We start from the raw sequence: 72089 nt of genomic DNA on the forward strand, positions 1-72089 counted from the left end.
AGACAAAAGGGACCCTCACACTGTGCCGAAAGAAAACGAGTGCGCGTGAGATAACACGAGCCTTCAGCCTGACTACTTTATCAAAGACATAACAATATGCTGCTAATGTTAGATAAACCTTGTTCCCAAACACCAGCTCTGACAAGTTATTCTCACTCTGAATTTTAATGGAAGTGATTTGTTTGTTATGTACAGTGCATCTATAAATATTCACGGTGCTTCACTTGTTCCACCTTTTTTCATGTTGGGGCCTTATTCCAAAATATATAAATTTCATTTTCACCTTGAATTTCTACACATAATATCCCATAATGACAAAGGGAAAAACGATTTCTTGAGATTCTTGCAAATTTTTAAAAAATAATATGCATAAGTATTCACAACCTTTGCCATTATGCTCAAAATTGAGCTCAGGTCCACCCTGTTTCTGCTGATCATCTTCATCATCAGATGTTTCTGCAACTTGATTGGAACCTACCTGTGGTAAATTCATTGACTGACCATGAATTGGAAAAGCACACACCTGTCTGTATAAGGTCCTATAACTGACAGTATCAGTGCACAAAGCAAGCCATGAAATCCAAGGAATTGTCTGTAGACCACTGAGATAGGATTGTATCAAGGCACAGGGAAGGGTGCAGAAACGTTGTGCAGCATTGAAAGACCCAATGAACTCAGTGGTCTCATCATCTGTGAATGACTCAGGACCAGGACTCTTCCTAGAGCTGACTGCCTGGACAATCTGAGCAGTCAGAGTAGAAGGGCTTTAATCAGGGAAGCGCCATGGTCCCTCTCACAGAGCTCCAGCATTTCTGGTTGGAGAGAGGAGAACCTTCCAGAAGGACAGCTTTTCTGTTTAAACAGGCCTTCTGTTGATTATTTATTTAAAATTGATCAATTGTTTTATCTTAAATTACTTGTTAATCTTACTGTATTACATTTAAACTTTTGTATTGTCTATACTGTCTATTTTGGTACCTAACTTTCTGTTTATTTTAGCCTTTTGTGTACAGCGCTTTGTGACTGCCTGTCTATGTAAAGCACTTAATAAATAAACTTACTTCCTTACTGCATTAATTTCTTTTGAACTCCACAAATCAGGTCTGTATGGTAGAGTGATCAAACAGAAGCCAATCCTCAATAAAAGGCAATGAAAGCCCATCTGGAGTTTGCCAAAAGGCACCTTAAGAACTTTTAGAACCATGAGAAATTTCCCTGGTCTGATGAAGAATATACCATAAAGAATACCAGGCACCCCCTCATCAACTAGCCAATACCATCACTACAGTGAAGCATGGTGGTGGCCACATCATGCTGTGGAGATGTTTTTCAGAAGCAGGAACTGCGAGAGACAGGGTGGAGGTAAAATCCATGAACGCATGCACAGACATCCTTGATGATAACCTGCTCCAGAGCACTGTGGACACTGTCATAACAGAGGAGTGGCTTCGGCAACTGAATGCCTTTGAGATGCCCATCCAGATCCCAAACTTGAACCTGATTAAACATCTCTGGAGAGATCTGAAAATGTCTGGTCACCTACCCTCCCCATCCAAGGTGATGGAGCTTGAGGAGTTCTATGAAAGAGAATGGGAGAAATTGCCCAAAAAATAGGTGCACCAGGTTTGTAACATCCCACTCAAAAAGACTTCAGGCTGTAACTGCTGACAAAGGTGCTTTAACAACATATTGAGGCCGTGGATACTTTAAAAACATTTCATTTGCAAGAATTTAAAGTAAACCTTTTTCCTTTGTCATTATGATGTATTGAGTTTGGAATTTTGAGGTGAAAAATGAATTTGGTCCTTTGTGGAATGAGGCTGTAACATGCTAAAATGTATAACGTGAAGAGAAACACTTTCCAGATGCACTGTATTCTTTCTGTGAACTGAATTTAAATAGATAAAAACATTGTTTCTTCATTACCACAAAATCTGTTTTTGCACAACCTCACAAAAATGAAACACTTATGCAGCATGCTCTAGAAGAATGCAGTGAGCCCACTTCACAAAACTGGCTGTTTATCATAAAAAATATCTCCTGAGAAATAAAAACAATTTCATTTGTGGAGCTAAAGCAATTACAAATGTCAGACATACCAGTTTTGCCCTTCTTCCTCTCCCCCTCTATGTAATCTTATGGTAACTGGTCTCAGTTTGTTACGGGTCAATGGGCACATGACGTGAGACAGCTTTCACACAAACTCTGCAGCAGAAAATGTGTGAACACTTTCCCTCAGGCAATAAAAAATAAATGATCACTTGTTTAAAGATGTCCTGGCTCAGAGGAGAATGGAAAGCCAAAGTGAAACTGGAACTTGGGTTCATAATCAAAAGGAAAAGAAAAATGCCATTATAATCAAAACTTTAATAGTGGACTGGTCATGCAACACAGAGCACCTGTATAAAAAAGCCCAAAGCCGACTGTACTTCCTCAGGAGGTTGAGGTCTTTTAACATCTGCAGGAAGCTCCTGAGGATGTTTTACCAGTCGGTGGTTGCTGGAGTACTTTTCTATGCTGTGGTGTGCTGGGGGAGCAGCACAGCAAAGAAGGACTCATCCAGGCTGGAGAAACTGATCAGGAGGGCTAGCTCTGTGGTCGGCATGAAGCTGGACACTCTGGTGACAGTGGCAGAGAAAAGGACATTAAAGAAACTGATGGACATTATGGACAATGCCAGACATCCTCTGCACACGGCCATTAACAACCAGAAGAGTCTGTTCAGTGACAGGTTGCTTCTCCCAAAGACAAGAACTAACAGACTTAAAAACTCCTTTGTCCCACACGCCATCAGACTGTTTAACTCCTCCCTGGAGGGGAGAGGGAGGGGAAACAGGAGGACAAAGGAGGGGGGAACAACTAAGCTGTAGTGCCTCTTCACCTCACTGTGCAATACCTTTTGTGCAATACTTTTGTAAATAGTCAACGGTGCAATAGACTCAATACTTGAAATGTGCAATTCACTTGTATTTTTATTTTTATTCCTATTTATTCTATTTATCCCCTTCGTATATTTTATTTATATTGTCTCTGTATTTATATATATATATGTGTGTGTGTGTGTGTGTGTGTATTATATATATATATATATATATATATATAATATTCTGTAACTCTGTAACTTCTGTCGGTGCTGTGCTTTTTTGGAAATCGAATTTCCCAGAGGAACCCACCCGAGGGATTAATAAAGTTCTATCTGATACTTGCTTATCTCTCCCTATTCAACAGTGTAAAAGTTATGTTTAGGCCATTTGTCAAACCATTATGTTTTACCATAACTAAACAGTACTATTAATCATTTATTTTAAAAAGAAATGTCAGTGTTTAAAAGAACCATGACCTAGATACCCATAACCTTTATACCATCAACATATATGGTTATACCTCCTTGGAAAGAAAGGAGTAGTTAAGTCGTCTTCTATTATAATTGAGAGATTAGGATGAAGGTGAAGATGTTTTTAGGAAAGCACTGATTATAACTGTTGAGCTCTCTTTACATTCTTTTTTACATTCTGTAAAAAGGGATAAAAAAAAATTCAAGGGAAAATGAAGATAGCGTCGGACCATTATGATCCACTAGAACAACTCGAATATTTCTTGGAATTAGAGCTGGCAGATTGAACGCATTTTTCTAAAACAACAACAACTACAACAACAACAAAAAATACTCTCTAATTAGGTGTGTTGATGTTGGCAGTAATAGTGGTGATGAATGCTGTCTCAAATGTCAGTCTAATATCCAAAATCCAGAAGTATTTAACTGTGCTAAGCACTGGTGAGTGCAAAAGCTACAGTGCGACTCACATCTATTTCACACTCATTGAACCGTTTAGTGATGGATGGGGACATTGTCATATTTGAAGAGAACATTCCATCTGAAAGATTTAATCATAAGCATCAGGTAATCACCCAGAACAACTCTGCATTGATTTGCAGTTAACATTTCCCCTAAGGCCCCAGGTACACGGGACTAAAGACTATTTGGCGACTGCCTGGTTACCACTGGTTTCAAGGGAAACATTTGCATTCCTTGACCAGCAAGTAGTTGCTTGAGGTTGTTTCCTGTTGCTTGGTGAAATCAGCTGCCTTTGCACCTAAAATCTCCTCGGAATTGTTTTGGTTGCTAACAGATTCCTGTGGTCAGCCATACTTTTACTTGGCCAGGCAACGATTGGCTTCTTCTGGTTGGCATGGCACTTTTTCAAGTTTCACTACTGCTAAGTTAGTCAGCAAGTGTTGGCAGACCAGCTGGTATCGTCCATGCAGGCTATGAGTGAACATGGCAATCTGTTAGCAATCAAAGCAACTGCAAAGAGAATTTTGGTGCAGTACCTTATTTGCAACCAATTTCCCATTGCAAAGGTGGAAAAACTACTCACCAACCCAACAGGGAGTACACATACACAAGTCACTAAATGGTTTCTAGGTCTCTATGAAGCCTAAGGTGGACAAGTTGTCTCAGTAACCAAATCAAAATGCGTCCTTGCAGGATAACAAAGCCACTGGATCCTCTGACAGCAGGTGTCAAAGATGTGGGATTTTTTATAATTGGCTATCCTATTATGTCAATATCACCTTGAAGAAGAAAAACATTTCTTATGATATTTATCAAGCACTGAAAGAAAGATTAAAATGAACCTAGAGGGGCCTTGGTGTCTCATATTTAATTAACTTATTTACCTGTGTCCCATGGCAAAGCATGGTCACACTGAGGCAACCTTGGGTGTGTGTATGTGTGTGTGTGTTTGATGTGTAATATTCTCACTTCTAAAAGCCCATTTTTCCTTTTATCTGCAAGCTGTTCTGTGCATTACGCACACTAGTTGTGTGGCTGTGCATTTACTTTTTCTGTATTTACCACAGCTATCTTCAACATCTAAGGCTGGACTATTGACTACAAAACAGAAGGTTCTTAAAAAAACCAAAACAAATAAAACCAAAGGCTATCCTTGAAAGCATAGTGAGGTTTTCCAGGATTTTCTTTCACTCAAAGTGTTTTTGTAAATGCTCTTCAACAGACTGTCAATTTTAGAAGACCGTGAATGCACCACACACACATCACCAGCAAGAGGGGAGCAGTCCTCCTCGTTAAGCTCAACGTACTGAATCTCCCCTAATTTTGGACAAAGAGCTCAGCCAAGTGTGGTGAAAAATAAAGCCCTGTTTTCACAGCATGTGTATTCTGTTTTTTAAACCACACTTCAATTAATGATCATCTGTTTCACTGTTTTTGAAAAAAAAAAGAAAAAGTAATGGCTTTCATACAGTATACATAACCTGGAAATTAATGGGGTCACTTTTCAGTTTCAGAACTGGATTTGAAATCATTTCACTGTATCTGAGTGTTTCACCTCAATAAATTAATCATTAGGTGAATGAATCAATTATAATCTCAGAAAAGACATTCTAGCTTTCGAGATGAATCGTACAAGCCTGTCTGAATGACTCCTGCACCACAACGTGAGCAGCCATATCAGAAGCACTTTGTGAATGAAATGGAGCAATCCCAAAGGCAGTTGTGACTGTAAGCCATTTTGTGCTATTTGTGGGTGTCATAATGACAAGCGGTCTCTTCACTGAATTGTTGTAATTTTTCACACCAACCACGATTGTTTCTGGTGGAGATTTGGTTTAACGGATTTGACATTAAATACATTTTAAAGTGCCAGTGAGAGTAGCGCAGGCTATTGTTAGCGTATTCTTCTGACTCTCTAAGGTTCTGTGAGATCCTTTATTCACCACATTGAGTCAGCAGAGAGAGCAGGAATAGCCTATTGCGCTATTGGTTAAGGAATTCTCAGATTTGACAGCGTGAATCAAATGATTCTGTCAGACAGATGGGATGATTCATATTAGATAAAAGAATCCAAAAGGCTATGTATAATGCAGAAAAAGCACTTCCTTTTAAACAGATCCCCTTCCATCCTCTGACCTCATAAAATAAGCTACAGTACTTTTTAGTTTTGGGGTTTTTTTTTCTCCAGCGCATTCTTGTCAGTTCAGACTTCTTTGAGCTGCTTAGCAATCGCTTTTGTTCGAGTCTTTCTTTACATGTGTTCATGTGCAAATGGGACAAAGACAGCAAAAATGGTGACAAGATGTCTGGTAATAATATATCCATGGAATCTATTGAAAAAAAAAAAAGAATTGCAATTTTTATTTGTATTCATGTACAGTATGAACTACAATCTCATGTATCAATAATTGAACATCATCCTCAGGGAAATTAGTTGGACTCCTTACAAGCACAGTCTCTTGTTATTTTTTTCTTTTTTCTTTTTTCTTTTTTGTCATTTTTTTAAACAATCGAAGCACATGTAAAATTATGATCTGATTTTTTTTTCTTTTTTGCAATGTGTTTTTGAAAATATTTTTTTTTCCTTTTGTAGAAATTTAACCGTGTGATGAATACTCTCTCTGAAAATGAGAGAGAATGTCCCCAACATATAAGTATCCCTCCCCATACATGGACAGTTGGCAGAATAACACACAAGAATTGGAATCACCTTGGCTAAGGATTTTGCACAAAAATCAAGCTCACTCTGCTGGTATTTCAAGTCCAACATTCTGCATTCAGTCCTAAATCCATTCTGGCTTTCAAGGATCTTCAATCTTACACTGTCCAACTAAAGTAAATACCAATACAGAGACATTCCATTCATTCTGAATAACTCACAACCCTCGACCCAAGTATATATATAAAAAAAAATCTGAACCTTGTTTTTTTCACTGTAGCCAGCGTCAACATTGAATCATTAAGCCACCAAAAGCGTTGAAAAGGAATTGAGCACTGAAAAAAAATGAAACAGTGGAAAGGGAAAGAATGGTTCACTCACTGGCATTACCAATCAATAAATTCCAACCCTGACGGGGAACAAGTTACTGATTCTCTCTCATAACCAAGTCTTTAAATGCATATTTTCCGTCATGTTTGTTATTCGCCATCTAACTGCTATTGTAGAAAACAAAAGAATTCATTTAGAGAGAGCGAGAGCGGGAGAGGTTTCTGAATATTCAGCACTCCGTTCCCCTCATACTTCTAGCAGACCTCACAGAGATGAAAGCTAAAAAGGCAAGCGGAACTGCCTGGACAGCTATATTGTCAACTGTTTTTTTTTTTTTTTGGTTACATCATGTGACGATTTACACTAAATAACTCAAACGCAGAGACATCATGTGTGGGTCATATCCCGTCCAGAGCCATCTGTAAATATAAGACTACGTTTCATTTTGCCAGTTTTGTCGATGATTAGATGTATTTGTGAAGTGGCCAGTGGGACACATTAAAATATGCTTGTTGCACAGACACCAAAGCGAAAGGCATATCTACCTCCTCTTACTTTCTGTACAAGGTCACTGTTTCCATGGCGACAGGCTGATGGCTAGTTTTTCCTCCTTATTTCTTATCTATTTTTTCACTCCTCTCTCTTCATATCTGCAATATCTCTGTTTGAAGACCCCTCGTGACCATTATAGGTCTGACTCCCTCTACCCAACTGCTGTTCTTCACTTTTCAATTCTACCTTCCCCTTTCCTTAAGCCTTCTCCGTTGAAAGACTAAATGAAAAAGCGGAGCGTAAACAGACTACAGGAGAGACAATGTTTTGATGGTCTTTAAATGATGCATCATCAAAGAGAGTGTGTGTGTTTGTTTTCCTCGAAGAAAAAAAGCCGAGTGGGGGTCGCTTCAATATCAAAGGCCTCTACCCCCTGTTAGATGTTGGGTAAAGGGAAAGTGAAAAAGTCTCGTGCTGTTTCCTTATCAGCTTTCCTCTGTTAGCCTGCAAATGAACTGCTGATACAGATTAATGAGCTATAACCCATCTTCCCTTATTTTGTTGCAGGTTCCTAGCTGCTTCACTGACTATGTTAGCTCCGTCTGCTTTAGTCTGACAGGGTCACACTACATTACAAAGCAGCCTCATTTGCCTCTTTATCTGTTCTAACAGATGGACTATCAGCGCCTGAGCTTGTGTGACCCTGGGGTGATGGCAAGGTAATGCGACACTGAGTGGACGTAGATCATTACTGGGTTAACAGGGAGGCTACAGACCACAGCCTTATGCTTCCCGTCATTTTCCTAAGCAATATTCTGCCATCGTGCGGCACATGCCGGTAGATAAAGCGAGACAAATGAGACATGGCGAGGGGTGAGGAACGTGCCCGAGCTACGCGACAGCAAGACAAAGAAGCAAGAGGACATGGAGGAGAAGAAAGTGAGGAGAAAGAAGACAGAGGGTAAAACGGCAACATGGAGAATTCATGGGGGTATGAAGAGGGAGGGGGAGGTGAAGGCGGAAAAAAAAGACAGTCAAGGTAAAGCGTCAAGAGTGTAAAGAAAAAGTAGGAGGAGGAGTGGGAGCAAGACCTTAATCTTAATTAAAGTGAAGGATATATGGCTGTTGTTTAGAAGCCACAGGGGAAATGCACATTTACTCATTTGGCAGCTTTGCTCCTCAGGCACGCTGGCTTCGCTGTGATATCATCCAGAGCCGTGCCATTAAAAGATCTAATTTTGTGTTGAGTGACAGCTAGAATAGCATGGCGAGGAAAAGAAAAAGTCATTTTATGTTTTCACGTTTCATAAACTTCCTTCAAATTGGAACTGGTGTGCTGCACTACTAAATAAATGCTTGTAAATACTTGGGCATTGTCCTTCAATAAACCGTGTTATCAGATAAAATGTAAGTAGTGAATGAAGAGCATTGCATTAGAGTTTAAGGCCAATGGAAATAGTGAATGCTGCATTTGATACCTTTCAGTTTCCGTTTTAGCAAACCATTCTTTCCCTTGTGCGGTATTACACAGAGAGATAGAGAGAGAGAGAGAAATAAAGTGAGCTAAAAAGCTATCACAAATTGTTTTTCTTCATTTAGCCACTAGACATATTTTTAATAAATAATCTTTGTTTTTGTAAAGACACTTTTTAAAGTTTCATATGTCGTCCCTTTGCCAAATGCTGACTAATCGCCATAATTGACATCAACTCTGTGAAGTCAATGGCATTCAATTTCTTTTATCTTTGCGTTTTGGTCCATTGTACTCCAAGTGTGTAACGGCTGATGCTGGACATTTAGTCAAATTTAAAATCAGATTTGGGTCTCTTGTACATTGTCTTTTGAGCAAGCTTGAATCAGTAAAGGTTCCTGTGTGGCTGAGCTGTGTATGGTACTGAGCATAGGAGGATGGTGATAAGAGCTCTTGTAGGTGTTGTAGTGGTTGTAGTGCTCCAGAGGGGGCAGCGATAGGTGTCTCTCCATGGCAGCAACACCTGCCAGCTCTTCTTCAACGGTAATGACCTCCATGGAGGAGGCAGGGCCATCGGGATCCTGCTGGTTGTGTTGCTTCCTCATCTTGTAGAAAATAACCAGCAGAACAGCAGCCATGAGTGTGATGGCCACGAAGCAGCCAATGATAATCTTAGTGGTTTTCATCACCTCATCCAGGGATCCCTCTCCCTCCGGATCAAGAACTGGAATGGTGTAAGTCCGCTCTGTGGTCCTTGTGGAAACAGGAGTACCTTTTGTTGTTGAGGAAGACACCCAGCCAAATGGGGGAAGTGGTGTTTGGCTATCCTCCCCCATCATGTCAGTGGTCTCAACTGTGACTGTGGTAAAATAGGTCACCCCACTGCTGTCCAAAGAAGTGACATTAAGCACAGCGGAGGCAGAAATGTTGCCTGCTGTGTTGCTAACCATACAGGTGTAAGTCCCAGTGTCCTGCATTGTGACGCTAGTAAAGTTCAGCGTCCCATCATTGAGGACAGACAAACGCACTTTGTAGGCCCCGTGAGTCACCAGTGAGCCGTTTGGTGTGAGCCAGCTGATGGAGGTCACCGAGCTTGTACGACATTTAAGCTCTGCACCCATGCCTTCGGTCACATTCAAGTCACTGGGTGGCTCCACAATAACAGGGACATCACACTGAAAGTAGCTGTGGTCCAGTTCTCCAATGTAGCGACCTTTCAACGCTGAGGGAGTATGGCAACGTGCACAGCAGCTGGTATTGGCTGGTACAGTTTCCTTCAGCCACCAGCTGAGCCACAGAATATCACAGTTGCAATTCCAAGGATTGTGATGGAGGTGGACCCGCTCTAAGCGATGTAACGGTGTGAAGAGGTCATGGGGTAGAAATGTAAGATTGTTATGAGCCAGGTTGAGCTCTACCAGTGACTGAAGATCGTCAAAGGAATTCCTCTCAATAGTTTGAATCTGGGCATGCATCATCCACAGCTTCTGGAGGTTCACTAGCCCTGTAAATGAACTGGGCTTTATAACAGAAAGCTGGTTACCTGACATTTCTAGCTCTTCAAGCCTTACCAAAGGTAAGATATTGGGGATCTCTTTGAGATTGCACATTCCCAGGTTCAGGTAGCGGAGATTGCTCAGGTCCTTGAAAGCCCCGTCAGAAATATAGGAGAGACGTTTGAGCTCACCTAGATCCAGCCTTCGAAGCGAGGGGACCCGGTTGAAGGCATAAGATGGTATACTTTCGATGGGGTTGTTTCTTAGCCACAATTCTTTCAGCTTGGACAAGTACTCGAATGCTCCATTGGGGATTGTCGTGAGCCGATTATCAAAGAGCTCCAAGGTGTTGAGGCTGGCCAGCCCATTGAAGGCGCCAATTTCAATGCTGCGGATGTGGTTCTTGCTCAGTTGTAGGATCTCCAGATGGCGCAGATGTTTAAAACTGTCCACCTTGATTACCTGAATGAGGTTATCCTGGAGGTTCAGGTAGCGAGTGTTGGTAGAAATGCCATCTGGAACATCCCTTAGACTGCGGCGCGTGCATATGACTTTGCTGAACTGGTTACTGCATGAGCAGACGGAAGGACAGGTCTGAGCACGAACCAGCCCAGCCACCACCAGGATCTGAAGGGCCAAAAGCAGCACAAAGAGGGGGTTGGATAGTGCCCCCTTCAGCCTACGACCTCTCATTGTCTGGCGCTGGAGGGAAGAGATCATTGTGTTCAGCATTCATAGTTCATCCGCTGTTTGTGTTCTCTGTAACGAGAAGAAGCAAAAAAGAATAACATTAAGTACCAGGAAAAGTAGCCGGCAATACATTGCACATGTTGTTATCATGTATGAAGGCAAACCCAATATCTTTGTATATTTAGACTGTTTGGTCACATGAAATAAATGGCACAAAGGTGGAACTTCAAGCTCTGAGAAATTGTAATAGGCATTTGTTTTTCATTCTTTTTTGGCATTTGGACTGAATTGTTGAATAAATTTATACAGTACATTGTGCAGAGAATAATGAAACAACAAGATCAAGAATTCAAAGCCTAAATTAATTGTCAGTATTACTCATTTGTGTATTGAAACACAAGTATTTTTTTAGCTCCTTAACTCTGGACTGTCCCAGATTTTCAAGCTTCACAGAAGCCGACACATCTACACAGGAGACTGAAAATGGAAAATGAGAACTTAGTATCTGCATCCCATCAGAGCCCGACCTGCAAATTTCTTGTAAGCCCCCTTCTCATTGGCATCATAAGACAGAAATTATTTAATAGAATAAAAAGCCTTAGTCATAAAAATTTCAAAAGAAGTGCAATCCACTGGAGTCATTTTTTTTTTCAGTGGAAGACAAGTCAGTAACACCAAGGCATTATGCTCAGTGAATATGGCACGGCACTGTCAAACACACTATATGAACGACAGTTAAAATTACTTTCTGTCCAAAACACTACTAAAAAAAGGTATGTAAAAAAAATCAATTTCTTCTTGGTTAAAAATGTGCTATAGGTTATATGATACGCAGCAGGTTTCATTTAATTTAATTTTGTTTTTACTCCAAAGCTTGAAAATGATCTTTAAGTAAGGCTTTAAAAAAGTGTTACACAATTACTACTTTTTCCTCATTTAAAGCAGCGTTCCAGCCCTGTTTACATTTTATTATGATCCAATGTATGGCTCAAGAGTGTGAAGAGGTCTTATACTGTCATTAAATAACTATAGCAAAATTTCTTACATCCAAAATCAAATGACTAACAAGAAACTCGTTACTCTGCTATCTTTGATTAGATTAAATTGGATTATATTAATCCAGTCACCCAATAGATCTACTTTAAGAATATGCCTGAGCATGCTGAAGATAAAAATAGACCACAAGATTCATACACATACAGCACAGCACAGCCTGTACCTCCCACTTTTACACTGCAGTGTGGATATGATGTTATTGCAACTCTGCCCCCCAAAGATGGTACCCTACAATAAAGTTGTACATGCAGTATAACAAACCTACCCGACATGTGGAGAAAGTATAGGTTTGGCAACATTGTGTCAACCTCTGCTGTTAAGTGATACACACGTCATCCTTCACTGCACTTAATGGGTTCACCAACAGCAAAGCACTCTTGACTTTTGCAAAAAACATTAACCTTGCCTACTGGTTCCTTAGATTTAAGTATTCTCCTTGTCTCTTCCTGGCTCTTCCAAGTGAAGTTATCTGTTAATCATCTCTTTCCATCAACCCACGAGCAAGGAGAAACAAGTATATTATGACAGGTGTTTTCTAAACTGTAAAAAATTGTTAACTGAGGCGGAAATGTTCTCCGGTGAGGATGAGTGGCTGACTTAATCAGTAGCAATGAGTCTACATGTGGCTTGGTTTTGCACCAGCCAGTCTGTCATGATAGCTGTGATGTAGTGAGGCTGTGGAGAGACGTGCCTCTGCTGGGGAATCAGATCGAATAAGGCCTCCCACTGGCAGGAGCTCATTTTGTTCGGCTGGAATTACAACAACCCTGCACTGCCACCTAAGAGAAGAAAATGTCAGACATGGCAAACACACTAATACTGATTATTTGCTGTCAATAAAACATCACAGTTTGCACTTCCACTTGAATGCTTAAAGAAAAGAGCATGTCATTGCCACTCCTGGAGCAATTGTACTTTTCGGTCACATGCCTTATTCATAAAGCACTTGATCTAAAACCAGTTTTATCAGCACAGGATGTCTCATTCCATGAAGAGATGGGACATATATTGCATAAGGAAAGGAAAACGCTACCAACATCCTTCCTGCCTTTGTTGCTGCAACACTGCATGGATTAATTTCATCTAGGCTCGCTCAACATGTATTCAGACTCACTAAAAGCAGTGGCTGCTTACATCTAAAATCCTGCCAGCAACATAAAAACACACCCACCCTTACTTCTGCACCAGCCGCCACTGGCATTGTGTGTGACACCACAGTGATTTGCCAAATGCATTTGTTATAATGAGTTTGTTGGAAAAGTGCTAGGGTAACATATGTCTCAATCAAGGTGTACACAGCAAGGAGAGCATTTAAATTACAATGTCAGATGATTAGAGTCTGTCAGTGTTGCACACTTGAAACAACAACATTTTACTCTGACTAGGAAAATGTGTTATAGCGGACATTTCCACACGCTGGGGAAGCAAGCTTGGCACAGATGTCTAGACACTGAATGCTTTCCAGTCAAGAAATTTAGTACTACTTGGAAAAAATAATCTCTTTTGTAGTCTAAATTAGTGAATATGAGAATAAATATGTTAAAAGTTCTCAGCACAAATCAAACTGACGGGAATCTTTGAGGATGAAATGCAACAAGAAACGTTTCATTACGGATCATTTGCATTTGTTGGCAGCTGTTCCCCTCTGAGTTGTAAGGGGGAACTTTGAATTGTTGTGCACATTTGCATTTCCACTTTTCCACAAAAAAAAATTAAAAAATAAAAGCTCACATTCATTAAGCGTTGTGTCGATCTCATGTTTGTCTTAAGATCATCACACTGATTTCCCACAGCTGATTTCACTTTGTGTGTTATTTACACTTTCAGTTTTTCTTTATTAAATGTAATGGTACAATAACTAAAGCCAGCTGAAAGAACAATAAAAAAAACTGTCTTCTATATTATTGCATTATTAACTTACTGCATTAGGGAAGAGTGAGTCAAACCAAAAACGAAGTCACATTGTTCATTAGACAATTACTAATCAGCCATTTGCAGTTGATCTGGTCTATATGAAATTGATAGAGTGGATAAAATATGGAGTGATATGAAATGTGGCAAGTATCTCATTGTGCTGGATAAAAGACGCCCGTGGCCACGGACAGGGCTGTCTGATGAACTGAATATCATCTTCTTAATTCATTCAATGCATTAGTGATTCATTGTATTTGCATACGTTTGTTGCATCTCTTGCTTTTAACATCGTTTGTGCTGCTGTGTAACCTCACAGGCCATCTGGGTCTTGGAAGACCTGAGCATAGACAATGTGCCTTAGACATGGACAAAACAAACAGTGTTTGAAAGTCTCAAACAGTGTGAAAGTGCCATATTATTAAAGTGTTACATTAGCATATGCTTTGTATACAACAACCTGCACCCCATAAGCAACATAACACACATCAGTATGCTAAACAAGGATGATATGGATTTAGAAATTCGGGGGGGTCATTCCACTGCAGGGCAATCTGCCACTGCATGTGACGAATAAACTTTGAACTTGAACTTGAAATTTACATTTTCATAAATATCTTCCACACATTCCAAGGACGAGTAATGATATATCTGTAAAATTTTACTGTTTAAAGTTTTCACCATTTGCACATACAGAAACATTTCTTTGATTTGCAAACCTTACTCACACAGTGATCAAGAGTGGACTGTTAAAACTACAATGACAATACCTACTGTGACTGTTTTCTCTACATGTATATGAATTATTTGCAGAATTGTAATCTGTTATGATTTATGTTCTTTCTGCAAATTATCTAATAAATTAAACATGTCAAATTTTCTTCAGTAGTCATCCAAAATATTTTGAGTGACAACTGATTAATGAATACTTTGATCATTTAAAACAATACTAACATCTAAAACAAGCTGACCACAGAACATTTGGGTCTGGACAATGTTCTTTACTTTCTAACATGTCATAAATAAAACTGTGAACTGAAAAAAGTGATATTTAGCTTAAATAATAATTAAAACAATGACCCATTTGATAAATGACTGGAATACAGTGTGAAATGTGTGCTAATATCCAGTGAGGCATCCAGTGTTGTGCCTGAAGTGTTCTTATGCTGATCAGACATAAACATTAGTAGCCTATACGTATATGTAAACATCCTGAAAATAATTACTTGTTATGTTGAGTTAGTAATTAGATTTTTGCAAGCGTGACTGTGTTTGTGCCGCTACATATTGTCAGTAGGAAGACTACTAGACTTTTAAATCCAACATAATAAAACATTTCTCTCTTTGCTGCAGTGCGTGTGCACGCTGGCATGCATTTTTTGTCCCAGAGGGTATAAGGAGGGGAGGAGGGGGGGCAGCTTTAAAATCTGGCACTGAAGGCCATCATAACCAGCGGCCATCACTGACATGCAGACTGGAAGTGCTTCACTCTCCAGTTTTCGCTTAACCTGAAAGAAAGGCAATTCGCCTTCCTCCATTTTGGCCTCGGTGCTCTCAGTGCTGGTGTTAGGGAAATAAATCTACACATGCTGCCGGGTGCTGCTGACTTATCAGTCATATGCTGTTCTTACAAGAGGAACGGAAATGACGGCTGGTTGTGTCTCAGCACTGAAAGAGAAATGTTTTCTTGAACATTTTTCACTCTATTGGTTTGATCCAATATGTTTTTTGGTATAATTTCTAGCTTGCTTGATGTAGCGATTTTTAAACCTTGTATCTAGGATATGGCCTTGCTGAAGATGTTGCATGTATTGCTTAGCACCACATCTGTCACCCACCACCCTGGCTGGGTCAGTTGTTGACCAAGCAGCTCTTTGCTCTGACTTCCAATCCACTCCTCCCAATACAGTGAAGTCAGAGTCATGAAAACAGAAAGAGCACATTTTGATGTCGATTATTTCTTTACACCCTTTATTCTGGATTACCTTCAAGATCATGAGTAAAATGGCCAGAACAGAACAGGGCAGACACACATCTGAGTTAAGCAAAATGTGAATATATTTGGTGGAACGGGCAGGTGATGGAAGAAACATCCCGGAAAAACTGCACTCCATGACGATATGAAGCCACAAAATAACATTTTAAAGTAGGTTTGAGGTAATGTGTTTCTGATTGCATGGGATTCACATCATTCACATTGTGTTAGAAGCACATTTAGTTGCAGATTTGCTTTAGACATGAAAAAAAGTAGTAGTAGAAGGTTAAGCTTTGATTTTCTTCCTAGTCTTATGTGGAGATACGAGCACAGGGCGTTAGATGGAATGACTCTATGTAGCCATAGGGTAAAGGATGTTATGATGACTGCAGGAGCACTCTAGACTTATTAAAGTTAAATGTGTTCACACTGACCCCTTTTTCATCCTAAAGCAGCATTGATTGATTGGTTTTGGCCTCTATGGAGAAGAAAAATCAAAACAAGCTTGCAAACACATTGACTTAACACACAAAACCCGAGGAATCTATTAACCTATCCATCTACTGACGTTCAAGGTCACGAGGGCACTACAAATATAGTAATTCATTAACGCAGATACAAAGTTGTAGTACGACTGCATTTTATCATCATTTTATTTCTCTTTGGTTTTTTTGGTTCATTATCTGAAAGTGTTAAGATTTAGTTTAAGTCTTTATTTGTGTTAATTTTTATACTTTTTTATACATATTTTTCACAACCTGTTTTAGTCAACAATAATAACCACAATTATAATAATCCACAATGTTGTTGTACATGTACAGTAACAATAAAGGGCTTTTTTTATTCTATTCTATTCTATTCTATTCTATTCTACCCTTGCATAAATGTCACCAGTGTTTTGGTGAATGTAGGTAAAATCTAATCTATAACCATCTAAGCAAGCTTTGATTGCTCCGTGCACAAAATGGAAACGGACAACAATCTCAGTCTCACGAGAGCAAAGGTGGTACAGTTGACCCTCTGACCCAAAGCTTAACCTCTGCCATCCCTTCAGGGGGAGCGGTGCTCCCAGATGGCATCATATTATTGAAAATCATCACGTATTTTTATGACCAGGCTCATTTTCTCCAGTCTGTGATAGAAGAGATTAAATTAAAAGAAAGGCAGAATTGAAACCAATCAAACTGCCATCTGGAATTATAGTTAGACAGACAATCACTGTGGGGACAGAAACATATAGGGACACTTTCCTTTGCCATCAGGCAATGTGTGGTGATATTATTTCTGAAAACAGAACAAAAGAAAATTCTAATTAATCTGTTGTTTCTTGTGAGGAATGTGATAACAGTTATCAGGAAACCAGCCCTTTTTTTCCTATAGACTGATGATTGGTGTATGAGTTCTGGTCTGTCCACAATTTGTTTGCATTAGCATAATTCACTTTGCAACTGCAGTTCTGAAAGTGCCGTAAAATAACTGATATGATGAGATTTTGTATCGCGTGTCAAATTTACCTGTTATAAAAACAAGAAAACACAAACATTAAAATCTGTCAAAAATGTTTTTAAAATTAAAAATGACTAAACTCCCTGAACTCAGTCACACAGTTCTATACTCAATTTTGAGACGGTACACTGGGCTCCTCTGAGTACTCAGAAATTAATCAAGTATAACATGCAACCATTAAAACAAATTTTTCTGTTCAGGAATGCAAGTAAATAACTGTAATTAAGCATCTTAATAATAATAATTATATATATATATGTATATATATGCGGTATAAACTTAAAACTGGGTGGTGGTCTAATAAATTTGTTACGTGTTGTATAAGAGGAGTTTTGAAATGTAAATCCTCTGTGTATCAAAGTTACACAAAGATTTAAGATAAAAAATTAAAAGTCTTGCAGCTCATTAGCTCATTCACAGCAATAATCATAAATAGGGATGGGTATCGAAAACCGGTTCTTGTTGAGAACCGGTTCCCACTGTTTCAATTCCTTGGAATCATTTGCCACTTTTAAAAACGATTCCCTTATCGATTCCAGTCGCCCCGAATGACGTCATCACGTTGAGTAGCGTCTTTTACCCAGTAGGAAACACGGCGCCTGAGCGGCACAAACGCTCAAAAGTTTGGTTACACTTTATGAGAAAGGATGACAACAGGGCAACGTGCAATACTTGCAAAGTAGAGATTTCATCAAAGGGAGGAAACACTACGAATATGCAAAAGCATTTGCTCAAAAAACACGCGATTGCTTTCAACGAATGTCGTGTTTTTGATCCGCTCCGGACTAGCGAAGCTCAACCCAGCAGCAGCGGTAGCGTTTCCACGTCCTCTCCCGTTAATACTGCAGGTAACTAATCAATTAGCATTGCATATTATGTTAGCGCGATTTACCTTATTACAAAACCTGCTATTACTGTGCGTTGCATTTAGATAACCATGATGAGAGAGACAGAGTCTGGCTGGCTCAGATGCTGGCAGTTCTCGCTGCAGTCTACCGGTAGCGTCTCCTTTCAGGCCAGGATAGACGAATGTCACCCAGCAGTGTCTAAGTTTGTGGTCAAAGGCTTGCACCCATTTGCCGCAGCAGATGCCCCCGATTTCACTTTGGTAAGTGAATGTGTTTAATTGTAGGCAGGGACATTACTGGATATTCTTGTGTAATTGCTGCAGAATAATTTATGTTAAACTTTGTTATTGCTACAGGAGAATATTTATTTTATTATTTTACATATACATTTTTTTTCCTGGGGACCCTGTGACACCCCATTGAAGAGCCGTAGGCTGTGAATCTCTTAAGATCTCACTGTTGGGTTTGTAAGGCCATGTTACTCCTAAATTTCTATCTTGTTCAAAGAGAAGATATAAAACACAGTTCTAAGCTAATCGACTTTAGTGTTCTCCTTTTAAAAAAAAAAAGAATCGATAAGAGAATCGATAAGGAATTGAATCGTTAAACAGAATCGAAAATGGAATCGGAATCGTTAAAATCTTATCAATACCCATCCCTAATCATAAACATTATTCTAAGCATATGTTAATAATACATGTTTCTAAACAAGAAACAGAAGAAATAGAAATTCTGCATTCATCCAGTTCTCAAAAGCAGCAGGAAGAATTTCACGGTCTGATCCAGGATCACAGACACACATATTTCAGGATGTCAGTGGGGCAGTTTGAACTTGATGGCAGAGTTGGGACCGCATCTAAAGAGGTAGAGAAATTATTTCAGAGACCCAAATGACCCGGAGCAATATCTAGCTGTGTGTCTGAGGTATTTGTGTCTTCAGTAATGGTGCGTGTTTTGAGCTAAGCGCGCACTTGTTGCCAAATGCAGTGGTATGATTGGTTATATGAGTTTATTTGGAACTGACAAATCCAGCTTGGGCCGAAAAAAATAAATGGCGCAAATTGGTCCAGTGAAATCAGTCAGAGTGAATGACTGCATTAAGAACAGTCCGCGTCCAGTGTCTAAAGGCCTTAAGAAAGATTGCTTCTGTGACTGTTGTTAACTGCAGCAGTTATTCATGTAACCACAATGCCTGTTGTGGTTGTTAAACAGTGTCCTGTTATATAGAGTTTTGTATGTGCCTTTCACATCGACTACAGGAGGTATGACAGGGTTTTAGAACTGAAAACAAGTATAAGCCACAGTGGTATTTTTAATTGACATCGGTCCATATGATGATGATAGGACTCCATTATGTCAATAAATGTTATTCAGTGGGCTCACATAACTAACTATACTAACTCAACTAAATAAATGTATACAAAGTAACAAAATGGTAAATGGCCTGTGTTTGTATAGCGCTTTACTTAGTCCCTATGGACCCCAAAGCACTTTACACTACATTCAGTCATCCACCCATTCACACACTGGTGATGGCAAGCTACATTGTAGCCACAGCTGCCCTGGGGCGCACTGACAGAGGAGAGGCTGCCGGACATTGGCGCCACCGGGCCCTCTGACCACCACCAGTAGGCAACGGGTGAAGTGTCTTGCCCAAGGACACAACGACCGAGACTGTCGGAGGCAGGGCTCGAACTGGCAACCTTCCGATTACAAGACGAACTGCCAACTCTTGAGCCACAATCAGTTCAAAAACATGAACCTTGGTTGGGTCACGGCTCTGTCCCTGTCCCTTCTGCAGAAAGGGACAGTTTCAGGTAAGTAGAGGAAGATTGCTAACATGTGCCAAGCAAGAGGGTAAAGAAACACCTTTCAAGTGATAATTCAATCCCTATTCACGTATTACCTTATGCTGCCTCCATTATAATAATTACATGAGCTAAATAATCTGCAGGGACCTCCATGTTCAAATGCACTCTGCCAAGGCTCTGTCTGGTCTCTGCAAAGGGATTAAGACAGGATGCCCTAGGTGGCAGACTGACTGAATATGAGGGCGCTCTTAGTATTCGTGTCACTTGTCTAACCCACCAATCTGCTCCCATGACTGCGCTTCTAAAGAGAGATCTGCAGGACTGGCCAACTGTAGGTGGAAGGGCATCGGGGCAGAGTCGGGGATGATTAAACTAAATGAAAACATGGCACAGTGCAGTATGTTAGTATGACTCAAGCAGTGGTGTCAGACTTGATACTTGGTTGCACACATATGGATTAACATTCTCACTGGAAAAAAATAGATTTGGTAACCAGAAAACTGTGAAGAAGCAGATTCTCTCCACATGCTGTGCATAAAGGAAGGTAGCAGTCTGTGCTAGGTTGGCTGACTACACACAGCCAGCATTGGTGACTGAATAAGGATCTGCACAAACCTCATATATTCCTTTATTAGTACAGTATGACATAAGATTTCTTTGTGTGAGCAGTGATGTAGTAAGGAGAGAAGTTGTGCTACCAGCAAAAGAATACAGAATGATTTTGTTTCTTCATTTAAAAGAGGAACCATTAAAAAGGTTTCACATTACAGTGATGCTCTTGTTACACTGTATGCATTTCCAAATGTTTTAAGTGAACGCAATTTCTTTTAGGTTTGTAGGCTCAAGGCAGAGGGCCAGGAAACTGTGTTTTAATTATGTAACGCTGTAAAGTGCGAATATTCACAGACATGGATAAAGTTTGCAATTTACCAGAATCCTTGAGATTTCTACCTCACAGTGGGAAATCACTAATATAGTGGTATTCTAATGCCTCTAAAATGCTGCCATTCATTGTTAGTATTGAGAAAGACAACAGTGTTGCATTAAAAATGACACAATAGCGATGTAGCTTCATTGGCCAGTCTTGGCAGGTTGCCACTCCCTCCAAAATGCAGAGTGCTTGAAGGGATTAGTTCACTGAAGTGTCTTCTGTTCAGTCACAGCTCTTTGCCAATGAATTCCGGCCATTCTAGTTTGCAAATTGACTGAATAGCAGAAGTTGCAGGCAGTTCTCTCGGGAGCTTTTGTGTTCACACTGGGGCAAAAGGATAGCGACAACAGATGACACTATACGTGGGCCAGTCTTTTGTTCTTTTGTTTAAGATTGCTTCCCATCAGTGTGCTACTGTCTTTCATTCGAAATCCCTTCCATGGATTCTGGCCTTTGTCTGTGGGTATGTGAGGAGTCATTCACACATCTCTAATAAGCGAAAAGCCGAGACCATTATGTGGTCACAGGTCCCTATCCTGAGGCACAGTTGGTATTGAGATTGGTCTTATTATTGGTCTCACGTTTTTTTGTTCTTTTTTTTTTTAGCAGAAAATGCTAGTTAGAATATATGTGGGCACACAATTACTATTTAGTTTACTTTAATAGTGTATAATTGTAGAATAGTCTTTAAAATCTATGGCTTTGTGTAGAATCACAGCTATTCTGTTAGATTTAAAGATATTTTCATAGAAACACCACTCTTAAAAAAGACGCCCAGATTTGATATAGTTATTTTTGTTTTAATTGATGGAATAAAACATCAATATTACAAAAAAGTAACTGCTCACAGACCCACAAATGCCTAAAACCACTATGTCAAAACAGCAGTAGCAGGACTGAAAAGATGCCACTGAATATATGCCTCTTTTTTTACTCCCTACTAGAGATTATTATCCAAGCCATTCTATAAGCAAGTCTTGCCATCGATCTTGGGAAAGCCTCTGGGCAGTTATTCTGAGCCGACAAAACCAACCTTCTTTTGAAATGAATGGGTCAAAAGCCACAAATGGAGCAAAGCATGCCTAGCACACACACCTAACACGTCTCACTCGCCATGTGTTATATACCAAATATTCCCCTCCAAAACAGCAGTGTATAGATGATGAATATTCCCTGTCTGTCCCTTTGACACATCAGTGACACTCAAGTGGGGTGACTGCCTTGGATTTCAATCCCTGCGCCACCCCAGCATCCACCACCAGCTCTGGATGTGGATAATTACTCACTACTCTCCAAACTTTAATTGTATTCCTTTTCTGCAATTTATAAGTTTCAAGTCTTAGTTGTCCAGCTGAACTGAACTGAATGTATCAAATCATAAGATCTGTTTAAAAATGCTTAAAACATTTACGGATTCTCCCTCAAAATATAACCCTGCAGGTTAGATTTTAGATTTTTAACTACGTACAGCTTCATGAAATCATGGCTTCATTTAGGTTTAGGAATAATACCATGATCCGACACCCCCAAAATAACAGACATATCTTGTAAAACTATTCAGTATTTCAGTATTAAAAAATGCTTTATTCACAATACAACTTATTTTATAAAATATTTTAGCTCATTTTGAATTTGATGACAGTGCAACATCTCAAAAAAGTTCATACGGGGCAAGAAAAGGCTGGACATGTAAGGACATGTAAGGTACTAGAAAGACAGCTGGAGGAATTTTACATTTTGCAGCTAATCAGGTTAGTTGGCAACAAGTCAGTAACATGACTGGGTATAAAAAGAGCATCTTTGATAGGTAATTTCTCAGAAGTAAAGGTGGACAGAAAACTGCATCTACAAATTGTGAACACATTCTTAATAATATTCCATAAAGTTGTGAAGAATTAGCTACAGTACATAATATCAAAATATTCAGAGAATCTGAACAAATCTTTATGTGTAAGAGACAAGGCTGAAAATCGATATTGGATGTCCGTGATCTTTGAGCCCTCAGGCAGAACTGCATTAAAACAGTCATGATTCTGTCATGAAAATCACTACATGGGCTCAGGAACACTTACAGAAATCAATGTTTGTGAACAAAACATGGGCACTGCTTTCTGAGCTAAAGAGGAGAGGGACCATCCGGCTTGTTATCAGTGCTCAGTTCAAAAGCCCACATCTCTGATGGTATATGGGTGCATTTGTCTCTATTAGCTTGGCACCTGGCACATTTGGAAAGGCACCATCAATGCTGAAAGGTATTCACAGATTTCACATAAACATATTTTTCTGGAAATGGAATTGTACATTAAATACTGCAGCTATTACAACAACAGGGCTTCAAAACTGAAGAGCCTGGGTGTTGAACGGCCCTTCTTGCAGTGCCTACCTTTTGCCTACTGAAAACATTTGGCTCATCATAAAACAAAAAATGTAACAAAGAAGACCCAGGACTGCTGAGGAGTCAGAATATCAGACAAGAAAGGGACAATGTTCCTCTCCCCAGTCCAGAAACTGGTCTTGTATTTGTGCCATCAAAATCAAAATGAGCAAATATTTCTCTGAAAATGGTGATTTTTCTCAGTTTAAATTTGATACATTTTCTGTGTTCTATTGCAAATAAAATAAGGGTTTGCATACAGTATGGGAGATTATATGAAAGATTTTCAAATGTCAACCTCTTTTGGAATTTTGACACATGTTCACTACAATAGCGATATGCCTGCTAAACAACTGGATGAGGTTTAATGTTTTGGTGGTTTTAAAAAGAAAGCACTCTGATTTTTGAAGAAGTTCTCTAATAGTGGTTCTCTCTCTCTCTCTGGTTTTTAATGTCTGTTATTATACCTAGATTGCATTTAAATACAATAACATGCATCAGCTATGGATCAAATTTTAAACTACATTTGCATCTTTATGGCTGCAGTGTTTTCATGTTCACTCAACAAACCGTCACACAGTAAGCTTTCATTCAGAGAGAAGAATAAAGAAATCATAGAAACAAACAGAAATAAATTGCTCCTCTTGACGTGCCTTAGCTGACACACAACTCCTGACTAGCATTAATATATAATTTTGAACAGAACTTTGTTAAAAAATTTAAAGAGGATTTAACGGCTTTGATTCAAGAGTGGTGAATTACTTCCGTGTGAGACTTTGGTTGGGCTCAGATCTGCATGCACTCTGGGGGCAGACTCAGGCACTCATTATCATGTTTGGACTCTTAGAAAATGTCCAAGATGAAAGCTACAAGGAAACATATGTACTGTATATTTAATGGGCTTCATCATCTGAATATTCTAAAGTGGACACGCATCCAATTATCTACATGCTTCCATGATAGATGCATGCAATGTGCACCTGCGAGGCTGTAAGTCGGCTGTTTATACAACATTACACAATTAAATATTTCAGCAAAGAGAAGAATGCAGGCATGAAACAAAATACCACAACTTTGTGAGAAGAGAACATGGAAAATGTAAATCACACGTTTACTGTTTTTGCACTAAATCCCGTACTAGTTACAGAAAAAATTATGTGTGCATATCTTGGTCAAGGATTAAGCGCAAGCTAAGCCCTTCTTTCTTAAATTGCTTAACTGACTTGAATAAAGTGACAACAGCGTGATACTTCTATTGATCCCTGCAGTGAAGCTCTCTTTTCACTTTGCTCCCCCCAGGGAGGTCGGAGTGTAGGGTCATCTTCACAGAAAATGCCCCTGGAGCTGGCAGCAAGTCTGTGGGGAATCACTGACTTGCTCAAGGGCAGGACAAGTACATGTGCAATACAAGCACTTCCCTGTGTGGTTACAGTGGAAGGGCCATCTCAAATCTCTTCTACTTGGAATATCTTCAAAGAAATTTTCAACATGAGAGAAGCTTAGTGGAGGTTTGATTTTCCTTTAAAGTGAATATTAGGAGAGCGCTATGCGGTTGTCTTAGTTTAAAGGCAATCTAGTCCTCTATACAGAACAGAAAGAACAATGGGTAATTTTCAGTGATTTCTCTCAAAGTATATACCTGCCATGTGCCTTGTGGTCACATATGGGTACCTGCCACCATTAGTGCTAATTAATATATCATAATTGCAAAAATAGACCCTGAACAATGCTGCGTTTTGCATATGTGTAGCTGTTGATATTATAGAACACTAAATTCCTTTCATAAAGCAGCTAGTCCATCCCACTGCAACGATCTTCAGCTTGGAAATTAAATTCCCTTCGACCAGATTACTATAATTATCTACCTCACAGTGAAGGGTGAGCAGAGGATTAAGGTCTGTTTAAAAATAACCGCCATCCAATATATTTGGACTCAATAAATGAAAGCTGAAGAGCAGACATTTTCTCAGTGGAATGATTTAGATTTTTTTTCCTCCCCTCTTCTGCCTTCTCTTTTCTTCCCTCTATGTTAATCTGCTTTGATAATTCAGCAGTGAATGCATTGCGCTTGGTGGGAGACCGTCTTACAGTCAGGCAGAAATCAAAGCGGGGAAAATGCTGTTATTCAAGTGGCAGTCAACTATTCTGTAAAAAGTGGATCTACACTGTGCACAAAGTGTTGCACAAAGGCCCAGATGTACCAATAGGATGACAAATACTCATGAGCCATATATTATATGGTTACTTGGGATTTACCATGTTGGATTAGGATTGCTGGATTCTAAAGATTGCTGCCTCCTTTTTTAAGGTGGTTGAGGACATGTTAACTTATTTCATATATCCAGCCTTTTGCTGAACAGACTAGTTGTGGTTGTGTTAGGTAAAGGACTGTGTTAGCACTTTCTGATGGCTGATTGATTGCGTGTAGCCGGTGTTGACAGGATGCAGATGGCAGTCCATCATGTTTTTCTTTCATTATTTGTTCGTGGTGAGAAGTTTCAGCTGGTATGCTAATAAGATGTTACAAATTGGTGCTGTGTCAGAAATTAGTATCTCCTCAAAAACATGTTTCTGAATGAGTTTGTCCTTGTTTGTCCTCGCTATCTGTTTCCTCTTTTGCATCTTTGGTGCCGACACAGCGCCACAATCACAAACAAATGTGATATCTGCTCATTTGAAATTCTATTCAGTTTTATTCCAATCTTATCTTTAAAGAAAAAAAATGTATCTACAGATGAAAATGAACAAAGTTATGAATGTAATACACAAACTGACACAGGAGACATTTAATGGGGAGACAAAACTTTTCCTACTGATTGTATTGCTTTCTTTTCATGGCTTTTTGTGATATAACATATTTAATATACCTAATGCTTGGCCTTATGTCACTATAGTGATAACAATAACATTTACGTTGAGTTAAGAAGCATATGAAATTATGGCACTCTATCTTGGACATTAAGTTAACCTGTAAAGTGCAACAGTTGTTAACCGACACGCATTAACCAGTGATGGGCCATGCGCATTTCCAAAGATGAAATGGCCTTGGGTCATCTTTACGTGTTTGATATTATTTATATTAAATCCTGGTCACCCCGAGGCAAAGCTGTCCAGCCACTGTGATGCTGATTATTGCTCATCTGAGTAGCTTGTTATTCAACCCTTTGATGTGAGATTGTTTGAATCAGCCATGTAGCCACTTGACACACTATTTGTCTTTGCATTTGTTAACAAATGTGTACTTTGCCCTCTTAATTATTCATGATGCTAGAAAAATATATGGATGAATTTTATGACTGCAGTTTATGTCAGTCAGCTGTAGGCTTACAGTTGGCCTATACAGTATAATATTATGCTGGAGACACAGCAAATTCCCCACTGACTTTAGAAATGCATTTGCTGCTAGCTGACAAGAACATGACAGCTGCAGGTTGACCACCTTAATAATCTCTAAAGCTCTAAAATGATTTGTCACTGGATTGGCATAATTACAAAACTAAATAATTGAATCCTAATTATCACCAGATTTCCTGAGAACAAGTAATACGTTGGTCTATGAGGAATCAGTACATCTCCAAATGCTTGAACATGCATTGTGTTTAGATGGTGCCACTTTTATGATAGATCGATACAGGAGATCAATAATAATCTAACCATAAACTCCCAATCTTTTTTGATAAATGGTAATGATAAATTTGCTTGAAAACCAACAATAGCTTATTTATTTAGCAGATTTGGAGCAACTTAAGCATTCTGTGTGGTTGTGTTTCTGGTTATCTGCTGTTGCTTTTGGTTTCCTGCATATAATGTTTTTCCTTTTAGCTTTTATGTCCACATAGCTGCTAAAATTCATTACTTGTTTTTGTTGTACTTGGTAGGTCAGTGTTATTGTTTGATTTTGTGTGTGTGTCTAAAACAGATGCCAGCTGTGATTCAAAACTATCTTCGAGATGAAAAATCAAAACTCAGAGAATTAATTCTGATATCAGTCAGCAACACCGTAACCTATTACAACAACAGGCACTAGATGAAGCTGTAATGACAAGACCATGTGTTACTAAAACTATTGACTCTTTTTTGCCTTTTTGTGTGTTTCCATTGTGCCCAGTCTTTTGAAACAGCGTCAGAAACTTTTTATAACCAAACGTTCTAGGGAATATTTTGTTATGCGGGGGGGGGGCAAAACCATGAAACAGATGACGCCATTTTCTGTACACTTGTTGCATTAAGTGCCTAAGGGAGTTGAAGTGAGTCCCATCATGCATGGGTGAGAACCATGATGGACAGGCTGCCAGTCTATCACAGTGCTAACACATATAGACAGAGAAACACATTCGCACCTACAGGCACTTTAGAGTCTCTAGGTCACCTAACATGACCTAACGCCTTTGGACTGCATGCGGAAACTGAAGCACATGGAAGAAGCTCATGCAGACATGTGGAAAACACACAAAAATGCAGTTTATGTATTATCACCATCAGTGTAAAAATAGCACACAGTAATCCTCTGCTTGTATGACTCAGTGTTACATCCATTTTCCTACTATTTAAGACACATATTTGTGTTTTTTTCTTCTTACCAAAAGAGCACATGGAGGACATTGTCTTTCTTGGTCTCTGTCTGCATATCTGCAGCTCCAGTGCACCTTAATCCTAGTGTTTTTTCACTCTCTTTCCTCGAAGCACCTTTCTCCTTCTCCCACACTCCCCTGAGAACCACTATCTGCCTCCCTCTATCCTGAAGCATTTCTCTGTCTCCTTCTCATTCTCTACTCTCATCACTAAATAATTCCTTACAGAAGAAAATCTAATCAAATCTCAGTGAGAGTGAGAAAAGCAGAGATGGGAAGAAATTGTGTGTGTGTGAATCAGACTTGGGAGAAGGGGGTAGAAAAAAAAAGGAAAGAAAAAAGAGAGAGACAGAATCAGAAAGCAACATTGGCCGTGTGTGAGGGGGTTGTAGAGTGAGCGAACCGCAAGTGCATTAGCAGTCAGAGCACTTAGTGTGAGGAATCCATTCATTATTCATTAGCTAATTCACCATGTATAGTAATTAAAATCAGAGCCCGCTCCAAAATGGAAAGAACCATGATAGACTGGTTTTCTATGTACAATATTTAAAAGCACTGTTTTTTAGTACTGGTGGCTTCAGGCTTTTATAAATCATGCTTAGGTGCAGGCTGCGACTAGGTGTCAGGACTCTCTTGGTGCATTTAAGGACACAGGGTGACATCTGTCTGAGGTGAGAATGCATCCAAAATAGAAATATGTAAATGTGTTGCATAAGATACCCAGAAAAAAAATGTTTATATATGAACAGACGATTATTTACTGCGTTTGAGTTATAAATTCAACATTTCTCAAGACTCGATAGAAAACACATTAAAAACTCCATTAAAAAACAACTTTTCTTTTTTTCTTTTTTTGTGTTTTTTGGACGTTGAAAGCGCTGCAAGATCAAAATAATGTCATGTCAATTAATAGCAGACTGAAATAGGGCATGCTGATCATTCCCCAGCTCAGTCTGCGTGGGAGTGGAAAAAGAAAAAAAAAGTTTGAGCTATATTTGAACAACAAAGTTGCTTGTTTTGGCCTCGTTCTGACAGCAGTGGTAAAGGTTGATGTCAAAATAATTCTACAGTACGTGTGGGTCTGTGAAGTGCCTGTTTATTCCAAGCTTAAGACTAATTGTCTCTCTGGCAGGTGTTTAAGATCAGCGGGCATGACCTCGAGCTTCTTTTTTCTTATTATTAGCTGTTGACTACATTTAAAAACCTTGCTGTGGGTAGCTCGTGCAAGTGTATGCGTGTGCATTCCGCAAACTCCTCAATTATGAGACCAGACTGATCGACTGTGACAATCGATGCAGAGTCTTATCAGAATATTAATGCGCAAGCCCCATACCATTGCTAAAGTCTGTGTATCTATATCCATGCATACTGTGTGTTTGTAAATCAGTAATAATGACAGAAATTGATAATAACTTACCACAAATCCATTCTAAATGAAAGTGATCAACAATCTCTGACTGCTCAGCAACTTTTGCGTGTATTACATTCCAAAGTGATGCATTTCTGTAATCACGTTACATTTGTTAGAAATGCAGTCATTTAATGCTCCAACCACAAATATGTTGCTACTTGAACTAGATAAGTTCTTCAATTATCTCTATGATGCGGGATAGAAACAAATGATCTCACATGCCTGTTTATGCCCACTTGCAGATCATTTGCTTGACCGAGCAATCTACAACTGCGGAGGAGTGACAGCGTTACGGCGTTAATTCTAATTCATTGCATGAAGGGACAAGATTCTGTCGGTGAAGACCAAACTGTGAGGCTCAGTCCAGAAACAATCAACAATTATGTGCTATGAAAATATTAGGGGTGCAACGATATTCGTATCGATATTGAACCGTTCGATACAGTGCTTTCGGTTCGGTACGCATATGTATCGAACAATACAAAATTTGTAATTTATTTTATCAATTTTCCTTCTGACGATGCTGTCTGTGTTGAGCGCTCAGTGAATCTGCGTTCGACTACTCCGCCTAGGCTGCACTGTCGAGCGCAGATCCACTGAGCGCTCAACACAGACAGCATAGTCAGAAGGAAGAGCGCAGGGCAAGCTAGCGAGACAGAAGTTAAGCTCTCCTTGCAACAGGCAAATTGAACCTCATTCAGATCTGGCGTTTGGAATTATTTTGGTTTTCATGTGACGTATGACCCTGAAGGTAAGCGAGTCATGGACTAAAGTAAAACAGTATGTTGGATGTGCCACGCAATGCTCAATTACATTGGTGTGAACTAGTGTGTTAGCGCAGTTAGCTCGTTAACGTGTTGGCCGTCTAGCCCCATGCACGGGGCGATCGGCGGTAGCTCGTTAACGGAGATTTGCTGTGTTGTGGCGTTAAGGTCATTTCAACGAGATTAACCTGAAAGCACTAGTGGGAACACAACGAATATGACTGCACATTTACGCCGACATCATCCTAGTGCAAAGACAAAAACAACAAGCATGCTACTAACTTTAGCGAGTCATTTAGACAGCTGTTAGCACATGATTCTCCTTATGCTGCTGAGAATATAGCCCAGAAGAAGCGGATAGTATAGCTTTTATTTTGGAAAGAGACATTTCTCTGTAATAAACTCTCTTTTCCAAAGATGAGTGATTCCTCAATCAGATACAGGGCTTGCAATATCGCTAGCCCGACGTCCCGGAGCTAGCGATTTTTTCAGTCGGGCTACCAAAATCTATCTCTGCCCTGCCCGTCGGGCTATTGTAGGAAAAATATATATCAATGCTTTTGCATTCTTTCGGAAATGTAGCTGGGTAATTATGTCATTGGCATCGGTGAGCCACTGTCAATATGTGACATATTGAAGTCGCGTTTGAATTTGCGCTTGTTTTTTTGCTTTCACTTTGCAATCGTGCGAACTGTGTATAGAGAGTGACAGCACTGATCTGTGAGTGATGATAATTTGTGCACCAATTCCTCTGACATCGTCTTATTAATCGTTAGCTTACTATGCAAACATGACAAGTGAAATCTCCAGCAGCTTACACATGTGAGAGGTTGATCGCGCAGAGAATCGCTGAGCTTATGTGAGTGCGTGTGTAAAAGCATTTCAGTTCTGCTGAGCCAAATAAGACAGGTCAGGGTGAAGAAGTGACAGCCAAAGAAAAGCTTACCACAAAACGGAGAAGTTATGACAAATCAGACTATAAGGCAAAAAGAAAGTGCAGCTTTATGGTTTCATGGACAAAAGAATTTCTGTGGCTGCAATATGATGAGCTAAATAACCAGGGCTGCACATAAGTGGTCCGCAGGTGCGCATTCGCTGTCAAAATAAAAAACACGCACAAGGGTTAGGGTTAAATTTAAAAACTGTACTTTTGAGTTAAAATATATATTTATAATTTTAATAAATGACAAATAAAAAATGCATGAACATTTTTTTGTATCGAAAAAATATCGAACCGTGACACCAAAGTATCGAACCGAACCGAACCGTGAATTTTGTGTATCGTTGCACCCCTAGAAAATATGGTCTGTAAAAAGCAACATTGTAATTTCTTTTATACACTCTGTTGCAAAGCTAGCAGTGAGACACCATGGCACCATGACAGTAATGCTCAAGCTGGGCCCAACCAACAGCATTACTGTGCCCCCTCAGCGGACATCTAACTGATATACCTTAACTGTAAGTTACACTAATTGATACAATTTGCTATTAAAAAACTTGAACATCCATATCACCTGTAAGTTACTGTAGTACATGCTCAATTTAATTAATCAGCACACAGTAGTTTAGCGCTTCTGCAGCCATTGTGGTAACCAGCATGACTGATGAGGACACTTAGCAGATGGGCCTGTGCAGGTCAGACTTTGGGAAGTACCCCTCATGTCTCTCTGAAACTAAAAGGAGGTCATTCATCAGCTTGTGCAGCTAGTTTTAAAAATGACCCTGCTGGAACACTGCATAACAAAAACGTATTGAGGATATCATGCACTCACAGTCAACTGCAGTAGTGTGTGGTTATTCCACTTCTGCACTTAGAGAAAATCTCTCTTCTGTTTGCTTCCTGCTTTGCCGCTGTAATCTAAGGAAGATATTTATGCACTTTTATAATTCTGCCTAGATTTATCGGGGAGTGCACTATGAGTGCATGGTTTTAATTTCGCATAGCGTGTACAAGTGTACCGTAAGTGTTTTATTTATTTTATTTTTTGGGAATAGCAAAGTAACTTGAGCTGAATGCCCTGTTTGGTTATCTGTTTAGTTCATATGGTCTGCTGCCCAACCTGCCAACAAAGCAAGCAGATTAGTCCTGGTGTGCAACAGGTCACTACTGCAGAGAAGACAGCCCATACTCACCCTTGCTGCAGAGCCACTTTTTTTCCTGTGAAGTGCCCTATTGGCTGTTTACCACTGTCTTTGCTGTCAGCTTTATGTTAGTACTTGAACTTGAAGGCTACTAAAAGAACTATCTTTTGAATGTTTTCCTTATGAGGAGAGGGATTTATGCAGATGTGTGGGCATATGAAAAGCACTGTTAGACTGTTAATTGGCAATCACAGAAATGAAGATGCTAAGTAATGCAAAAGTAATATAACTAGTGTAATAAATTACTTTTGTTAGTAAAAAAAAAGTAAAAAACAGGTAATGTGTGTAATGCAATATTTCTTTGAACCCCAGCACTTGTTAAAAGATAACAGAATTTAAAGTAATTTCAGTGTGTGCTGTTTTCTACTGACACCTTATGCATACATTAGTGATTCACTATATATCCGGGTCATGAAAACATTAACATTTGGTGTTAAAAGCACTTAGTAGTGATTCGCTATAGGTCCTAATAATTAGTTTCTAATCACGTTAAAAGCCCAAACACAATAAAAGTGCCCCAAAAGAAAAACCTCAGTCAGAATAGGGACAGTTTAGGCTCAAATGTACATCCTTGCTGCCTTGTTGTACATGCTGCAGGGATGCATGCTTCTGCCCTTTACTCAAAAGTAGTAGCTTCTTATCTAAACTGCTCCTCTGTTGAGTTTTAAATACAAACTCTCATCAAATTAAAAGTGACACGAGAGCGACAACGACTGCACTCAAGGGGCGATAGATATCTTTAGGGAGTTGACCAGACAGTGATAAGAAGATGAAAATGAATCAGAACATATTCATCACTTTTCCGCACATCGCACCTTTCCGCTGTAGTGCATGTCTATCCATCCAAGTAAACACCAGACAACAGTTAATCATATCCCAGGTAAACCGGTCACCTGAAATAATAAATCAGATTGGTGGAAGAAAAAGTGTCTATTGAGCCACAGTTCATGTAAAAAAAAAAAAAACACAAATTATAAAAATTACAAGCTTATGCTTCCCTCAGACCAGAAGCAGCAGCTAGTTTGGAACAGGCAGAAAGACCGAGCACCTGCGGCAACGTTACAAAGGATAATGATGGAGATACATGAGTTGCTAAACATGGAAATGACTGTGTGGAATCCAAAAGTGGAGGACTCGCATTGAGTTTCGTAGATGAAAAGCACTTGAGGATGAGACAGGACATTGACGAACAAACAAGGCTAGTCCCTTTTGTTTTTTTGGACAAAGCCATGATCATTTATCACCAAGCTGCTGCCAAAATAAAATGGAAGGAAACCCCCCCCCCCCCCCCCAAAAAAAAAGTCATCACATATAGACACATAAAGTGTTTCAGAAACAATTTAGCATCAATAACAGCAGTTTGTACATGGAGGCATCATAGATCTGTATCATGGACCGTACTACTTCATCATTACAGTGATGACAGGTGTCACATCTTAAATCCTGAGCAGCCTCCAACCTTCACCGCTGTCATTAGTGTCATCACCACCACCACTCGACCTGACAGGCACCAGAGACACAGCAGACCTTTGTTTGTTTGTGCTGTGCATGTGTGTGTGTGTTTGTGAACGCACTTTTACAAACTGCTCAATTCTGCTCTTTACAAATTGTTCTGGAGTGAGGATATGACTGCCACGCAGAATGTCTTCGTCGTGTATCTGATGACATGATAATAGAGAAGGTCAAGATGAAATCACAAAAAAGTCAGGATCTGTACAAATCTAATGGTCAGAGCCTTTTAGCGATGTGATACAGCATTTCCAGTATGCTGTCGATAAAACAAACAATACAATTGCTCTTGTTTAGCTGTAAATGTATTTTTAAGACTGGCTAAATGGGAAAAAAGCCTAATACGGAGCTTGATGGCAATCCCAAGTTCTACTAACAAAAAGTGGCTGTGGCTAACAAAAAGCTGCTAATATGAGCACAGAGAAACTGCTTTGACTGCTCAAAGCAGAAAATTACTTATTATACTGTGCAAAATTTGCAAACCTGTTTTTTTTTTTCCTTTTATGAACCTTTCGTGGGATTTTAAAAGGCTGTCTGGTTTCTATTTGTATATTTTTGGAAACAGGTTTGTGCTGGTCGCTGTGAACCCTACTGAATGCAGAAAATGTTAGCAAACATGCGTTTTCTGAACATGTGAAATAATTAATGTTAGTTAATATATGCAGATAATAGGTCATATTGTACATCATCAGTAGCCACTAATAGCAATAATAGACTGGGGAATTGTGTAGTTTCAAAGCTTGGATGGAAACGGCTGGCTGTGTCTTACGGTACACAAATATGTTACCACAGAAAAACAGGTAAAACATCATGATGTGCACGATTCCCCATACTTTTCAAATATAATTATCAATTAATCTGAAGATTTTTTAATGTTTATTTATTAGTGCTGTCAGCATTAAGCAAGTTAGCACGGATTGCCCCATGCGTGGGGCTGCATGGCGTCAAAACGCGTTAGCATGGTTAGCTCATTAACGTCATTTTAACGAGATTACCACTGACAGCACTATTATTTATAGATCATATTTTTTGTTTTGTTTTATCAAAACAGCTGCCCACAGTTGTTTAAATTGATGCATATATAAGGGCAAGGGACCAGTAGGAAGACCTGTGTATGAAAGATGTTTTGCTGGAGATTGCAGGCAGTTGCTAAGTGCAACTAGTCTCAAAGAAAGTGGGGCACCAAACACCTCGGTATGATTGCTTTGGTCACTACCAGGTTACTGCAGTTGCCTGTAGTTTGTGTGGAAGACAACTACTTGCCTGAAAATACTTGCTAACTCCTGTCAGCTTTTGGTTTGTGTCAGACTTTTTACAGTTTCACTACTGCTGGGAGAATAGTTGGCATCTTCCATGAAAACTACAGGGGACTGTGGCATTTTGCTAGTGACTAAAGCAACTGCAAGGAGGATTTAGTGTTGCACGATATACGTCTTTGCAATTAATTTTACAATCAAGCAATCCCCAATAACCATTCGCCAGTCAGTCAAAGAATATATAATTTTTCCTTGTGATAGTGACTGGTACATGGTTGCCAACCAGTCAGTCTCTGCGTGTCTGAAGTCTAAGAAAAAAAAAACATACTAGATTAAGAAAATGTTTCAGGAAGAAAATTCACCTTTTTGTATTCCAAGAGTTCAGCAGCTCTTGGGCTGTACTGCTAAAGCTCAACACAGCTGTACTGGACTGCTGCCCATCGTTTTGACTGCATGCACAGACAAGAGAAGGTAGCATCAAAACTCCAGCAGGAAGAAAATGCAAAATGGAGCACAAATATAAAACAAAGGATAATTTCATCTGTCGCAACTTACTGTAATAAACAAAATAAGCCTGAATTTCTATCAAGACTTCAGAAGGAAAAACCTTTCTCGGAAATAGGTTTCCATCCAAGTAGACACTTCAGGTGTTTTGCCACTCGTATCACTTGCTGAAAGCAGACAGTTTGTATAAATGCAGCTTAGATTTGTTATGTGTTCTTTACAGTACCTTCCTCTATATTAAAGCTCTGAAAGTACTGAGGGAAAGAGGCACAAAAAGCAGAATGACAGCCCACTGAAAGTTTTGCAAACGCTGCTTATTTTGCATGGTTCTGATTGCCTTCCTCACTGAACCAAGCAAAAGCAGAGCAAGGCATGCCACGTCCTGTGTGAAAGCAGCTTTAGGGTTATGTAATAATTAAAGTACTGTTTCTGCCTGACACATTGCACTGACGCATTTTGGATTTATTTTTATTTGTCTTCTTTTTTCTTTAATTGTACACCTCAGTCCATAACTGAGAAAAAACAAAGTGTTTGCGGCCTGCTATTGTCTGCTTTATAGCAGTTGACATTCTGCGTTCACAAATGCTTAATGTTGTTTTACTGTATGTCCGCTGTTTCTACAATGAATGTACCCAGACGTCTGTCATAATTTGAACTAACTAGTGGGTGAGTGAATGTAAGATAAAGGGAAAGCAAAAGATGTTGGCCGAAGTCGATATTGCTCCTCTCCCCATCGTGGTGTAAAAGTGGATGTTCATCCCCAGAATACAGATGGCATTACACAAGCAATCCTCTAAATGACTGAGACAAGCTAACATGCATGTGTCTGAAATGGCCTTTATCTATCTACAGTGCCTTTGCAATGCCAAACACCTTTGTTAATCTCACAGCCAAAAGCCTAAGCTGAGGTTCAGAAGACATTTCATATAACCTTTTACTAACGCTTAGTTCTTCAGTAAATGTGTCACATTGGTTTTCCTATTAGCTGTGATGTCAGCGAGACGAGGGAACAAGCAGTAACTTATGTAGAAAATTGGAGAAACTCTTTGAAGCTGCCTAGAGGTAGTCTGCACTGAACAATCAATGCCTAATGGAAAATATTGCTTGAATGCGCAATCGTCCTAATAAAATTGAATTTTGGTCTACTGTCTATCCTCTGGTCCCCTCCCTCGTGCTTTGGTGGAAGACCGGCCTGAACTTATGACAATTAACCTTGAACACCGTGGGGAAAAGCAGAGGGAAGAGCCCACAAGATTTTCAATAATTGAATTATCCCTCCTGTTGCACATCTTTTAGTCCACTGCCACATCCTCTGCCTATGATAGATTAGGTCTTTGTTGTGTAAAATCCAATTCGCTGTATCTTACAACATCTCTATCTTGCAATTCAGAGACTGTGTCCATTCAAAGATGCATATGAAAATGCCTCTACTCTATAATTTAATAAATTGGATGCATTAAGTGAGTTGTTTTCCATTGTGAAATTGGTTCTGAACCTTATTTCATGTAACGCACCCAAACTATCTTTCATGTTTCCGCTATCTTTCGTGTTCACGTGTTTCAACCGAATACATTTTCATCCTGGATCTGCACTGATTTCAGGTTACTCATTCTACAGCCGTAGTGTTTTTACAAGGCTCTTAACAGCTTCTTATTTCAAGACACTTAAACTGGGGAACCCATTTAACATTTAGCTAACAATTTGCATTGTTAGCTAACAATTCAGCTGTTGGTCATATTTTTGACAAAACCCCAGCAAAGTAGCAAATTCAGAATTTTAGCTAGATACTGCATTTCAGCAATTAAATATTATGCTTATTCAACAAATTATGTATTCTCTATCCTATGATCTGACAATAACAACCATTATTAGGAGCTAATAATGCCATTTCTTTCCTTTTGGTTCTCTGTTAATTGTTAACTTTTCCACTCAAACTTGTTCAGATCATTAATTATCTTTCCACGTATTCCCCAGCTACTGAAGCAGTAGCTCTTGGGATCCTTGTACCCCTTGTTGGGAATCACTGAATTATTCTACTATCTGATGCAGCAAAGGCAACCGCATAGGCAGCATATGCTTGTTTGATTAAAGTCTGTAGCTTGAGACTTAAGGATAAAGACGGGTGCAAATTGGTTTGAGACTTATTACATGTCATTGCAAAAAGAAAACGGCAAAAGAGGCATGAAAGAAAATAATTTCAGATAGAGCTGCATTTGCATCATATGCTGTATTTGGAATGACAAAAAACACCTTTGTTACTGAGAGCACCCGAGCTAGTATTTGATCTAGCTCCACAAAGCCAGATTCTATCTTGCAGTCCTAGTTTTTGCTAAAAGATTTAAGACTGAAAAACACCTAACTCAGCCCAACCAAGATAAGGCAGGCAATTGAGAAGAGAGAAAAGACTGGAGCACACAGACTATAATGGAGCAATGGTAATGGATTTCTATAAAACACATCAAAAATGATGAATGCAATGAGCAGATTAACGTGTCAAACATCAGATATGCTGCAAAATTGTGTTTACATAATGGTGTGAGTCAAGGCATGTCAAAACTGGGCTGGGTTAGAACCACAGATTGTTTGTGGTAACTGATTGTTGATATAACTGTGCTGTTAGCTTAGGATTTCATATTAAAAGTAGCTCTTTTTCTCAGCTCTTTTTATTAGCAAAAATATTTAATACCTTCTCTCAGGTTAATACAGTACAATTACAGCAACTGTTTCTTTGTTGCCTGGTATAGTTTCTTTTATGAACGTCACACTGACAGGTTGAGCTAATAAACTCACATTTATGAATCAGACCATGATGTGTCTGTAAAGATAAAGCAGCTCCAGTAAAATAGGGTGCAAAAACGTATAGGCTATCAAATATATGTTGCTGGTATGGATTGGATAAAATTGATCACAGCCTGATCCTACTCTGGAAAATTCCAAACTTTGTGAGCTGCTGCAGTACCACATTACAGAAACTTTATCTCTGGAGGGCGTGAGTCTACCTTTGATTAATCTCTGCTATTTAGGAGTACTGATCCCAGGACTTTATGCCTGCGAGGTAACAGTGGGGCTTTTTAGTCCACCTCAGACCGATCCAAAAGCAGACCTTGATGGATAATTTTCAAGCTCCGGAACAGCTGCAATGATTTTTGAGTCTAAACTCCAGAAGCAAAGTGCACTGACAGCTCGGTGAGTGTTACGCTCATTCATTCAGGTTGAGAAGTGTGTTTGCTCAGTCAGATGTAGAAGGGTTCATGATGATGTGTAGGTGAAGGAGCAGAGACATGCCAATCACTCAGTGAACAACCTGCTTGAGAAAACACTTGTCTCAAGCTAATGCCTATTGATCACCATGAGCAAGATAAAATTGTGGGGCACGTTGGCATGAATCCACCCTAAGGAAAACAAACTATTACAGTACAACAACACACACACAGACACACACAACACAAAAACACTTTAGGTAAATCTGTGCTATTTTGGCAGCCGCATTTCTTGTATCGTGTTTAAAAAGGTGAATCTTGAGGAATGATGATGTGAAGCAGAAGAATTTCTCGAGTAAAATTTAGAACTTTAAGGACACTAAGTGCTCTTCAGGTATTATTTCTGGTCTCCGTTAGTATGGTTAAGTTTATAATCACTACTGACCTAATCTATGTACAGACAGGTCAGTGAAAATAGATTTCAGGCACACAATCAACTGAGTTGTGATCTTGACCCTCAGTTTAGGGATCTGCCCTAAATTAGATGAGACCCACCGTGGTATGAAATGCTCTGATCACCTAATGGGCAAAATCTGCTATAAATCCGCACCATTACAGTAATAGACTAACTGGACTGTAATCACAAAATGACTGTAGGTTCCCATTAAGCTGATGCAAATGAGTGGCTTTTTAATTTGATTGTCAAGTCAAATGCAATTTCTATCAACAGTGAGCAGACTGTATTTATTAGGGAATGGCAATAATGTTTTTTTTCTTGTCACTTTGGATGTGCACTTTTTTCCTTTCTCTTGACCTTGTAAAATAGCTCTTGGTAAAAAATGAACCCTGGTACTATTTGCACTCTTCACCCGCTTTTATCATTAGACTTTAGCGATGTGACTGCTATCGTTATAAGGTTTGAGACTGAGATTCGTTATCCACACACGCACACGCACACACACGCACAGCCAGTTACACATGCACAGGTGTCTCATGAGGCCTCCTTGCAGTGTTGCACTTTCCTCTGGATATGCTCAAACAATATACACGAGCTCGAGGGGCTTGGAAGAGGGCCAGGCTCGTCTCCTCGATTTTGGGTCATAAATGCGGCCTCTGCCGAAGGACTGCAGGGCCTTTTAAAACAGGGCTCAGCTTGATTGGACACACTTCTGTTGCTCCCTCCCAACTGCTAGCAAGCCAGCTGATCAGAGAGGCAGAACAAAGCTGGTCTCTTACAAGCCAGTCCGCTCTCAACCTATCGTACAGTAAACAGGATATATTATTCCTTAAAAGAAAAAGAGTGGTTTTGCTTCGCCAGTGCTAGTAGACAATGGAAACGTATCTCTGTGAAGACAACGGCCTGGAATTTTGTACTACAATAAAAATAATCTATGGAATATGTTCAGCACGTTCTTGAGAGGAACCCAGCACCCAGCACCAGGATCGGTGATGGAAATGAGCGAAATGGAAATCGATGGGTCAGGATAAGGTGGAAGAAGTTCAAGTGAGAGCATTCTGCATACGGCCTCGCTCACACTGGTGTTTTGAACGTCTAATTTGTCCATGAATATTACAACGCGCACCATTTGGCTCATGAATATGAAATAGATGGAACCACAGGCTCTCCCCATAATCAACAGTCGACACACACATAGTCCGTCGTCGGCTCTCGAGCTCTGCGGAAGCATTTTCTCCACCGCGTTTAGCCAATCGTGGCCGATCACAGCTTCAGCAGAATGTTAGTGCTGGTACAAACTGTCCGCGAATAACGTGTGAACACAGCATCCGTTGTCGACCAGGGATATTTTAGAGGAACGCAAGCACTCTCCCCACTCCATTTGTCTCTCCTTTCTGTCTGCCTCCTCTGCAGTCACAGACAAGTGGCTTTTGCAGTGTGTGACAGTCCCAATTCCTTACCACCAACTTTGATGATCACGGAGCAAAAATATGATTGTAATGTTTTATTTACTGCTGTTGGATAAACAGCAAGCTCACTGGAGAAACAACACTGAAACACGATGCAGAGCTGAAATGCTAATGCACCAGCAATCCCTGCCCATCCGTTTACCCCGCCTTAAGCCGGATGGCTGTGCTCCAACATGGCCATATGCCCCTTAGCCTAGCTGCTCTACGCTATATTAAATGACTCATGATACATAGTCTACATATCCTCACTACACAAGAATGAGAAACAGGAATGGGGGATACTGGTAGAGTTTGCCTGGCTCATAGCAACAGTTACCGTGAAGTAAATTGCATCCTAGTTTTGGTCTTGGTGCATTTCTGTCATTATATGTCATTATACGAGTTGTCTGTGTGATAAACTTATAGCAATATGGGATTGTGGAAATTACCAAACGCAAATTTAAGAGACTAGAGCTTTGTCTTTTTCTTTGCCCGTTTGCTTATTTTATCTGAAAAACATTCAATTTACTACCATATGTTCCCAAAGAAATGCGTGAAACTGAAATTCAGTCTCCTTTGGCATTTATCACAGAAACTGCTCACTCAGTTAATGGCGTGAACCAACCTACACAACCTTCGCATTCCTTTTGATTTTGATTTACAAGAAAACATGATCAGATATTTTCAGACCTGACTTGATGATCTAGTTGTTTACTCTGCTTACTTTTCGTGTCAGAACAGACATTGTATCTTGGCGCAAAGAAGCATTTTTACCCAATCAGATTAGAGGACTGCCATCCTTCCACCAATTTTCTTAACCGCTTATCCAGCTCAGGGTCATGAGGAGGGGGACTTGGAGCCGATCCCAGTCTTTATATCACAGGGGCTAAGAGGACTTGTTAAGTAAAATAACTGCAAAACATGTGGTAGGTACTGTAGTCAAGCAGTGCCTTCTTCCTTTACAAAATTAATTGGCTCGCGTTGTTGATCATATTCATAACTGAGGTGTGAAAACGATAAAGACTCGGGTCTCCACCTCAGCTCGTGTCACTATTTTTCCAGCACGGATAATTAAAGTCCGTACAGCGGGAGCTGGTTGGGCGAGCTTGCAGTGTTTTTGCTTCAACTGTGTAACACACATTTGCAGCGACAGAAGCAGCTGAGAAGCACTTAGAAGTAGATTCTTGGCAATGTATCTAAAAGGTTCACATGAAGAATACTGTTTTCGCTTAACCCAAGTAGTAATAACCCGTGCACATCATTTTGTATATCGCCTAAATGCTGACAAGATGCCAGTGTTTGAGATCTCTGTGATTGCCCTGAAAAATAGAGAGTGGATAGTTTTAATTTTATCTGTCATGCATTTTGGTTTTTGTTCTTTTACATCCACACACAGGCAGAAAATTAAGGTAGACTCTCATGAAGGAGTGCACACGTAGTGTTGCTGTCAAAATGTCCTTCACTAATCTCAGTATTTTCAGAGCGGTCAGCAATGATTATATTTCGGAGATTTTTTTTTCCTGTATTCCTCTTTTATTAGAGGAATACAGTGAGGTCCCAATTTATTTTGGTGTCCTGGTAACTCCAAATTAAAGCCATAATGTTAAAAGAAATACACATTTTAAACATTCACTGACAAGACCAAGGAGTCCTGCAACAGATGGCACTACCCCCACAGAGCCCCGCTCTCAACATGGAGTCAGTTTGAGATTACATGAAGAGGCAAACACAACTGACATGCCCAACACTACACAGGAACCATGGAAAGTTGCTCATAACAACCTGCCTGACAACCACCTTCTGAAGCAGCTCACACAAAATACTCATTTGGATTAAGGGAGTAACCAAAGCTGCCGGTGACATTATTTCTGAGAGCACCTGTGCTATGGTTTTGGCGCATACATTTACTGCTCAGTGCTATATTTCACCGTGATTTATAGGTGGTCACCAAGAGTGGTGCTACTTGCTGCTGGTGCTGAGAAAATTTTAATCAAACCGGAGCAAAGGAGGGGCTTAATTCTAAACCACGTCAAGGTCAGACTGTCAGTTCTCTTTCCACTGAAAGTGATACAAAACATTTGTAGGATACTTGTTTTTTTTGTTGAAAATGAAAGATATTTACTAATTGCATAGTTACAATAAGCAGATTTACTACATTTAATGACAAATTTGACCAATTGCACAGCGATATGAGCTGATATGAGCTATGCATGCACTTGTGCTGAATGTCAAAGGAACACTGGAAACACACTATTGGAATAAAAACAGCAAGAAAAATGACTGGGATGTCCCCATCTGTACTGATGTAAAAAGATTACAGGACACATGGAACGAGGAAAAGATCAAATTGTTTTACAACTATCCTTTATCCTAAGTATCCTTTGGATACTTAGCAAAGTCTTAATACATTTCATAACAAATGAAAGAGACTTTGTGTTATAATTGAGGATACAAGACACAAAGAAAAGCAACATGAGAGGCTTTTCTCTTTCCTTTCCTTTGAATGTGAAGGACAAAATGCTCTTGTCGCAAACAATGAGGTTCACCAATAATGCATTAGTGCGAGGCAACAAGGGAACATGATGTTCACCCAGCTTTGTTCAACCCTGGAAAACCGTGTTGGTGAAAAGAAGTGTTGTCGTAAAAAACAAAAGTGGTGGGATTGGTGGGGAGGGGTTGGAGAGGCAACTCCAAGCGACACAATAAACAGGCAATCTTGTCATCCCTACAAGATTCCCTTCTCAGTTTAGTAGTGTTTGACTTGGCGCCAGTTACTGGGGTTTCATTTTTGCCAATTAAGCCAATCTAGTGTATTCCAGCAACTACAATCTGAGCCTTTTGCCAAAGCATTAATGAACTAGATATTGATTTAATTCTTACACCCCCTTATTGTATCATGAATCACTGTCTGCTCCTTGTGAGTTGTAACATGAAAACCCAGGCACGCATGAATTAAGTAACGCTCAGCTATTTTCATCAAGTACATCTGAGCCAAAAGAACTGGCAGGAGATAAAATGTATATTAATATGTGGGGAATTAGATAAATAAGGGAAAGTTTGAAAGACGGAGCCGGAAAGACGAGGGTGTATTAGACATGAGAGAGATAGAGACTCATCATGACAGTCATCACTTCAGCTATTATCCCTAATTCTCCAAGGCAATATCTCAGTAAGGCGGAGTAAATTTGAGGCTGATAAGCAGACAATGAGATTTGCCCGCACTTTGAGGCAAAGCCCTTCCAAGGGCTTGCTTTCACCTCCACTTGGTCTAAACTTGATACATCAAATGGCAGAATACTCCAACGGCTCGCTTTGGTCTACTTTGGCTTCTGCTATCTAGCTGTGTTTTGAAGCATGGATCCAGGTACAAACTTGTGCGTGGGACTTGAGTCTGTCTTCTCTGACCTCTGTGATTTTCAGTCTAATTAGCACTATGAGCCAAACCACAAATTTCGTATGACATAAAACGATGGGCTCTGACTAAATACCTTTGCTTAACACAGAAGATTTTTTTGGGCTGCATCACTTTGGCCTGAGACTGAAAGATCCTGGCAACTATCAGGATGAATAACCATTAATAATCTCCAGCGGTTCAATCATAATAAACTCAGACTTTTCTTTTAGGACCAACATATGTGATTGTTTGGCTTTTTGTACAATGTGTTGACATACAGATTGCAGTGTGATGAACACTGGGGAGAAAAATGACTGATAGTGAGGCAAAGGTCTTCACTGGTGCAATACTTCATGTAGTCATACTTCATGTATTCATAGATACCATGTAGTAATAGAAAAAGCTTTTGCTTCACTTCAGGCCAGAAATATGCAGTGCATGCACTTCATATTCTCACTATGTTCCAGACTCCTCTTAGCATCATTTACTGCCAAAAATATAGCCAAAATTTACAAGATTCTAAATATTTCCACACTTTTCCCCCCTCCCATGACTCTAGTTTTTCAAATTACAGCTGCTGTCTTCTACTAAGCCTTACCTTCAAACACATCCTAGAATAGTGTTTAATATTCAGAACATAGGTTTTAGGTTGACCTAACAGTTAACTCCTTAGGGCACATGTCAAATAAGCAAAAACATAGAGTCCCTGATTTAATTTTCAGCTGGTGTCCTGATGTGTTTCTCCTTATTTATTTATTTATTTTGCTCAACCGCTTCCAATAAAGCTTCAAAAGACAAAGGAGTTAATGAATTCTTTATAGATTAGCACTAGCAATTTAAACAGATTACAACACTACATCAACTCAATCACATTAACAAATGAGTTGTTCTCTTTCTGAATACTGTATTTTATTTTATTATGTGATGATTTTCCATCTGGCTGCAAGATTATTTGCAAACTACTTGGCTGAAATGAATGAAACTTGATGGAGGAAACAGCAGTGGGGTGGCCAGGTTATGTTGGGTTGCACATCATATTTAAGCCCTAAAAAAGGCTTTTATTTTAATTTTGATGAGTGTGTCTCATAGTGCAAGAAAATCAAAAATTCCCTCTCTGAAAATATTTGTCTACTTCAATACATGCAACCACACTCATGTGGGAGTTGTCCTGATCGCCAACACCCTCCACAAGGAGGTTAAGTCACAGAAGGTCATGGCTGAAAAGGTTGACTGTTCAGCGAGCGCTGTATCAAAGCATAGTAATGGAAAGTTGAATGTGGTGGGAAAACGTGCACAAACAAGAGGTGTGACCGCAGTCACAAAAGTCAATTCAAGAACCTGGGAGAGAGTCATGACGAGTGACAGGTTCAGTTCATTGAAAGTCACCACGCACTGGTATCTTCAAGAGACAAAAGTCTGATTGCTGTACCACTCCTGAACAAGAGACAACATCAGAAGTGCGTTACGTGGGTTAAATAGTTACAGAAAGGAAGTCCTCTTGTCAGATGAAAAGTAAATTTTGTGTCTCATTTTGAAATGAAGGGCCTAGAATTCTGTAGGAAGAATGGAGAGGAACCGAATCCAAGGCGTCTCAAGTCCAGTGGGAGGTTTCCGCAGTCTGTGATGAGTTGGGGCGCGATGTCATCTGCTGGTGTTGGTGGTGGTTGTTCACTGTGTTTTCTCAAGTCCAAAGTCAATGCAGCACTTCATGCTTCCATCTGCTGATAAACTTCATGAAGATGCCTGGTTCCCTCTTCCTGCAGGACTCTGCTGCTGCCCACGGGGCCGAAAATGTTTTGCTGACCATGTTGTTATTGTGCTTGATTTGCCAGCCTAGTGGGCTTCAGTAGAGCCACAGCAGTGCCACAAGCTGATTGCCTCAATGCTGCATCTCACTGATGCAGTAACTCATGGTAAAGGAACCCCAACCAAGTATAAATGAGCATAGTTTCTACGAGGTGGACATTTCTGTTTTGTAAGTCCTTCTGTGGTTGATTTTAGGAAATATTCTAATAATTCCAGATAGAGGATTTTTGATTTTTAGTAGCCCTTATCATCAAAAGTAAAACTGAAATGAGAATGAAATATTTTAGTCCATTTGGAATGACTATAGACTATTAGAAGGTTTACATTTTTTAATTTCATTTTTAAAAAGATCGACACTGAATATTGCATCAGCATCATAGAAACAGACTCTAGCACATGTTTTTACTTAACATACAAGCTGGGAACATTAACGTGTACGCTCTCTGGATTGGATTTAGTTTGGTCATCCTTAATAGCACCCATTAGAATTTGGTGCTAAATCCAATCACTTTCCTTAAAATTGCCAAAAACTTTGTAATCTTTAGAAGAAGGTGTGTCCTCTGAATACTCTTGCAGTTCATTACTATTTTAAATCTATTATCACATCTAATAACCAGTTTCAATTTCAGCAATAAAAAGGTAAAATAAAGTTACCTTTACTATGAGACATAAACACACACATAAAATCACACTCCAACAGTCTCAAGGTTTTCCAGACAAATAACATGAAGTATTCATTCAGCAGTTTTCAAGTCTGTAGAGGCCCAGATATCTTGAACAAAACTGGCCCAAATGTAGCTGGATTTTCTTAGATGTATGGTTCTCTTTCAAATTTTAATGACTACGGTTGGTCTTAAAGTTACCTGCTGTGTGCTGAGGGAGAGCTGTTTGAACAATAAAACGTTTTACGCTATGCTAACTGGTAGTGTAATAAAATACAGAGTATTAAAAAAAATTTATTTGACGAACTGGTTAATTTCATCATCTTGGGACTAGATGTGAAATAAACACACTAATGAGAACATCGCTGCAAATTCCCATAAACATCTCCAATGACTTCCAGAGTTCTGTGCTTTCTTGTAGGCTGCTGTGATGTGCCTTTACTTGATTTGTACAGAATTACATATACTTATGAAACATTTTTTTAAAATGAATAAATAAATAAAGCAGTAAAGTAGCTGAATAAAAGCCATAATTGCCTTTAGGGCATTATTTACGGTGATTATATATTCTTCAGCAGCAGGAGGTGGAATTCAGCTGCGTCTCATATCACAGAAAACAATGTTGACTTAAGCTTTACCTGTATATATGTAGATTGTTAGAAACCTGTAGCAGAATCTGTAAAGGTCATTATGTCATTTCGAGAAAGCGGCTCATTGCTGCTAGCAGGCAGAAACATGGTACCCGTAGCCCGAACATACTCTTTCTATCAGAGGCTCTCAATGGAGTTGATGGCTGGCTCCTGCTGCAGGCCACTGCAGACACATGGCACACAACACAGATGGTGAAATAAGGCACCGACAGCCACAGTCAAAACAATTACAACATTTGTGCCATAAGTTATGATTTTTAATTTTTTTATTTTTTGCAGGCCTCAACGCCGCCGTTCTACATAAGCCACAAGCAGCCGTAATGAGCAGGCAGTTAGTTCTACAGGCACACACGCAGATGCAGCGTCTTCATACATCACCACACTAATATTTGTTGATTTAGAAATGCAGACTTGTGAATGACACAGAGCAGGATTCGCTGAATAATCCCCTTTCTGGTGCACAAAGGCATAACTTAAGCTGCTACAGTGAATACTAAGTCTCTCTCCAGCCTGGCATGCGTTGGACTCTTTCACACCCGAGCAGTCCAACTCGCTCAGATCAGCCTTGTCTCTTGACTCGACACAAACACATGTTTTGTGGAGGTACTACTGGAAAGATACAGAGTGCAATCTATCAAAATGGAGCTGGCTGGAAGTCATTCTAATCTCCAGCCGCGACCCACTTACATATTTACGTCACACGGATACGTGCTTTAAATATACATATAGAAAAGCAAACAATCCTTCTGTATTATTTAAGATATAACACAAAGCCCTGGGGCGGACTGTGCTGTGTGTGTGTTTTTTTCACTTTACCCAGACAGGAGCTCAGCCATAAATGATTCCCATATCAAGCAGAGATATATGCAGACGGGCAAGGCGACGATATAAATTGATGAAACAACAAAACGTATTCCTCAAAAACACTGACTGACTCCATCAATTGCCAGAAGCTTAAGTGTAATGGAGAAGATAGTCATTTGAAAATGAATCAGCAATTTTTTATTTTTATTTTCTTGCCGTTGTCAAGTTGAAAGAAAAAGGCTTTAAAAACAGGCATTAATCTACCGCAGTAGCTTCAGCTTCAGAGTCTTGAAAATGTCTTGAAAATGTCATGCTGAAATCAGATTGAACTTTGTGGGGTTGACCCATAACCTGAGGATTTGGGGGAATTAATTAGGAATCCTAGTTTGGATGACTGGACATTTAACATCTAAAAGACTGGAGAAAAAAAAAAGAAGACATTTATTCCACACGTGTTTGTGTGTTTTTGGGTGTGTGCGACTGGTCCTTCAAATTACTCCGTGATTAACATCCTACCATGCTTAGTGCTGCGTGTAGCAACCATGGGCAGACCCAGTTGCTCATTATTTTGGTTCCTGTGGCTTAAAGAAAAAAAACATTTAATCAGTGGATAGATTGTGGAGTTTCTGTAATGTACATTAGTTGACTTAATGAAGTTTGAAAATTGGAAAATGCAAAGAGAAAACTGTGAAACAACACAAGCGCCTGAGCAAAACAGAGACACGCGTGCCTCCGCTGTGTCCACCGTTTCCAAAAGCAAGGAGAGAAAAAAAACCCCACACAGGCGAGGCAACATGATTCAACCTGGTGCAAATGTTTGTTGGGGGAGTAAGGAGGCAGCTTAGCAAAACAATATTTAAGGAGGGAAGTGACGGTGAATCTGAATCACGTAAACTCCTTATTACAAACAAGCTCTTTTATGCAGCAGGTTGGATGAGAACAAATGCATCGCTTTAACGAGGAGAGAAAAAAAAAAGATCTGAGGTGGTTAGATGAGTCACCGTTCACCCTGTTTTGAACCAGTGGTTTCATGCATGCGTGACATGCATGAAAAGAAATTTATTCACCCAAGTGCTTATTTCCTACAGCGAAGGCTTCTGTCAGAGCTGCTCTGGTGACTGGTCTTGGCATGCTTTATGTCCATTTGGTCCCTTAGTAGGCAGGTAAATGCCAGAACTGACAATGCTTGTCGGGGTGATCATATTTCTCGTGCTTTGGGTGTTTCTGGCCTCATAACCGAGGAATACACAAGGTGATAAACCCAAATCTGCAGGACAACCTAAGACACCCCCCCCCCCCCCCCCCATTCATTGCTTTCGAGCACTGAAACCAAACACAGCACTACAGCTTTTCCCATAGAAATGATGCTGACCATCTTTAAGGTTCATATGAACTTCTGGTGGGAAATACAACTCTCCAGCTGAGCTTCAGGTTTCCTTTTTTTTCAGAAACTAAGAGCTCGCTGTTACTCCTCAGGTGGCCCAATGCCCTATTGAGACACTTACTTGTGTGTGGCCTTAATTTTAGCACTTACAGCACACTCCAATAACAGGGTATCTCCAGATTTCACAAACAGAACTACACATGGAGGAACTTGAATTTTAAAACTGTAAAACAACTGTTGCAAATCACTTAGAAAGGAGTACGGTATGTATATATATATTTAAAGTATAGAGGGCAAACTGTACAATAACCCAGATTTCAAAATAGTTGGGAACGCTGTTTGAAGAACAGATGGGAAAAGAAAGGAGGGATTTGGAAATCATCTGAACCCCATTTGACTGGCAATAGTAAAACATGACATGTCAAATATTGAAACTGAGAAATATTAAAAATGGCAGGAGAGATTTCAAATTTCAGATTAAAAAAAAATGCTGTCGATGAATGTGGTGTTGTTTCATCTACAACGCCAAGTTAAAACTGGAATTTACAAAGAAAAAAAAACTTGTACTGAATGAACAAATACCATCACAATCAAGTTGCGATGGCATGGTTAATGTGCACATCTGGAAATGCATTTTAGCAGTGAAGGATACATACAGGTGTTAGAGCAACATATGCCTTCTAGGACAGTTCTTGCTTAATTCAGCAATACAATGTCAAACCCCATTCTTCAAATGTAATAGTTGCACAGCTCTGTATTCCAGGTGCTAAACAGGGCGAACTGCATTCCTGTGGCTCACTGAAAACAACTAACAAATTATGAAATGGAAAAATACAACAAAGAAAGAAACACTTTGCTTTCAAAACTTTAGTAACTTTAAGAAAAGGGGTGACAGAAAAAAAAATTAACATTTGCCTGACCCATGTTTCTTGCAACGAGGTAGTTGCATTGTAATGATTTCAAGACATGACATGTTGTCTTTATGCTAAGTATAGGTGTTCCTTTTTGCTTATACTTCAACACTGAGTCAACTTTCTGGTAAGCAGGTTTGTATAAACTACATGCTGGGAAGTACACTTGCAACAACCTGACTCTTTAGCAACCTACTGATCATAAAGAACAACTGCACCAGTGCTTACCAGAAAAGCCTATTTAAGTGTCTACTCGTGAAAAATGTTACATCAAACAACAGCACATATGAGGTATCGTATAATGGGAAGGCTCTGCCTATATGTGCATGCAAATTTGTGTTAACCAACCCTGAATCACAGACTCATTCACACTCAGCCCGTGTCCTTCATTTTACAGGCATGCTGTAAAATCACCAGAAGTGAATGTGGATGAGTGTAGTTGAGAGGGAACCGGTTCAGGTTTAAGTGGACTGCTTTTAGCTGATGCCTGCACCAACAATGCCAGCTCCATGTGCCTATTTCAACCAACACACATGTATTTTCAGCATCAGGGCATTTTCAGCACCTCCCACTGATGGACAGCTCCTATTCAATTTGCTTTCTCTTTGAAGACTGCATTACTAAAGCTACTTAAACCCAACAAGTCCTTCAAGATTTGACAGCTTAGATTTTAAAATGCTGCTCTATACTTTCTCTGACCTGCTCAGGCTGTGTTAGGGGGAGAATCAAAACCTATTTTCTGCTCGAGCTGTATCACTCACGAGTTGCTTGGTTTGAGATACACTGGGTCACCAGTATAAGCACAGGGAAAAGAACAAAAAACATAAACGAGCATATTTTATACAATAAAGCATGACTCAAACCTCCAACTCAAAGCGCCCTTCGACTGGACCAGCCAGCCCACCTGGCCAATCCGGCGCCCTTTTTGCTGCAAACGTGTATGCTGAGAATACCTGAACTGAATTTGAATTACCATATGACGTCGGCCTTTTTCTAGCTTTAATGTCCTATTGGCAACGGAGACTACACAGACTCACGGTGTCTACCGAGCGCTCAAACACACGATTTGGTGCATCAGTTACCCCCACATCTCCTCAACCCCCTTTCCTATCTATCTTTATCCCTCTCTCTATATAGCCCATATGTCTCACACACACAGACACACACACAAATCCAGAACGCACACAATCGCTCACACCCGAAAGAGAATGCGACAGCTACCGTAACCCATAGAGAAAGAAAGAAAAGAAGGACGTATGAAAGAATATTTAAAAAGTAGCTTTCCTTACATTGAAGTCTGCCAGCAAACCAAATTGCGGGTTAAATGGCGATGGGAGATTAGTCTACATGGGGATGCACAGCACCACATCACACCAAACGGGCTGTATTGGAGTGAATTCAGTGAAATACTTACGCATTTTCTCGAATAAAAGAAATTGAGGTTGATCGAATGAAAAAGCAGCAGGGCCCTGGTCCCCGTTTTCAAGATTTGCAGTACGACCGAGGCACAAATCTCCATGTGAAAGGGATTAGAGGCTGCTGCAGTCCGCGTCTTTTCTCGATCACAAGTCAAAATGTTCGCCAGCGAAAAATGCCAAACATTCAGAAAGAGTTGCGTGGATCTGCGGTGCGGCTACCATTCCCTCGGATGCAACGAGCGCCAATGAGCGAGCGGGGTAAAAACGCTCAAGAGGACCAGCAGTAGCCCCCTGGACTTGAAGGTATTCCTCTGGACTTGAGAGGAGGAAATCCTGCAGAGTTTTAGATGGTCAAGTCCGAATAGGCCCCCTCTTCCTCTCCAGACGAGTCACAGTCCAAAACTGACTCCCACCGGTGGTTTCCTCTTTGAAAATCGCCAAACCAAATTCGACCAAAAGAGAGAGGGGGGGGGGGGGGGGGGGGAAAGGGGGGAAACGCACAAAAGAGAGAGAGAGAGAGAGAGAGAGAGAGAGAGAGAGAGAGAGAGAGAAAAGAAAAAAGTGGACTGATTCTTACAGATATGCCTGTTTGGCTGTGAATTTTTAATAAAGATGAACAAAACCAGTGGAAACACCTGACAGTTAACAATTACCCATTTAAAGCGTTGCTGATAAGGTCAGCGCAGAACGAACGGGGTGCAGAACCGTCCTACAAAAAAAAAAAAGAAAAAAGAAAAAAGAAAACCTGAGGACGCCTATTGGATAAAATTAAGGATATCCGTCCCACCGCGACCATCACAGGCGTCGCATCAGGACAAATGGGTTGTCATAGGCTCCTCTAAGAGCATATGGCATACAGTATTCTCTATTAAGTCAAATGGGAAGATTCTACAGGGTGCTATTCCCCCCTCCCCACATACACACACACAGCAACCCGGCGCATTGATTACATAAGCGCAGCTATTAGTAATAATTCCGCTTGTCAGGGAGCATGTGTCCGATCCGGGTGGTGAGACAGCACCAACATCCTCCGTGTGTTGCAAATAAAGCGCCTTTTTTTTTTCTTGCCCACCGTCTCCTAATGGTCCCCCCGCTCGCTGCAGTCCATGACTGGAATAGTGAGCACGTTGAGTTCACGGTCTCCAGGCACAGATCTGGCTCGCGCGCGTGCGTGTGAGCGAATCACGTGTGTGCGCGTGTAGCTAGGCTACTAAGTGTATGCAGGTGCGGGCACGTGTGGGCGAGAGCGTGTTCCCAAAAATCGCCTAGGGACCACTTTAACTTTGACCACTTTGCCTGCGCGTCCATCTGCCCATTTAAATCACACAGCGGTCGTTAATTATCAGGGATCAATAGCATTAACGCAAGCCCAGGTCTAATGTCTCCGTGTACGTGTGTGTGTTTGTGTGTCTCTGCGTGTGTGTGTGTGTGTGTGTGTGTGCGCGTCGGTACGCGCACGTGTGATTCAGTTGTTGATGAGGTAGCCTATGGTTGCCACCTACAGGCGTTATGCTCTATTCAGTCATCCAAAACGGTCTGCATCCACAAATAAACCCACATTCAACCGTTCAACATGTGCACATCCTACCAGCTTTCTTCCACATAAAAAGTGCAGAAAGAATCTGAATTGACCACCATGTTAAAGTCAGTACACATATCTACACACACACATATATATCTTTTCATCATTCCCATCAATGTCATCTTCTTACTGATTTACTGAGTCCTAACTGCCAATAGTGATAAGATGAAATATAGGCTAGGATAGTAGGCAAGGAGCTTTAGTGACTTTCAGACCTACAGACAGACAGAAGTGAGTGTGGTTTCATTTGATCTGAGATGAACTGCCTGTCTCATTAGATGACATAATGAACCACAAGTCAGCTACGTGACAGAGCGGCTCCTGGTCACTGAAGCCAGGCTGTTTTATGAGATTGAGAAAGACAGGGAGAGAGAGAGAGAGAGAGGGAGAAAGAACAAAGATGAATATAAATTAGTCATAATGGTATTGTATTACATGTTGTTTTGATCACACAACAAATCGAATGAGAGCTGTGAGAGAATCTATGTTTAAAGTAAATAGTGACAGCTTATCTACAGAGAGGTGGTGGTGGTGGTTGCGGGGGAAAAACATGGATGCATTTTTAAAGAAACACAAAACAGTGACACTTTCATAAAGCATAACTGAACGGCTTGATGGGTATGAAAATGAGGTGAATTGTGTGCTACGGTCTTCACTGTCAGCACATCAAAAGAGTAACTAAAAGGCATTTTGGACTGGTATTTTAGGCATTGCTCTCAACTGCTATTATACAAGTCACAGTTGCACTCTATGAGTTCAGCTTCCTTATTGATAAATACTCAGTTCTTTATTGATTAATCAAACCACTTGTCCAGTTCAAACCTGAACATAATGATTTCGATTCTTGAAAATATTTTTAAAAAATCCAGTCAGAGCAGGTGAACTGCTTGCATTTCTGCAATATCGTCATTAAGGTTCTGTGATGGTGTGTTAGCGCTTGTGAAGAAAAATAAACTGTTAGATGAACCAAGAAATTAGACACATTAAAAGTTTGAGCTGATAATGGTGCTATAATCAGATTGGGGTATTGGACATTTCTGCACCAGAGTATATATATATATATATATACTTTTGCACTGTCCACTTCCTGCTGTGACAAAACAAATTTCCCACGTGTGGGACTAATAAAGGTTATCTTACTTACTTATATGGCGATCCATCCAACAGCTGCTGATGCAGTCCATCCTGCACTGTAACACTGCGTGCTGCTACAGGAAAAGACAGTGAATCACCAAAGTCAGATCAATCTATCATCTTTGGAACCTCAATATCTGTAAAATATTCATGACAGTCCATTAAATGTTAAGATGTTTCAGTCTAAATGTTGGACTAACCAGCATAACCAGCATATTTTTTTTACTTCTACAGTCTATGCCAGTGATAACCGAGTCATTTCATAACACTGGATCATAGTACCCAGCACCTTATTCATACATCTTGTTGGATCCATGATTTTTATAACCTTTGGAATTTTGTAATTTAGCTAATTTGTCATGTACTAGTTGTGTTAGCTAAATCATACTACATCTTTTATTTCTTATGTGACTGAAAAGGGCTGGAAACAATTATCTAGCAGCCATCAGTGTACACGGTAACCATGAATGAATGTGTCAGACATAATTAGCCACAGTAAGTCTTAATTTAGAAAACAATTTAAAATTACTGGTTCCATATGCGCTATTTTTGAATCTGTTAACATCTATCTGACTTTAGTCGGTGAACCAGAAACATTTTCAGCACTCTCATAAAACATTTTAGTTTCCACATCTGTGAAAGTCAGAACTTGCCTCTTCATGCATAACTAAAACGGTAGCTTGTTAGAACACATGCCAATTTCACTTTGATTAAACATAATCCTGTTCTGAGGAGCTAAATTAGTGGGACTCTTACCTTAGTTCATTTTCATAGCCTCATGTAAAGTCAGATCCAGGTGCACAAAACTGGACCTTTTAGTTTCGCATTACATATACTGAGCCACAATTGCGACTTACTTTAGTATAATTCTCCTACACAGCACTGCAGTAATACCAAACTGGCAACAATCATAAAACTCAGAGACATTTCAGTCTTCTAACTAAAGATGCATTCAGAAATATTTTCTGTTATCAGCATTTTGTTCACGCTTTGATGAAATATGAATTTTAATTCCTTGAGCTCTCTTGAGCAGAAAAAATGAAAAATAAAGGTGGAGGGAACTGGGGTGGGGAGGTGGGGTGCACAACCTTTGTTGCTAAAAACAAAACCTCAGCAGATCTGTACAATCAAATCAATGTCAACCACATGCTGCCTTAACTATGTACTCCCTCATTAGAATGTTTTTCATACAAGGACAATATAAATATACTGTATGTCTTATTTAAATCTGAACAACAGCAATACTTAGTGTCAGTGCCAAAGACTTTCAGCCCACAAATGGCTTCTGGGTGGTAAATCAACATACTGCGTTAGAAGCCTATTTGACAGTTTGACAGCTTCTCTTACTTCTATTTTCCATGCAAAAGGCATGGTTGGAGACTTCTGAGACCAGGTGTATATGCCTTTATATTTTTCTAAAGGATTTAAAGAAATGTAAATCTGTCATCCTTCTTTTAGCCTTTTTTCAGACAAACTAATCAGCCTAAAACAGCTGGGATACTATATGTCAGTACATGTAATTTGAGCGTTCTATAATCTGTAGCTTTCAAAATGTAACATATTCATTCCAAAAGGGCTCTTACTTACACAATATCACAATAGGTATCATTTTTCTGGCATTTGAAACAGTATTAATGTAAAGTACAACCCTGTCTCTCATATAAATATAACTTCTTTGCAGCTAATTATCTAATTATTTCTATGAAAATAATTATCAAACTTTCCATAATTATGTATTGGACACTTTGATAATTGCAGCCATATGAAAAACGAAGTCTTTATGCAACTCTCTGCAGTTCTATGAAAAACACACCATAGCTGCTCCCGTAAGAGTTCAGAGGGTAAGTACAACCGAGTGCTGCTAATCAAATGCTCTTGATTAAGTGATCATCAGCTAGTGTGATCGCCACTAAAAAAGCAGAAGTTTTGGCAGTTTGCTGGTCTGGAGCATTCGGGTATATGTTAATACAGTGCCATAATCTTTCCAGGCAGGAATTAACGATCCAGCAAATTCAAACCAAGGTCGGACCGTCAGTGCTCGGAGAAGCTGCAAAAAACCCAAAAGCTACAAGTCACACTTTATAAGCCTCAGTTAGCATGTTAAATGTCATGACAGTCCAGTTGGAAAAAAAGAAGCTCTCATCTGCCTCTCACCTTATGGCAGCTAACAACCCTGATTTCAGAAAGAAGAAAATAGATGAAGTATGATTTGTTTCTCTCTGAAGAGAAAATGGCAGCACAGTGTAGGATTGTAATGTTGCATCAGAATAAAACACAAGACGTCTGGAGCAATGTCATTTAGACCGATGAGATCAAAGTGGAGATGTTTGGTCATAATGCATAGGGTCACATCTGATGAAAATCAAAGTTTATCAGCAAAAATAGCACCTGTCAACCATGGTGGTGGAGAGGTAATGCTTTGGGATGATTTTCAGTCTTCCATGAATCCCTCTGTATTCCAAAGTATTCAAATGTGAAGCCACGGATCTGACAGCTGAAGCTTGGTCAAAAATGTGCCATGCAGCAGGACAACAATCAAGCACAGCAGCAAATCAGTACTAAAAATAAAAGAATATAGTTGTTGCAATAGCACCAGTCAAAGTCCAATCCTCAACCCAGTTAACAGGCTATGGCAGAACCTTAAGAGAACTGTGTATGAATGAATGCATAGAAATCTAAATGGACTGAATCAAAATTGTAAAGAAGACGACTCCAAAATTCCTCCACACTGATGTGAGAGACTAATAAATCATACAGAAAATGATTGCTTAAAATGATTGGTGCTAAAGGTGGTTCTAAAAGCTTTTGAATAAATAGGCATTGCACAGAGTCCCATTAAATACTTACATTCAGGTATTTGACAAGTTGTAATGTGCAGTTTCTTTCAACTAAAATATCTGATTATACAGTATATCTTCCTTCGGTGCCTTTTTATGGACCTTTTTAGTCAGTCACAGCACTTGGTTAAAGTCATGGAAAGCTCTTGTCTAACACAGAAAAAGATGTGTGACACATATTTTAAATGTGGAGCTTCATCCAGTAATAAATAAATAAAAATTGCTTCTGAAGGTAATCCTGACAGCCCTTTTGCTACAAACACATAATTGAGAGAACAATTTAGTTGAATGAAATTTCCGAGTTTCTGCTTGAGATATGATGAAACGATAAAGGACAGTAAGAATCTAAATGTACTTCGTAGAGCTTCACAGAGACTTTTTCTTTCTTTCTTTTTTGGGGGAAGAGAAAGAGGATACTGCTCACTGGCTTATTTAGAGATACTGGCTTTAAAGTCTGTCAGACAAATTGAAGGACACAGATGGGAAAAGCTATGTGAAAGTGTTTAACAAATTATGGGCAGAGATGGCTTTAGTTGATTCTTTTTATCCCTCATTTTGGTCCATAGCCACTTATCTGTCAAAACAAGTTTGGCCTCTATATTTCTTTCCCTCTGTGAGACATCTCTTTTTTTCCCTCATCTTCCTTCCTTTCTATCTTTTCCCATCAGTCTATTGGGATGTTGGCTCGGCTGCTGTGGTAGCACAAGTCCCAGACTGCTTTCTGGGACAAACTTCAAGAAGCTGGGCTGGAAGAAAAAAACACGGAAGGGGAAATATGGTGAGAGAAAGAGAAAGAAAGAGAGAGAGGATCCTCTAGCTCTACGGAGCCTCTTCAATTATTCAAATGGCCGCTGTCCCTCTGCACTTGTTCTCTCTGCTTGGTTTGAATATTAAAATGGCCGCCCCCAAAGAGACAGATATCCACAAGATGAAGCCCACGCAGAGAGCAAAGGCTGAGTGTGCTTGACTTTTTTGCATCTCTGCCATAGCAGTTGATGAACAGGAGACTATCTTTGCAACTAAATGCATGACTTTGAAGAGTGACAAATTCTTGTCACGTATAGACTAAATTCTATTAAAGACAGGCTCAGGGACTGCCTTATTAGCATCAAGTAGAGCATGCTACCTGTATCCCAACAGACAGGAAAAGCCCTCTCTGCTCATTCGTGCAAACTGAAGTCCCTGGTATTTTCTTTGAGGGGTTGACCTGGTCAGAATAGTCTGGTGGGACTTTGTGACATGAACAGGAAAGTCTAAAGATTCTCCTCACACTCAGTGTTGACAGCACAATAACTTTATTTCACTTTAATTTTAGCCAAGGTTGCTAACAAATATAAGATCAAGTTATGTCAGATAAAAAGCCCCAAACTGAAAAAGACAGCTTGCTGCTCTCCATAAATGCCAGGTCTGGTGCCCAACAACTACAGGTTCACATTAAAGGATCTCAAGGCTGTTTTGACACAATGGAGGTGGTGCTGTGCACACTTGCAAATGATCTGAACAGGGAGTAGTAAGAACCTTTGTAGTGGTCCCCAGGCGTACAAGGAGACTGACACAAAGAATCAGCCATGTTTCAGTGAGGTATCTGCCTTTTGGGGTGTCGTAGAGCTTTCTGATTACACCACACATCTGAATATGTTGTGAAAAACACCATCACATGATAAAGAATGAAGTGACCATCTGACCATCCATCTATCCATCCATCCATCCATCCAGGGTTATATTGTGGTGTCCAAATCTCTGGTTGTGAGCTATAGGCAACCACTCACATTCACATCTACACCTGGGGGCAATTTAGAATCACTATTTCAACTAACACATCTTTAGACTGTGGGAGGAAACAGGAGCAGCTGGTGAAAACCCACACACCTACTGTGGCACTCAGTTAATAGCCAATCACCTTAGGGATGGCAGCGATGCTAGCTCATATCTTTTAAAAAGAAAAGAAAGTCATTGACTCAAGTCTTGCATACTAATTCTTAAGGAAATTACAACAAAATGTATTAGTTTAAAAAATGCACAAGTATTCATTATACTAATATTATGGCCCTTATCGATGTGATGAGCATTTTCTCAGTGCAGTGAGCAATTTTTGTTTTTTTCTGTCAAAAAGTCAAAAAGAGTAATTTCCTGTAGAACAATTTGGGGATACATGTCACTAGGCTAGTCTGTAATTTTAGTGTTTACCAGGAACAAATGTCAGGTATTTTATTTAAAAGCAAATAAACTAAGGGAGGTATTACAATAAGCCTGAAAATAAGGGTAAAAAGGAAAAACTCTGAGACTTGCTGTCTCATGACATCAACCAGTTTTAAGTCGTTTCCTAATAAATCCTTTACATTGTTGTTTCCATCATATTTTCAGAAATCTGCATAGTTTGTGACTTTGTAGTGCCTCAAAATCTCTTGGCACAGCAAACATGACCCATGGTGGCAGCCTCCTGGAGGCCAGATGTTAAAAGTGTGTCACCTGCAGTGTTGCTTTTTTGGATACTAGCACCAATCAAGATGCACAACACTGTGTGAGGGAGGAACAAGGCATACGAATGTAACCACCTCGTCGTCTTAAAAGCTGCAAACCTGCAAAAGTGGTAAAAAAAAATGTCAAAAACACAAACAAGGTCAATTACAAATATTTGACCAAACAGTAGTTTAAAAATGATTTAAGTACCATTACTTCTTTGTGGTGGGGTTAATGGTTTAATTCAACTTTTTCCACTCCCGCAAAGTCGCAGTTGAAAGTTTGAATTTTCTTTAGAACCTAGACTAATAATTGTTCTAATAATTGTTCCTGAGTAGCTCCAGGAACTTTGCGGAAACGGCAAATATCCTCTGTAATTGTTTTATAGCTTTTTTGTGGCAATATATAAATTTCCATGAATTTTAACACTAAATTATTAAGAACAATATTATTCATAAATAAATTACAAATTTAAATGTACTTAATAAATATTAATGTAAATTCAGCTAAATATTCCATATAAAATATAATATGTATACATTTTTTAGCACTGTAGAGAGAACACAAAGCAAACATGGAGGAAAACGTGATACTCCTGCACTCAAGGCGGGAAGTTTCAAAGTAGCCAATCCGAGAACATTATTCATCTTTCCTTCTTGGATCTCCAGCAGATGCAGTCCAGCATTCTTTGCTGTTTACAAACTGTGTAGCTATCTCACCTAGCCTTCTTTGTTTTTCATTTTGTTATCTTTTGCTGTTTAATTTTTGCTGCGAATTTCAGGGGTCAACTTTATACGTATGTGATAATTACTTTTGAGGAAATTGTAACACAACAAAAATGTGTCCTTTGGATGAACAGAAACAGCCAGTGTGATCCTGAGGAACACGCAGACTTACTTTTGTTTTACTCTCTGGTTTTAGTATAATATTACCTGTATTATAAATGCAGTGGTTAAGGTTGTTAAGACTGGTGTCCAGCGGTGAGCCTTGCCTTTCTTCTTTGACTTTTTTTGTCATGCAACTCAGTAAAAACTCCCCAGAAATAAAACCTCCAAGGCATTCTGCTTTATTTATTTCATTTTATTTTGTTAGTATTCAGTGATCACAGTGAGCAGTGTAGGAGGATGAACCTTAATGGACCATTACAGCAGTTCCAGATAATTAAAGTGGCATTTCTGTGCATGCATATTACACTAAAGCCCCTTTGTGGAAGGAGAATAAAAAAAATCAGCTGGTGAAATGAGTGTGCAGACTGTAAATGTAAATGAACTCTAAAGTGAATAGAAAGCTGCCAGCGTCAGCAGCTCCTGGGGGCAACAAAGGTACATCCAGTTTTAATATAAGGTCAAGCAATCTTGAGGAAACCAATGTCAAAATTAGGTTGATTCAAGTTAGTGCCCAGTCAATAAAGACAATGGTTATTGTATCTAGTATGCAAGTGAAATACTCTAAGTTTAAAAAAAAAAAATGAGTTCTGCTTTTTTATGGTTCATAAAGGCTCCAATATTATCAGTATGTAGGTCAGACAGAATAGCCTGTTCACATTTTATTTATAATTTTTTTTCCCATGAAAATGGGACATGGTATGTATAATGGTCATTTTGACCTTTGGATGCTGGGCCACAAAACCCCCAATTTTTTTAAATTAGATCCTTTGGTGTTGAGTGTTTTTTAATTCGATTAAAAAATTTAAAGAAAAGCTGAATAAAAAACAAGGTTTAAAATAAAATACGGTGCCATCAGATTTGAGTTTGTCATTTCTTTCTAAGATACCTTAGCACTTAAATGCATAAATATCTGAAGCCACAGGTCTTTCAAAGTGTGTTATAAGAAGCAACAGGCCAATCATAAAAGTGAGTTTTGTGACACATGTTGCAAGAGAGCATAAGAGAAGAAAAAGGTAAGGATAAAAAATATATATATTAGCTCTTCTCATAGGTTGCAAGCAAGTTTATATTAAGAACTGAGAGGGGAAAAAAAGTAATGCAATGTGTTGGCATGTAGTCAAAAATGGTACGTGCCCACATCATTGCTGAACAGCGCTGTCCAACAGTCCTTGTTTCTCCAGAATACATTATTGTGATTAATTACACCAGGTCCCCATTGAATTTGAATGACCTCCAAAAGAGTGCACAAAGTCCTGGTCATGTGACTTCCTGTACGGTGCCCAGATTTCTATAAAGAATGATAAGGAGCCTTATTAGCATAAATGTGAAGACAGAGAAAGGCTTCTAAAACTGGCCAAGGTGTTATATCTTTTATCTGGCAACTTTCAACAGTTTTACCACCTCACACGGAGATACAGCTCGGAAAAAAAGACAACAAAATCATCCAAAAAAAGAAAAATGCTGAACACATGAGGAGGGTGATTAATGCAAATGCTTTACGCGTTGCACAGGAAGGCATAAAGATGGTGGTTAAGGGAAATTTAGTGTGCTCTTCTTTTTTGCCATAAACATCATACCATGCCACAATAAAGCAAACCAGTGCCTTGTGAATAATGACGCTCTCCTGCATATGCAGCCCATGAAGCAATGAGAAATCAAAATACCGGCTCATGCATGTTGTCATATGTGATGTGCAGGTTTGCAGTCCTATGCATAAAACATCTCTATACTGAGAAATGCTCTCAAGAGTTAAAATCATTAGGAGTGAAACAGAATTGCGGATGAATAATGGATTTTATGATTTGATAACCTTCAGATGGAAGTTATAATATTTTAATGTGATGGGTTTGCTTTAGATTCAAGAGTTAGAAAATTCTATTCACCAAAGTATAGGAAAATTGTTCACCCTCTGATGATCAGGAAATCGCAGATGTTTTTAGTTATCAGTGTAGATGGAACTGCAGGTTGATATACTGGTTGTCTTACTGCTGTAGCAGTTCAATGCTTCTCTTAATCAGAACGGACAGTGGGTGCTGTGAAGGACTGAAGCAGTGACCTTCCATTTGTGCGATTGCTTCTTGCAAGCCCTTGCAAGTCTTCTGCATCATTGATCTCTCTGTACTGAATTTTATATCTTAGCAAAAATGTCTCTGAATAAAAAAAAAATTGTATTGAATAATCAATGCCTAGAGGGCATGGATATATGGAACTCATGAGCATTCTTTAACTGTTTTAACAATAAAAATTTCACCTTAAAAAGGCCTTTTTTGTGACTTTTTCTATCCTGAAATCCTATCAAACCGCTGCCGGATGACAGATATGATCAGGTGGTTGTATTAATCCCTACACAGGATCTTGTGTTACAGTCTTTTGTGGCATAATCCAGACTGAGCACCCACACAGCAGCCCTATTCAGATGTCAAAGCAGAAGGCTATACTCACCTTCAAATGGTGACTGAGGCATAAATCTATGTGACAATTAGACAGGCGACACAATTCATTATGTAACAAACTAATCTAGCTGCTCTTTCCAGCAGCCAACTCATTTAATTAATAAAAGTTACGTCTCCTTGGTTATCAGATATACATTCTTGTTTTGTTTTTTTTTGCAGATCTTATGTTACTACTGTGCCCAATTCATCACTAATAACGATTCCTTCTAAATCAGTATTTTTCTCTGTCCTCAGATACGCGAGGTTTACGGAATGACTAAAGACCACCTGGAGGCCTCTTCACCAATCGATACCAACCTCATGGTTGACGTTATCTCCTAAGGAGGGGAGTTGAGATTGATTGTTGTTAAGCACTTTGCAGGATGGAAAGAGGATGAGGACGGATCATAAAACGCCCACGCACACCTACCCATCCCTTTTCAGCCGCAACAGAGTGCAGCCAATCGATAGAAGCAGGATCAGCAAAAACAAATAAATAAATAATATTAAAGGAGTAAATATGTGAATAAACAGGGGGGCAGCAGTTAAGAAAACAAGAAATTGTATCACAAATTACTCGAATCTATGACAGTAAAATGCTAAAATCTTATGTTTTTTATATTCCTTCCAAGCCAAATAAATAAACATAAAAAATTTGTTATTAATGAGGTCAGGTGAATTTTAATTGATCCCTGTAAGACTGATTTTGCATTTTTATGAGTATTATGTAACCAGGGGAGTCTGCGTTGTGCGAGACAAAGAGACTAGAACCACAGATGTCTTTAGAGCTAACCTCTGTGTATTCCTGACATGAGAGAAAGGGAAAGGCAGATCTTCAAATTAAATAACCACGACCCTCCAGCTTCGAATTAATAAAGCAAATTTGGGGGATTAGTTTAACTCACTCAGGAGGTAACAAAAATATGCACAATGGATTATTAGAAAGCATGGGAAGGAATTATGACATCACATTATGGGTAGGAGGTAAAATGGGTACACACATGAATTGGGAGGACTTAATCAGTCCGGTTACTGCTGTGTACTGACAGATTTTGAGTATATAAAAGTATATTTTAGCGAGAGCAGAGCGCTTTACATTTTCAGAGCTTTTATAGCAGCCTTTCAAGCCTCGGTTGTTATTATGTGACTGAAATGACTCTCATTGGTAAATAAGGTGTTTTTTTATAGGCACATGGAGCTTTACTGGAATACCTGAAGAATTAACCAAGAGTCAACATTACATAACTGCACCACCTGACAGTCCTCATTCACGTCACAGCACATTACTCCCGCTGTTCCCGCTTCTAGCAGATATAATCAGCACAGATATCTTAAAATCAGCAGCACATAAACCTGGGGAAACTGTTGAGTACGTTAAAGCTTTAGAAGTCTCTTCACGGCCACGCTGGAGGTCTCAGTTCAGTATTTACATGTTGTCTTGGAAGGGAGACGTCTCTTTTCACTCAGTCGTAGTCAAACGTGTGTTTTACTCATTTGACAACACTGATTTTAAAAAACCATTGATATCCATTATTCATTAAATTGCACTAGTCATTCGATACTGGCAATAAATAAATAAACAGGTGACTACAGTTTTTATTTCTTTTTTTTTTTATTGCACTGCTTCACTTATAGTTTGTCTGCACTTGGACACGGCCTACCATGATGTTGGTAGCTCCTCGATTAGCCCTGTGTGTGCTGTTGACTTGGTGCTATTTTGGTTTTAGTGCCTTCTGTTGATGACACACAGTCTCAGTGCAACGGTGTCTCTTTTGCTTGTGGATTAATAAACCCACAGATTTGGCAGTGTTTAATAATTTGAGGACATGAGATTCCCCTCAAACCACCTGTGCTATAAATACAGTGACATTGCTGTCATGGTTGCTATGATTCATATGTTCTCGAGGGGTACAAACCATTTGCGATAGAGAGAGAGAGAGAGAGAAAAAAATGACCACCAGTTTAAAAAAACCCCAAAAAACCTCAATGATACACAATGCAGCAAAAAGTATGATTTTGTTATACTGCACTAAATAGAACACCATGAAATTGTTTAATTTGCTCCAGATGGCAACAAATGATTCATTCCTCAGTCATTTTCCACAAGACAGTATGGAGGATATATACAAAGGAAAGATGTTCCCCTTTATCGCCCAGTTTGTTCTCAGACTGAAGCAACACAAGGCATTAGATAAAAAGTAAATCAACAACAAATGCACACAACATAGTACAGGAGCAAAAACCCATGATTGTTTTCTTTTTGCACGTTAGCAATGACTGGATTTGGTTATAAAGCACAACATAAAAATACTACAGCTGTTTTAGATTCAAATAAGTATTTTTTCTCTGTTCTCACTAAATGAACTCTTTAGTTCAGTAAGGCCACGAGAAGCACAGGCACGGCAATTAAACACTCGAAGTAGAATGATTTGCAAGTCACTTAACAATCTGCAGTTTTCAGGAAAAGGAAAAGTGAAGCAAACCTGTCTGTGACAGGTGGGCAATCACAAAGACTCCAAAAAAATAATAATTGTGAAAGCACTGTGCATCTCACGGCTTCTTAAAAGAGTGAGATCATTACAGCTGCCAGCTGCACAAAAATATTTAAAATTAAGTGAGATGGGAAGACTGATTCACAACATGTCTGCCTCACAAAAGTCTGACAGTCTCAATGGTGAGGAGGACATTAAGTTAAAGTAGCTCAAAAGTATCAAATTAAAGTCTGGCATCTTTAAAACTTTGAGCAAAAGATCAAAAAAGAATAATTTGACAGTCATTGGCTTAAACTCAGGTGAAATACACAGAATCAGGCAAAGATTAGGAAACACACTTTAAAAGATGCTTTCATGACCTATTACAGTCAAAACCCAGGATCCCACAGTGAGCCACTATTTTTAGCTTTTTCAAACTTATTTTTTATTTTGATGCCGGAAGCAACATTTTAATATGCTAATACATGTTTTTCCCACTTAATGGCACCAGCTCTTTGATACCGATGCATCCACTTGCAATTAGAATGGCAGGGGCTAAGATTAGAGTCACAGAATAAGAGTAAAAATGGAGCCGAGTGTGCCCTACATCTGTCTGAATTTGTTCACAAGGCTGGTCAGGATAAGGACAACGCTGGGATCCACCAGCCAGAGAGCGCTCACTGGTAATGGTGTAGGTGTAAATGGAGTCATGCTCTGTTGAAAGAGTAAGGCTTGTGTGTTCGTTCGCCTCATCCATCATATTTGAGGGTGTGCGTGTCTTGTCTATGTGGGCAAGGAGAGACGGAGGATGCTCTCCAGCCGGGCCCAGGAGATGGGCTGAAGGGAGGATGACAGATGACGGATGAGGTGCCGTCATGGTTTCCTAAGAGCTCAGTAAGACCTGTCTTCTGGCGGCACGTCTAAATTATTACCTCAGCTTCTCTGCCGTTTGTAGCGTTCAGCCCTGGTCTTGTGTTATTCAAGCAAAGCTGCAGACCTTTAGGTTTTCTAGGCTTGAGAGCTTTCTTTCTCCTTTTTTTATTAACATTTACCTACAGGGAACAACACTCCTCTGAATGGCTCTTGCTCTTTAACAAAATCTGTCAATTTCTATTTTCTGTGATGTTAGTTGCACATTTGAAGGTTTATCTAAAGTGATGAGTTAATACGAAGCATTAAAGGCAGTGCTTTTTTGTTGTTGTTTGTACACAGGTTCAGTGAAAATTCGGATGCCCAAGTCATCTATTTTTCCATTTCTGCTCTGGTGCCAATGATAAGCATATATATTTCAAGATATTTTACCATCACTTGCCAAGATGCATTGCGATATGGATTCAGCAGATGAAGAAGTGGTATGTAAAGCAAATGTTCGTGCTCTTTGAAGAGCTGGTCTCAAGCCAACGTCACTATTATAGAATGCTTGACACAAACAAGCTTTAATGATGAATCCTCCTGCACACTCATTAATTCAAGAGTTTACTGAAAAAAAATCTAAGTGAAATAAATAAAAACATGCATGGAGTGTGATCTGCTGCTTGAAGGCAGACTCTCTTGCCGGGAGCTTGGATAGCGAAGGGCCCCGATCCGTCGAACGTGCGACTGTGGCCCTAGACAGTACAACTGGCAAGGACGCTCACAGAAATGTGAGCTAGACGCACATATCTGCCAGACACTGTGTGCCGGTGCTGAGTAGGAGCTTCAGCGTGCCAAGTTGATGTGGGAGAAAATAGAGCGCACAATGCTGTCCAAAATACAACAAAGTGGGCCTCTCTTTTTGCTGAGAAATTACACAAATGTAAACTGTCAAAAAGATTTGCATATATTTGCAAACTAAATGGCGACAACAAGTCATTGTTATAGCAAGTGCGGCTTTGCTGCGAGCCCATGGCACATCTGCGGTATCACAGTCGCCAAGAAATTTCAAAACAAATTGCGGAAATGCAGATTTCAGCCAGGATCTGTTTTAACTGGGCACGTGGAAGCTTTGTGTAAGTGAGGCGTGTTTCCAGAGGTGCTTTGTACATATTCAGCACAGTGTTCAAGATGATATGATTCTTTCACTACACAATGAAATATTTAGAAAGAGGATGAAGAGAATGGCCGCAAATCTGTGAAAACTTGAAGTGTAAGAAAATAAAGCCTCTGCTTTCTTTCATTAAAGGTGTAAATGATGTCCTACACCTCTGCGCTCTTTCATACGAAATATCTGCTCTCACTGGCTGTCTTTTACATGGTGACTTTATTTTCTTTAATTACCCAGGCTGATCTGAAAAAGGTTAAATAGTACATAACACTGAACAATCTCTGCAGTCTTACACGGGTTTTGTGCGTGTCTGTCCCGAAACCATGGATTTTCCTCCACCCATTTATATCCTACCTTTGAAACTCTGAGAGAGGTTTTACACTTGCGTGTCGTGGGACGTTTTCGCACATTTTCATGAAACCTTCATTATAAAGTTTACTTTCGCCAACTGTGTGAAAATGACCAACTTTACAGTAGGCTCGGTACAAAAAAAATATTGCTGCCATATTTTCATATCATAACAATTGTAGGAGGATGATTGTTTGTTTTGTTTTTCCTTTAATATAAACACTTTATTGAGAAATATTTATCATTATGGGCACATCTGCTTTGACAGCTAAGTTTCCTTTTTCAGTTTTCAGGTGGACTAAAAGATATTTGAAGCTCACTGTTTTTTTGGGTTTTTTAAAAAATACATTTAACCCTAAAGGTTATATTAGTAATAAACACCCCAGTTAATATAGTTGTTAAAGATAAGTCATGAAGGAACGGCTGTAACGGCTAAAACGTGCTAATATACTCTATATGGACAAAAGTGCTGAGGCACATACAGATGTGACCGAGGGCTGACAAGCCATGCAATGTGTTAACTTTGGAGTGATCGCAGGGAGGAGACAACCCCACCTAACTCCACCCACTCCTGCTGCAAATGGTGTGCATGATTCTGTTTGAACAAATCTACTGACAACAAAAGCCACTCAGTGCAAATGAAGAGCGAATATATATCCTTCTGAGAGTGGGAAAAAAGAACCAAGAAGAAGAGAAGGGGGGAAAAGCCAATCAAGAGTGGTGCAGATAACTAAATGCTGCTTGTCTAGCTTTAACTGTGTGAGAGAAACACTTGAATAATGCAATTACTACTAGCAACACATGATTTCCTTTGTTTACTTTGACATTTAACATTAATTAACTTAGCTAGCAGAGCAACCTAGTGTGTCCAGCCTTGCTGGCCGAGACCTGACCTAGATGAATGTGCAGTTTGGGGGTTTTTTTTGGTGTCAAATTATTTATAAAATAATGATGATGAATACTAGTTGGAAGAGCTTTCTGTGAATTTTTGTCTAGAGCTCCAACAGACACTGGAGCCACCACTGCCTACAGAAGCTCCTCAGCCATAGAAACCTATGCCATGAAGTTCCCAGGGCACACTTTTTGTGCTGATGTTAATGCCAAAGGAGCTTTGGAACCTGTTGGTAAACCCAGTTTGTAACTTTACATTGTCTGGCACTTTGTGGCCGAGACAGGACTTTGCCATAATACCATTTTTGTCAATGACTGTCTAATATCCAGATGGGAGGAAATTTCACAAACTTACTTATTGCAAAAGATCAGTTTATTTACTATTACCTCCACTGAATTCAGTGAGCTCTTTGAAACGACTGACTCTTTCACAAATACTTGCAAAGGCAGACTGCATGCGTAATTTAGTTTATGTAAGGATAAAACATAACTAGAATTTCAGTCACAGATGTCTTGGAAGATGTGCTAGCATACTTAACAGGACAGGAGGCCATAATATTGCCAGATAACTGCTTTGAAAATACTTTGAAAAGAATGTACAGACACTACAATTACAGCTGAGAGGTTCAGTTAGGTGACTCAGCTGAAGTGAGCAACTATAGCAGTCTGTATCAGCGCCCTGGTGTCACTCAGAGCAACCAAACCCATCCCACAGTGTATAGCCCCCAATCCCAGAGGAGGCTATGCAATAAAGAACTGAATCAGGTTTTTGTTGCAAAGCATTTGCAAACACAGGTCTTTGGGGACTTACTTGCTTTCAATCTAAAGTGCACATTTGAGGACCTGCAGTTTTGGCATTTCCACATTGGTTTCATTTGGTCAGTAGTGCCTTCTTTCACATTAACAGCAGCTATGTGATTAACAAAACATCGATCTGGCATGCAGTAACATTTGCTGTTGAGAAATCAATTGTTTAATAGATAACTATGGGGAATCACTAGCTATCATTAACATAAAACAGCCAACAACAAGGATATTAGCAACAAGGATAATACATATATTTCCCATCAAGATATTTCAGCACTTAGGTATTAATATTTTATTCCTGTCCACACTTACTGGTTTGGAAATCCCAATGGTGCAGGTGGTGCAATGGTCCAATCATGCAGGCTGAGTGGTGTTTTTTTTCCCCAGCATAAATGGTCTAACCTCAATATGAACATTAAATTCAATACATTAAATGGCATTTGTATTAAAGTGTCTAATGCCTCTCATGTTCACTTTCATATATGAAATGATTCTTCAGGCATCTTATAAGCACACCTCTGGAGGCCGGAGACTTAAACTAGTCTGCCTCAATGTGTCTCGTGATGACACTACAGAGAAAGCAGCTTTATGGTAACAGCTCAGAGGATATCAATTTCAGCCTAGTTGAATAAAATGAGAGCATTTTATAAAATAGAAAAAAAAAATCCACTGCAGTGCTTGTGATAATGCAAGAAATAGTTTTCTTCTATTCGTTTTTAAACTGAACTGAAATAGATTACAGCATCGTTATAAATACCATCCCATAAGCAATTAGCAACAACAAGGAACCAGCAGAGGGCAACAAAAAATCATCATCTTCCCAGTCTCCCATTTAGGGCACCTCCAGCAGCTACACTTTATAAAACGGATGCACTGGAGTCAGCCAGGAAGAAAAGAAGAAGAAAAATAAGTAAACAATGTGAGGCAGCCACATGCATATGGGACCTGCATCTGACAGTTAAGCAAGGCAAACATATTGCTGCAATATTGTGCGCAGTAGTAGAGCTGTCAGTTTGCTTAAATCTAAACGCACCAGCAGTGCACAACTGGACTGTGCTGGCTTTCACAAAAGCACAAACTTCAGAAGCAGTTGAGTTGTTTATGCTTTACAGCTGTTTGTTAGTTTCTGTTTTTTAATCTCTCTCAAAAAAAACCCTTTAATTACCACATTTCAATAAATTTGAGGGGGAATTTGGTACATTGCTGAGGCACATTGATTTAAGGCAACACTGTAAAAAAAACAAAACTGAAACTTTTTTTGTTTTAAATTAACAAATAATGGCACAAGCAATGAAGTAACTTTCTAGTTACATAGGAAATGGCAGACTATCACATTTTTTTTCGCAAAAACATGCACAATGCATATTTGTAACATTTGTTCAGGTTTTCAAAATAATTTCTGCACATACTTTTAAAATTGTAGCATTTACAATTTCAACTTAACAAGCAATAACAACAGTGTAATCTATAATTTCGACTTGGACCATGAGAAACACTTGCTAATACATTGCATACTTAAGCGTGACAACATGAATTTAACTGAAAAAGAAATTATTGGAAATACACCATGTAATATTAATGGAAAAGTGAGAATGTTTGTGGGGCTAGAGTACTCTACAAAAGTCTTGAGCCACACCTCATTTAAATTTTTTATTTTATTATTTTGCTTCCAGGTGGATTTTCCTGAGCTTTTTTTGGGTCTTGAAACAATAGTTCTTCAGGATCTTTGAAGGTCTTTCAAAAGTTTTCTTTGGACATTGGCTTGTTTTTTAGCCGAGATCTTGTACCTGACCATTTTCAGAGGAATTGTTTCTTGTTAAGCCATTTAACACTGACCTGTGAATAATTCAAGGACAAAAAGGAACCTAATTTGAGGGATGAACCAGTGTCTACACATAACAGGCAACTTAGCAAAGATTAAATTTGAAATTATATCTTAGCTCTGGCATGAATTGGTGTGGCATTTCAGCCAACATTGTTGAGGAAAAGTCAAAATGAATAGAAATATGAAAGCAGAAAAATACTATCAGACTTTGATTCACCATGCAGTACCTTCTTGAAAGTGTCTTATTGGAAAAGGTGTCATTTTTCAGCATGGTAATGATCCCAAACACGCTGCCAATGCAGTAAAAGGATACTTGGATAGAAAAAAAAACACTGTAACACCGGGATTCCCACATGCCGCCAGGCAAGTCAGGCAACAGTTTGGGCTCCCAAGGCCAGTGGGAAGCCTCAGAAGGCTGACAAACTTCAAGCTACATCAGTGGCAATGCACATTCTGTTTAAACAAACCTAATCACAGCAATGAAAGCCCCTCAACCAAAATTTAGTTATTCATCTAAAAGAGGAAGAAAAAAAAATAAAATAAGAAAATGATTCAAAAATGAGACAGTGGTGAGTGGCGCAAATAACAGCAATTCATTTTAATGCTAAAAGACTAAATGCTGCTAAACTATCTGGATGACAGACAGTTGAATAATGTAACTTCAACTAACATAGGATCATTTCTTTTACTTACTTTAATTCAACTTTAGTTATCTTAGCTTACAAAAGCCTACAGTGCTTAAATCTGATATCTAG

General features: G+C 39.4%; 1 protein-coding gene across 2 annotated transcripts; it reads right to left on the minus strand.

Moving 5' to 3' along the window:
* Positions 1-6133: 6133 nt before the first annotated feature.
* lrrc4cb (leucine rich repeat containing 4C-b) lies at positions 6134-52803 on the minus strand. 2 transcript variants are annotated; one of them, XM_082534087.1, is made up of 4 exons: positions 52710-52803; positions 52291-52346; positions 51634-52062; positions 6134-11003 (listed from the first exon to the last, which is right to left on the minus strand). In XM_082534087.1, the coding sequence occupies exon 4, from the start codon at positions 10974-10976 to the stop codon at positions 9090-9092; it is 1887 nt and encodes a 628-aa protein (XP_082390213.1). In that variant the 5' UTR covers positions 10977-11003; positions 51634-52062; positions 52291-52346; positions 52710-52803; the 3' UTR covers positions 6134-9089. The 2 variants fall into 2 exon arrangements, with proteins under 2 accessions (XP_082390213.1, XP_082390212.1); XM_082534086.1 differs by having other exon boundaries at positions 52291-52803.
* Between the last annotated feature and the right edge of the window lie 19286 nt (positions 52804-72089).

Source organism: Aulonocara stuartgranti (genome assembly GCF_965226115.1).
Source record: "Aulonocara stuartgranti genome assembly, chromosome: 1".
NCBI classification, from domain to species: domain Eukaryota; kingdom Metazoa; phylum Chordata; class Actinopteri; order Cichliformes; family Cichlidae; genus Aulonocara; species Aulonocara stuartgranti.

What these genes read in the sequence shown, in the direction of transcription:
- lrrc4cb (XM_082534087.1), bottom strand. Translation starts at nt 10,976, where the DNA reads ATGCTGAACACAATGATCTCTTCCCTCCAGCGCCAGACAATGAGAGGT.